At 37.4% G+C, this 60948-nt stretch overlaps 2 protein-coding genes and 1 long non-coding RNA gene across 3 annotated transcripts; 2 read left to right on the forward strand and 1 right to left on the reverse strand.

Annotated features, from left to right (window-relative positions):
* Window positions 1–7387: 7387 nt before the first annotated feature.
* On the forward strand, window positions 7388–8528 carry CPR77 (cuticular protein RR-2 motif 77). The gene is made up of 2 exons (XM_028175075.2): window positions 7388–7514; window positions 7832–8528. Exons 1-2 carry the CDS (start codon window positions 7503–7505, stop codon window positions 8462–8464), a joined length of 645 nt encoding a protein of 214 aa, XP_028030876.2. The 5' UTR covers window positions 7388–7502; the 3' UTR covers window positions 8465–8528.
* A 29611-nt stretch (window positions 8529–38139) lies between these two features.
* Window positions 38140–55985, reverse strand: LOC149500442 (uncharacterized). Its single transcript, XR_016324923.1, has 3 exons — window positions 55848–55985; window positions 55540–55640; window positions 38140–38696 (listed from the first exon to the last, which is right to left on the reverse strand). It is a non-coding gene; the product is annotated as an uncharacterized LOC149500442 (long non-coding RNA).
* LOC114244474 (forkhead domain 102C) lies at window positions 39543–41103 on the forward strand. The gene has a single exon (XM_028176316.2). The coding sequence runs from the start codon at window positions 39588–39590 to the stop codon at window positions 40533–40535; it is 948 nt and encodes a 315-aa protein (XP_028032117.2). The 5' UTR covers window positions 39543–39587; the 3' UTR covers window positions 40536–41103.
* Window positions 55986–60948: the final 4963 nt, after the last annotated feature.

The following is a 60948-nucleotide window of genomic DNA, read 5'->3' on the forward strand; positions in this document are numbered from 1 at the left end:
TTTACTCGTCGAGCCCTTCGTCGCAAGCGACGGGTTCGACGAGAACAATGACCGGCGTGGGCAGCAGCATTCTCTGAGCATTGTATTGGCGTATTGCTACCGCAAAATAATGACGGTAGGGCATATCAGTGTCCAGTCCAATCCAGTCCAGTCCAGTCCAGATATCCAGTGTCACCATTGTACAGCGTAAAATCGCTTTTGCACTTCTGTCTCGTGATGAAAGAATACATCCTTAGCCGATTATTCTCGGCGAAGACAAAACAAAAACAGTAATTTTACCTCATAGCTTGCTACGTAAAGATTGTAATAGTTATTGTTAATTATCATCAAAACAAATTCATCTCGTCATATGAAATCCTCATTGCTCTATTTTAAAGCCACATGAGCTAGCCAATGCGAAGAATAAGCGAATGTTTTAAAAGAATCGCTCATTATTAAAACACTTACGATTTAGAAATCCTAAAATCAATTTGAATTACTTAGTTATTAAATGTCGATTTAGCAGATCCATTTATAACCACCAGCTAGACTAATTGGCTAGTGTGTTTGGTAATCCAATTACAGGTCTGTCTACCATAAATCAATCCTAATTTAGAATTATTTTGAACAAATCCCGAAAAAGAATGTTTCGCAAGAATCTTTCAAACAGAACGAAATTTGTCATCTAACTGTATGAAATTCAAACTGTTTTTTTGATGTTTTGACATAGGTAGATAATTAGTATCTTGATTTAAAAATACTAAAATTAATTGCGTTCTTAAACCATTATATAAGTGCGGTACATGTAAGAAATAAAAATTCTAAAATTTCTTTTACAAATATGTACGATAAATGCTGACGCAATTTGGTTTGATATGATCTCAATTGCATTGGGATCTTGAAACGAAATTTGAATACGATCAAAGGCGTTGAATTTGAAGGTTCAATGATAGGAAGATAGATACAAGCGATGTGAAGAAAATTTATGTATTTAAAAAGATTATTTTTTTATGGCTTAGATGGGTAGACGAGCTCACAGCCCATCTGGTGTTAAGTGGTCACTGGAGCCCATAGACATTTACAACGTAAATGTGCCACCCACCTTGAGATATAAGTTCTGAGGTCTCAGTATAGTTACAACGGCTATCCCACCCTTCAAACCGAAACGCATTACTGCTTCACGGCAGAAATACCCGTGCGGACTCACAAGAGGTCCTACTACCAGTCAGTTGTTTGTTTGATACTACCACTATTACCGGCCGGGAGATACTTTCCCTAATATTTATGTTCTATTTGTCTCCGGTGTCTTTGGATACTACCAATTAAACGGCTCGTCTACTGGCTTATATCCAAGTTTTTTTTCATATTGTTGTTAACAAAACATAATTAATTATGTAAATACTACAGCGTGATCGCTGTTGTAATATAAAGGCAAGCTCACTGCCTACAACTAAGTGTTTATAGGAGTTTTTTTTATGCCTACCTAAGCTGATAGCCTTGAGAGGCCATTTCAGCGTAACCCTAATAAGTAGGTGAGCTCATGGAGCTCAAACCTGACGACGTTGCTAACACTAACTCTAACAAGAACAGTGCTTCGCAGAATCTACCACCGGAGCGCAAACGCGACTCGCTGAGAAGATCTGGCGAGATACTCAGTGGGATGAGAGAGATACTCTGTGTCTGTTCTGGGTTAAGTTACTTGCCGAGCCCTTCGTCGCAAGCGACGGGTTCGACGAGAACGGTGACTGGGGCTTATAGGAGCCATCTACCTAGAGGCATGAGTTCGAACTTTTAATATTCGTTGTATTCCATAACGCTCAAAACCCTACAACGAGTAAAATTTTAATTTTATATCACACAAAATAATCTCGTTCATGTTAAATCACGTAAATATCTCCAAACCCAGTCACCTTGAGCATCCTGTCGGCTAAAATATTCAAAAAGAAATGCTTCAATTTCCGTTGTACTTGTTCTTGTGGTCGAAGAAATCGAAAAGTTGTTTTTGGCCGTGGCCTTGACATAGTTCGGGCGCGGTCTGGTATCGTTTGGGTATGTGTGTACGCGCTTTTGATTGATGAACGAGTGAATGTCGCGTGTGTGTAATAGTATTATGAGTTACACGTACTCTAGTCACAACTGACGAATTGTTATTGTTGGCGACTGACGAATTGTTATTGTTTTCTCCCTAATTTTGTGCATAAACTCGATAGTGTTGCCTATACATATGTAAAATTTCCACACTAGAAATTCAATTTTTTTTATTGTTCTATATGGGAGTAGTGAGAATCGATAGGACTGCATCTGACTCGTTCAAATTTCACAAGGGCGTGCGGCAGGGCTGCATCCTGTCACCCATCCTGTTCAATATTTACGGCGAATACATCGTCAGGAAAACATGCGATGGATGGGATGGTGGTATTACCGTCGGAGGCTGTAAAATCTCTAACTTACGCTACGCTGACGACACCACTCTCCTGGCAGCCAGCGAAATCGAGATGAGCAAGTTCTTGGACAGGATGGAGCGCATTAGCAAAGACCTCGGACTCGCGATAAACAGATCTAAAACAAAGGTCATGATCGTTGATCGCACAGGCAGACTGGAGCTCAGCGGTACACTTAATTTAGAAGTAACGGACAACTTTGTTTACCTGGGCTCCAACATCAGCAACAATGGCTCTTGTGAACCGGAAATTCGTAGACGGATTGGGATGGCAAAAGGTGCCATGTCTCAGCTGGACAAAATATGGAAGGACAAAAATATCTCTATGAACACCAAGAGCAACCTAGTCCGCACACTAGTGTTTTCAATATTCATATACGGAGCAGAGACATGGACTATAAAGAAAGCTGACCGCAATCGGATTGATGCCTTCGAAATGTGGTGCTGGAGGAGGATGTTGGATATTCCCTGGACCGCACGCCGCACCAATTTATCCATCCTAGCTCAGTTGAAGATCCGGACTAGACTCTCCACCATTTGCATGCGAAGGATTCTTGAATACTTTGGCCACATCGCAAGGAAAGACAGTGACAACTTAGAGAAATTGATGGTCACTGGAAAGGTCGAGGGCAAGCGACTAAGAGGCAGGAACCCGACCCGTTGGACGGACCAGATTCGTGCAGCCCTGGATACCACAGTGCACGATGCTCTGCACTCAGCTGCAGATAGGAACAGCTGGCGGTGCACTATAAAAAACAATCTGTTTCAAGGCCATGACCACGACCCTCAGTAATGAGGAAACCGACGCAAGGAGGAGATGGGTAGACGAACAAACTCACACGGCCCATCATGTTCAATGGTTACCGGAACTCATAGAAGTCATAGTTCAAATACCACCATCCATAGTTTTTCTGAAGCTACCTTGAGAGCGTCACTGTGGCCTAAATGGTAAGACGTCCGGTGTATTCGTATTAAGTGATGCAACGGTGTTCGAATCCCGCTGGCAGGTACCAATTTTTCCAATGAAATACGTACTTAACAAATGTTCACGATTGACTTCCACGCTGAAGGAAGGAAAGCTGATCGTGTAATAAAAATCAAACCCGCAAAATTATGATTTGCGTAATTATTATTGGTAGGACGTCTTGTGAGTCTGCACGGGTCGGTACCACTACCCTGTCTATTTCTGGCGTGAAGCCAGTAATGTGCTTGTAGATGTCTATGGGCTCCGGGAACCACTTAACACCAGGCCGAGAGCTCGTCCACCCACTTAAGCAATTAAATAAAAATAATAATGAGATGGATGACTCACTTGTTGTATAAAGAACGATCACACCCTTGGAAACGAAAGGCTTATATATTTCGCAGCAAATATATAAGAAGTATGTCCGTATCTACTGGTGCGAGCCTCAAAATATGCCATACAGCGGAAATTGCGCTAATTTATAAATAGAGACTACCTTGTTGTTGAAATTCAATGTATTATAACAATTTTTAGAGATGTATTAGTTCATGTCAACATTCGGGCTCTGAGTCTATAGTACGAAAGCTTCGGTCAATACTCCCATTTCTTCACCAATATTGGTGCTAAAATTCCGTAACCAATGTTTGCACCAAGTGTCAGCAATTTTTATTCCAGTGCTTTTTATTTTTAGTACTACTCACTTTAAATATCCGTTATCGTTAAACATTGAAATGGAACAGAGATCTTATTTGATTGATGGTAGATAAAGCTCAAAATAAAGCTCAGCGTCCATCTAGATTTTTTATGCATATGATGACCACGTGAATACCGCCGCCGTAGTCTTCACATGTAAGATTGCATCGTGGCAGAACCATTTATATCGAAAATAAAAATTGAAAAGTAATTAATAAATACTATAAAAAACTTTTTTTAAATAAATTGCACCATTTTGTCTTCATGCCACTATCTTGGTGTTTGTTGGTGGAGCCCGTAAGGGTAGGTAGTAAACACCCCCCACTTATCCTTGCCGCAATGCAGTAACACGCTACGGTTTTGAAGGCTGGGGCAGCAGTCAAACCAGTGACGCTTCGACCACATGTCTAAAAGTGGGTATTTAACTAGAAATATAACTGATATATGCAAAAAGTGTGAATTAAGTATAAAAAATAAAACAAGAGGGCAGGCTAAATATGGTTTAATATCACACTTAGGCCCTGCCACAAAACCATTTGAAATTGTCTCAATAGACGCGTTATGGTGTGTATGGGTTCCGGTAGCATGCTATCACCAAGTATGCCGTGCACATGATCACCCACCTATGCGGTATATTAATAAAAAAACCAAAACTCAGACAATCTATACTAATATTATAAAGCTGAAGAGTTTGTTTGAACGCACTGATCTCAGGAACTACTTACTGGTCCGATTTGAAAATTTTTTCCAGGTTAGGTAGCACATTTATCGAGGAAGGCTATAGGTATATAGGCTATATAGCATCACGCTAAGACCAACGCAAGCGGAGCACCAATAAAGAATGTTTCAAAATTGGGGTTTTTTTTCTTTGAGAGCTTCCGCTGCGTGCGCTGCGGAAACGCTTAAAGTTTCGCTAAAATAATGTATGACAAAATTGTTCCCCTTTAAAAGTTTAAAAAAAAAGTCCGCGACAGCATATGTCTATATTTAAAGGCTCACCATAACGTTTTTTATTCTAACCAAATTTGTTCTAAAATAAAACATTATTTGTGAAAGTGTTTTGTGTTTAAATAAATAATTACAGAAAATAAATAATTACACCGATGTTGATGTTGAATCTTCACCGAGTTGCAAATTTCTATGCATTATGCTGACTCGGGATCGTATTTTTGTTCCTCATTACTAATGGAATAAATTATTTTATAACTTCTTTTTTATTAGCTTGAAATTTATATGTATCGGAATGTTTGAACATAATTTTCACCGACCTTAAGATATCCGAATAAATTGAAAATTTACACACGCCTCGAGGACCGCTGACGACACGATAATTTTATAACTTCGCTCTAATATCTTGATCAGTATCAACTAAATAAAAAAGATGAAATTAATTAATAGTTCGGTGTGCTACTCAAGCGTGTTTCATTAGTTTTTAAACTACATGTGCTATTTTATGTAATGAGTAATCAAAATGTCGAATCCGAAAACATAAAAATTATATTCACATATCTTGGGTGACACAAGGTTAAATACCAATGTAATAATTAATTATATTAAACTTCATAGATTTTCGAAGGCGGACTGGTAATTGCAAGTTTATGTGAAGCCGTTTTTGCTGTTTACAATACGGCAGACTAATTCTAAACCTAAGTTCAATTTTTATTGGTTGACAAGCTTACAACCCACCTGATGTGTTGTGCTTACTAGAGTGTGTCTGTTTATACTGGTTTTAGGACCTGTTGTGAGTCCGCACGGGTAGGTACTACCGCGCTGCTTATTTCTGCCGTGAAGCAGTAATGCGTTTCGATTTGAAGGGCGGGGCAGCTGTTGTAACTATACTGAGACCTTAGAACTTATGTCTCAAGGTGGGTGGCGCATTTACGTTGTCTATGGGCTCCAGTAACCACTTAACACCAGCTGGGCTGTGATCTTGTCCACTCATCAAAGTAATAAAAAAAAATTAAAAACATAATACCACACTCTTTAAACCGGAACAAGGGTCTGCTTTGCGGCAGAAATAGGACAGGGTACAGGCTATACCTATCCATCCCACCCCTATGAGGGCACTGTCAATAAAATAACCTATTTTCTCGATCTCACTTCTTAACGCTATAATATTTATGAATGCGTTCCAAATTTCCACACCATCGGAAGCAAGGCGGCTCCGAGCTAATTGTGTTGTAAAAGAAAACTCATAAGGGATAGCGTGTTGTTTGTGTAACAATGAGCTTCGATTGGTACAAGTTACTCAATCGAGACTTATGTAAGCCGATAGTTTGGCAATTTTTAAAATTAGAGCAATAGTTACTAAGTAATATATCTGTAATGTTCTCGTTAAACCTGTTCTGTGCGTGCGTAGGCGCTTATCACGGCTCTTAAAAATTTAACATAATAATATATATGAATAAAATTTTCAAATTAAAGATACTAACACTGCTGCTACAGTCAAAACCTTCCGAGGACTTCAAAACTATTCGTAACCCTGTTCTTGATATTTGACTCCAAAAATACAATACACTTAATTGGTCACTAGCCGACTCGAGAACCGGTCACCGTCCTCGCCAAGCTCGTCGCTTGCGACGAAGGGCTCGACGAGTAAATTAGTAAATTAACCCACAGTCACAGCCCACTGAGTTTTTCGCTGGATCTTCTCAGTGGGTCGCGTTTCCGATCCGGTGGTAGATTCTGCGAACCACTGTGCTTCCTAGGGCCTGTGCTAGCAAAACTTCCGGTTCGAGCCCCGTGAGCTCACCTACACGTTAGGGTGAAGCTGAAGTAGCTTCTCAAGGCTATCAGCATATCTAGGCAATTATGAGCGACTCTATTTACGAGCGAGATATTGGCTGACTTTCAAAAAAGAGGAGATTTCATGTTTAACTGTACGTATTTTTTAAAGTGTTTACCGATTCCTCTGTCATTCGTAAACAACTTTTTTTGTTTGAAAATATATTTCAAGAATACCCTTTAGGTGGTGGTTACATTGTTAAAATTTAATTTATTTATCTTGGCATTTCATTCTTAAAGTCCCTTTTCAATTTCTATTATTTCTATATATCTATACTACCGATACTAATGTTACCTACATAAAAAATGCGTAGGCACCATAATTAAATGACATTTTAATCGAAAAATCAAAGTAGAGGTTAAGTTTTTTTTGTATCAATAATCGTCACCAAAACAGTTAGCAATCGACGCCGGATGTACCAAAGATTTCAATTTATTTATATGTATTAATCAAAACTTGGAAGTACTCTTTCAAGGGAACGATCTTGAACGAGTCATATTATTTTGATCGGTCCAGTTCTGGCGCGGGGACCCCTGGGGGCATACGGTATGTGTACATGGTGTGTGAAGCTTGAGTCACATATAAAAACACTCTGCGACCGATTATGAGCATATTAAGTCACAACAACTAAACCTATCAACATGGTCGCCAAAGTAAGTTGACACGCAACACACTATCAGTAATATGTAAGCAACTGTCTATCTATATATATAAAAATGAATTGCTGTTCGTTAGTTTCGCTAAAACTCGAGAACGGCTGGACCGATTTGGCTAATTTTGGTCTTGAATTATTTGTGGAAGTCCAGAGAAGGTTTAAAAAGTTGACGTGTCCCCCGTCGGACGGATTCCTTTTGTTTGTTTTAAGTTTGTTTTATATAAAAGTTTAGGTCTTTTATTTATCGATTGAGGCACTACGAAGTCTGCCGGGTCAGCTAGTTTTAAATAAAACAATATTTGTTGTTCTTTTCAGTTCGCAATCTTCTCCTGCCTGGTGGCTGCGGCGGCTGCTGTTGCCGTCCCCATTGTGCCAGTAGCTAAACTGGCTTACGCTGAACACGAAGCCCCCGCACACTACGACTTCGAGTACTCCGTTCACGACGAGCACAGCGGAGACATCAAGCAACAGAAGGAGTCCCGCGCCGGAGACGTCGTCCAGGGTTTCTACTCGCTGGTGCAACCCGACGGTGTCCACCGCATCGTCGAGTACACCTCCGACAACGAACACGGATTCAATGCTAACGTTCGCTACGAGGGACATCCCATCGCTCAGCCCGCCAAGATCGCATACGCCGCTCCCGTACAAAACATCGCGTACGCCGCTCCCGTCGCCAAGCTCGCCTACTCTGCCCCTGTAACTAAACTAGCGTACCCAGGACCCATCACTAAAGTAGCCTACGCTCCAGCTCCAGTGACCTACGCCCAATCTCCTTTAACCAAGATTGCGTATCCTGCTCCCCTAGCCTACGCTCAGGCTCCGATCACCAAAGTCGCGTACGCACCTGCTCCAGTCGCCTACGCTTCGGCCCCTGTCGCCAAAGTCGCCTATAGCGCCCCCCTTGGACACGTCAGCTTCTCTTCCCCCGCCATCACCTACCAGCACTAATTGTATCAAACCATTGTTATAAATGTTTAATTTATATTGTTGAATACAGAGTTACACAAATGTATTTCGGCCTTTATTTTTCCTCTGGGTCAAGCGTGAAAGAATGGCTCGAGGAGGCGTCAAAACGAGGTATCCGATATCAAAACGTTGCAAACGAAGTTAGAAGGAAGCGTGCGGGTAGTGTTGGGGAATCAATTGAATTGTGTAACATTATGAGACGAGTGGGTCCGGTTACGCGTCACGTCTGAGGCGCCCCCAGCGGGACGTTCTGACGCATTACTTTCGACACCTATTCATTTGGCTAGTTCACAATCCACCATTTTACGCTGAGCTGCGTTTTTGACTATTTCTCTTCGCGACATTAGACCAGCGAGAATTGGGTTCGGGGGTTCTTTAAAGTGGTAGTAGGTAGCCGTTTCACAAAAAAATTGAGGCGCGTCGAAGCTTATTTTAATAATTGCAGGCAAATACAAATTGACAGCGCGAACAGTAAGGACTGATTGTTAGCACAAAGCGAAGGGGTACGGTAAATACGACAAGAATATTAATGTGTTAGAACTACTTTTACGGTTTAACCTCGCCTTTTTTTTTAAATTTATATTACAATATTTCCGATATTTCGGATACTCTGCAATTTTCGTATTCAAAAAAGATTAAATCCGATTGAATTTCGATAACGCGAAATTATATTTTCAAAAGTATCTTTAATTATGTCCAAGATTCGTGAAAACCGAAGGGAAAATAAAAAAAACTCCATTCATTTAATTGTATAAATTTAACGGTAGTTATTAAATTAATAGATATTACAAATAATACATTTTACTGATAAATAAATAGCGGTAGGCAGCGACTTGGCTCTGTCCCTGGCATTGCTGAAGTCCATGGGCGACGGTAACCACTCACCATCAGGTGGGCTGTATGCTCGTCTGCCTACAAGGGCAATAAAAAAAATAACAACGGTGGAAATTATTATTGTTTAGATGACTCGGCTGTATAGAATGCGTCTCGCTATATAACACTTAGCAATCAACCAATTTTAGATTTTATTGATTTGATTTTAAATTTTATTGATAGAGAAGATTTTAATGTTAACAAAGCTTTAAGTATGTCGCTTATTAAGCACTTACAACATAACACGTGCTATTGTTTAACGATTTTTACCAATATATATGTAATGCATTCAGGTAGTACATCCTTTTTAATGTCTTTCGTTCATTTTATATCATTTTATGACATCAATTTCTTCTTCTTTATATAAGTGTTACGGCGCATACTCAGTGCAAAGAAGCGGTTTGGTTCTTTGGCATTGTTGACACATCGGGTTGACCGAAAAATTCGTTCTTTGCATGTTAAGGGATAACCGTTTTGCAATATTCATTGAAATTTCATTCTCGTGTCTCATGGTTGGTGTTTGAATACATCTCGTTATGTCCATGGGCTCTGCACGTAGCATCGCGCATAAAAGTCATAATTACCTATAGGATTTTCTTGGGTTTCCGCGAATCATAGACATAATATGATATAAATTACTTTAAGGGGTTTTTTATTGTTTTCATAAAATATTCTTACTGGTGTTTCGAGTGCTTTACAGTTTTCGTGGTCACGGACGGTTTTTTTATTGCCCTTGTAGGCAGATGAGCATACGGCCCACCTGATGGGGAGTGGTTACCGTCGCCCATGGACTTCAGCAATGCTAGGGGCAGAGCCAAGCCGCTGCCAACCGAACCGGCTTAGGCGAAACAACTCAATACAAAAACGCGAGATTAAACCGTAAAAGTCATTTCTATGACATTATTAAACAGTTACTTTGGTGGTACATTATGATATATTTTAAATCAGCATCACATTGCCCACACAATCGACAACAAGTTCGAATATTCACTTTGCGAATATTAAACGGGGACCCGAATAAATAATCAGTGCGAACAAATGTTTTGGTAAAGTTTTACAATCCGCCCACAAAGGGTTGTATCGTGTTAATCCCTGTATTATCGGATGATGAACTATTACGTGCGTCCCCCCTCTCATCCCACCCCCACCCCCTCGGTCCCGTTTGTACTGCCATTATCGTTGATTTTACGAATATTCGAGGATCCTCTCGGGACTGATGTATAAACTGTCATTACGCCAGACGAGAAGGGTTGAGTCCGCTTCAACTTTTTTTATTTGTTTTTATAAACACCCTTCAATGTTCGTAATTTTTCATAATCATAATGTTATGATATAACGTAAATGTTCAAATGAAACTGTTTGAAGGATTTGTTTCTGTGACATCGAATTGAATTTGTTCATGTCATTGTCAGACTCAACAATTAGCTAGGTACTATAGATTTGGAATTTTGACAATTTCTTTTTACTTTTCACCATCTTGCTCATTTCTGCTGGAAGCAGTAATGCGTTTCGGTTCGAAGGGTACCTAAGTTTGCCGTTAAACATTATGGTAAGCAATCAACAATATAATTTGATGATTTAATATTAATAATAATAACTATTAGTAATCTAGAACCAATTATAAACATCGCAGAGTGGGAAATTTGCTGCAATAAAAAAGCCATTGTTATTGTTGCAGTTTAAAAAAAATGTCTGATGTCTAAAATGTCATGTCTAACGAGAAATGTCACCAATTCGTCACATTAAATTCGTCGGGATGCACAATAGCAGACACGTGCCTGTAACGATCGCCCGATAATATTTCCGGATCGACTCAATTAGGATAGTATGCGTTCCATACTTATAATGCAAATACGAAAGTAGCTCTCCCTGTCTTTCACGCTCGAACCATCTAGAACAGGGGTGGCCCACCGGTAGATCGCGATCGACCGGTCGATCGTGGCTATTAGTTCAGTCGATCGTGGCAAGACAAAAAATATAAATACATAGAACAGACTGCGCGACGTAATCACCAATTGCTTCACGCATCATCTTTATCTTGTATCATTTGTTAATGACCATTACGTCACATCTTTTTTTTCACACAATAGTTTTCTTTTATTATATAATTTCAGGTTTATTTTAGTATTTTTAATAAAAGAAATATACTACTTATTTGTAAACTGAACTACATTGTTTCATTAAATTTCAAGAAATGTCATTGTTAGGTCGCAGCATGTCAGTAGACAGTAGATCTTGGTACTAATCAAGTTGGTCACCCCTGATCTAGAAGCTTCGGCCGCGTAGACTACACTTCATATCGCGTCCACGGACACCCGTGTTCAGCAATATGATGAAAGGTATTTCTATATTTGCCAGGAAACGTATTTCTATATTATATCCCATGGCTCAAAATATTTCGATGCCAAATTCACTGGATTGGTCGTGAAAACGTAACACACATCAATGAAAACACTTCTGTTCAGAGCATAGCAGGAATATCTCCTTAACCTACCAGCAAATTAGGTAGGAAGGAATACAGTAATAACACTGTTGTCAAATAGGATACAAACCGTTCGAACAATCTTTCGATTTACAAGACAGATTAGACATTAATACATGTCTGAGATATGTGTTGGATACATCTGATAAGTTAGATTTTTTATTAATTTACTTTTTAATTCAAGTCAGAGTTATTTTACATTAGGCAATTTTAGTAGTTTTGTAACTTTGATAAAATTTTAGATAAGTCATTAGTCACGAGTCATTCCCAACACAAGTACGTAAGTGTCTTCGACTACTTAATAGCAGGCCTCGGACAAATATTGTTAAAAAAATTTGTCAAATTCGGATCCTTCAATTGTATTGTCGTATTTATATTGTGGCTTTAACTCGCCTACCTGAATACGCCAATAAAAAAAATATTTATTCGAATTCGAATGTTTCCAAACTAAAAACTGTGTGCTTAGTGCGAATTTCTTAACTTTCTTGATAAGCGTAAAAGCTTACTGAAATTTGTATGGAATGTTGGAAAAATTTGCTTACGTTTGCCGCTAGGGGCGCTGTTCCAACTGCATACAAATTTGAGTTAACTTTTACGTGATCGAGAACGTTAAAAAACTCGCACTAAGCACACTGGCTGGGCCTTGTTAACGCCAGACGGACTTTGAGAACCACTACCCGTATACGCTAGAAAAACAAGGTATGTATATATATGTGGGATGGTTTGACGACATCTAGTGGATGTTTAGTTTAATAACAAAATCTTTTATTCTTTAAAATAAAAAAAAACTACATACATATTTGTAACATCGTTATGTCAATTTGTTATCTGTCATTTATATTATTTTCTTCTTTTAAAATAAAACTAGGGTGCCAGTGTGAATTAACCAAAAAGTACCGATCTTCCCACTTATACACGACACTGAGTTCCGTAAATGAAACATGTACGCTTCATAAATTTGAAACTGAGCCAACTAAAACCTCTCAAAATATTTACTGAGCTAGAGTTCTCTGTGTAATATTGTACGTTGCGAGGTATCGCCTGAAGCTGGCTCGAGGGAGGTCTGGGGGGAGGAGGGTGTCGCCGGGTGTTGCAAGGGATGGGAAGCGGGCACAAGACTCCGTCGGAAACAATTAGGCGGTGCGCACGCGCCCTTGCTTCCTGTTCCTAGCCTAATTGGCGTATCTCTGCTCTGCTCGTGTATTCCTATTATAATTGAAGCCAATGTTGATGTTACCGAGAGATTAGCTATTGTATGTACAAATTATTTATAGACTGTCGCAATTGTTAACACAAATTGAAGCCAACCAAAAACCGTTATGATATTATTTCTGGAATATTCTGGTTATATTTAAAGTAAAACTAGTTTCACAGATTGGGTCCTCAATATATTGTTTGTTCTTTCTGTGACAAACGAAACGTAAAGGTGACGTTATATTTTTATACAGAAAAAGAGAGTAGTTAACATTTAAATGTAGTTTTATAAACGTCAAAAAGAATAAAAGGAGAATAATAAATGCAAGATTAAACCATAAAAGTAGTTTGAATTATATCGGCGACAGGCGAAAACCCGATTTAAAAAAATTGTATTTTTTAGTCAAGACTTTAAAACTTCATTTATTATGATCAAAAATGTCGTTTCTTCAAAAATAACACAGTAATGTTCTTAAATAGCTTTTTAACGACGCCTTAAGGTTACAAATAATGATTTCCTCAATGGGATATTTTTAAATAAGGCGCTTCGATTTCCCTAGTTGTTCTACACTCAAATAAAAAAAAACTTCCAACCGCCATTCCAAGGTAAGATTGATTCAGTTCCATGTTTATTGTGTATTCGTGATAATTACTAGTACTTTTCGTACTAGGCCCCTAATATCAAGCGAATATCATTAGCAAAATATTTACTAGTGGATAAAATTTGGACCAGTGTGCTTAGTGCGAGTTTTTTAACTTCTAAGATTCAGTTTCTTTAAGATTCAGTTCTATATTTATCGTGTATTCGTGACAATTACTAGTACTTTTCGTACTAGGCCCCTAATATCAATCGAATATCATTAGCAAAATATTTACTAGTGGATAAAATTTGGACCAGTGTGCTTAGTGCGAGTTTTTTAATTTTTCGACCGCGTAAAAGTCATCTCAGCATTGCCGTTAGGGGCGCTGTTCCAATTCCATACAAATTTGAGTTAACTTTTACGCGATCGAGAAGTTAAAAAAACTCGCACTAAGCACACTGAAGTCACTGTAATCACTAAGCCGACAATTTCGAACCAACGAATTGGTACAGAAATACAATAGTAATATTTGACGCAACCCTTCATTAGGTAACTAATCATTCGCTAAACACGGCCCCGTCGCGTCCCTTACTATTCCCACGACATCTGTTTCGTTCGAGACCAAAATCTATTTATTCATATCGTATTGCTAATTTCTGGATTAGCCGCCGCGTTCCGTCGCTTATTGAATTATCCATTCCGTTTGTGGGGCCGACTCTCTCCCGGGGGATTTGTTACTATGAGACGCGCCACGAATTACAGGATTCGTGACTTTTGCGTTTCAAACAGCGAATGATAAGGATCATAACATATTTCAATGACTTGATGTAAAGTGGTTATATGGAAATGATAACGCGAACTCTGCCAAACACCTTGAAATTAAATGTTTTATTGAAAAACGGGTGTCTCACACCTTCGTTCACGGAAAGCAGTTTTTGCAGAGGTATTTATTACGCTGGATAGTGGTAGCTACTGTACCGTTGCACAAGAACCCTCCCTGCCGATTTTATGCCACAATTTTATGTAACTATACTTGAGACATTAGGACTTATATCTCAAGGTGGGTGGCGCATTTACGTTGTGGATGTCTATGGGCTCCAGTAACCACTTAACACCAGGTGGGCTGTGAGCTCGTCTACGCATCTAAGAAGTAAAAAAAAAATCACTAATTCAGATTTGAAGGATGGCATAATCCGTGGTCACCGATAACCACATTACACTAGTAAGGCTGTCCTTCATATCTCTATAAATCAAGAAAAGGCAATCAGTTAAGTTTTATTAGTGAACTCGAAAGCTATTAGCAGAAGTGAGAACCAGTGGTACCGCGTGCAGGGGAGAGGCTTAACGAAACGTCGCTAAAACGTTCCGCTCGCAATGCGAATACATTATCGTTTCGCGTTTACGAATAAATGTTTAGTAAGCGGTGTGCTCAATTAGTTAGCTCTACTCAACGGTCGAGGTAAAATCGATGCCTCCAATGATCACTACCTACTCTCTTTTTTACTAGTGGTAGGACCTCTTGTGAGTCCGCGCGGGTGGGTACCACCACCCTGCCTATTTCTGCCGTGAAGCAGTAATGCGTTTCGGTTTGAAGGGTGGGGCAGCCGTTGTAACTATACTTGAGACCTTAGAACTTGTATCTCAAGGTGGGTGGCGCATTTACGTTGTGGATGTCCATGGGCTCCAGTAACCATTTAACACCAGGTGGGCTGTGAGCTCGTCCACCCATCTAAGCAATAAAAAAAGAAAAAACTCAAAATTTTGAAGTTTTCGTTTTGCACGCAAATCGCTTCACTATGTTAAAAGTATTACAATTAATCATTATTGATGGGGTTCGAAGCAAGAGTAAATCAGCTAGTCACACAAAATAACCATAAATATATCTGCAATAATAAAGATTTTATCAACTTTTTTCGTTTAAACGCTCCTCCTGTAAATCTACGAATTTGGAATTAGCGTAGTGTTCATTGGAGGCATCGAAATTATAGCTGCACATCTAACTGTGAATTTCAACATCGAACTTCGCTTAAACGAATAAAAAAGTTACAGTAAACAAAAATATTTTATCGGATGGAATTGAATTGAGATGAGAAAATGATTTTAAATTCATTCGTCGTTTATTGTGTTTAAATGATAAATTTCTGTTTTGTTTCTTTTGTTTGTTCGTTGTTTTCAATGTCGGGATAGTTGTTGTTCCGTTGTAGGTAATAGAAAACGAGGCAGCACATTTCAAGGGTTCTGCAGACACCTGTTTTTTTTTACCTGCCTATGCTGATAGCCTTGGAGGCTATATCAGCTTCGGCCTAACGTGTAGGTGAGTTCACGGGGCTCAAACCGGAGTGTTGCTAACACTGGCCCTAGCAAAAGCAGTGCTTCGCAGAATCTACCACCGGATCGGAAACGCGACCCACTGAGAAGATCCGGTGAGAAACTCAGTGGGCTGTATCTGTGGGTTAATTCGCTCGTCGAGCCCTTCGTCGCAAGTGCCGGGTTCGACGAGGACGGTGACCGGTGCTTGTGGTACCTAAAAGCACCGTTAATGGATCGGGAGGATCCGTAATGACGTGTTTTGGGCGACGCCGACTGTTTACCATTCGGTCTATAGGATCGGATATGAGACGCCTGATGGGACGTGAAATCGCATACCGTCTTACAATAAACACGCAGCCGATAAGCGCCACATTCTGCGAGCATTAAGTTTGGAGCGGTTTGAAAACGAGATATTGAAAATTCGATTCGTTTCGTATACACTCATTCGGGTCATCGGTCTGCAGATCAAAAACCCCGCTCGGAGGTACATCTTCCATTAGTCGCTTTCAAACTGGTACAGCCATAGTCTTAGCGGTTAGCACTGTCAGCGCGTCATCAATATCGACCACCGCCACCCACTGTTGTACAGCGGTTGTCCCACTCTTCAAACTGGAAGGCACGAACAACAAAAATAGGCGACGGTACCGATTTGTAGCGGTATCGCCACCTTACCACCAGTGATGCGAAATGATGTTTTGTAAAAATCACAAAAAAAAACGTTAAATTTCAAGATAAGACTTTACCGGGATTCATTGAAACGCGATACTTATTAACCAAATATAAGCTGAAGCGGGACTTAATCAAGCAAATCCTTTGCACGCGTGCACTTACAGGCGTTCTTTGGAAGCGTGACCGATAGTTTCCTAAATCCCGTTCGTACAATAAACATGACGTTATTAATTTCGTATCGCCAACAAAAGAGCATGTTGCTACAAATATCCGAACAAAGACGTCCCAGTAATTAATGTTAGAGTCGTATTGGTTGAATTCCGTCGTTAGTTCCCGGGGGAGGCCCGGGCAAATCGCCGCTGACACAATACAGTAGTTAGGGAACGGGGGCCGCTATCGGCGGACATTTAACGAGCAAATTATTTAGTAAATGTTGCCAAATAATAACATTAATGGAATGAGGGGCGCGGGATGTCGCGTTCCCTCTGAACTCGAGCCGACGAAATAACGTGGATCTAGAGAGATACCTCAATTTAATTTTACTTTAAATTCTAATTAATTGTGGTCGTCGTGGCCTAACGGATAAGACGTCCGGTGCATTCGTGTTGAAGCGATGCACCGGTGTTCGAATCCCGCAGGCGGGTACCAATTTTTCTAATGAAATATGTACTCAACAAATGTTCACGATTGACTTCCACGGTGAAGGAATAACATCGTGTAATAAAAATGAAACCCGCAAAATTATAATTTGCGTAATTACTGGTGGTAGGACCTCTTGTGAGTCCGTACGGGTAGGTACCACCGCCCCGCCTATTTCTGCCGTGAAGCAGTAATGCGTTTCGGTTTGAAGGGTGGGGCAGCCGTTGTGACTATACTGAGACCTTAGAACTATATCTCAAGGTGTGTGGCGCATTTACGTTGTAGATGTCTATGGGCTCCAGTAACCACTTAACATCAGGTGGGCTGTGAGCTCGTCCACACAGCTAAGCAATAAAAAAATAAAAAAAAAAATGTTTAAGCGGTTTCGTTGCAAACCATATATAGTACCAAAAATCATATATCTCTCGACTTACTCGCTAAAAAATCCTTTTAAAGCATTGTAATTTTTTGTAATAGGTAACGTTGTAGGAACTGTTTTACTAGCTGACCCGGCAGACTTCGTAGTGCCTCAATTGATAAATAAAAGACCTAAACTTTTGTATAAAATAAACATAAAACAAACAAAAGGATTCCGTCCGACGGGGGACACATCAAAGGAAAAACAAAATTGTTATTTTTATTTAAATTCGAACATTTTCATATTTATCTACCTTTTAAACCTTCGCTGGACTTCCACAAATAATTCATGACCAAAATTTGTCAAATCGGCTCAACCGTTCTCGAGTTTTAGCGAGACTAACGAAAAGCAATTCATTTATATATATATATATATATATATATATATATATATATATATATATATATAGATTAGAAAACCGATTCCCAAGTAAAAGTGTTATCCACAAGACTTTGCGGAACTACCGAATCAAAGACAGGATTCCCCTTCTCGCCGGGGGTGCTTAACCAATGAGAGCTCTCGTCCGCCACTCGATATCCACCAGGCACACTTGAGAGTCAGCCAGTGCAAACAGCGACGCTCCTGAATGCCACATAATTGAGTGGCTCCCACCGATCCATTGTTGCCATTGAAGCAATTATGATCGCTAAACGATCGCGAGTTAATGACGATTCTATGGAGGTCCTACGCGTGATAGCGCACGGAGGGGCTATTATTGATTACAGAGACTTCTATCTCGTATTATGGAACAAATCTTATAGAAACAATTTCATTCAGAAGTTATATTTTAATTTTTTATACATAGCATAGATAGGTGGACAATCTCACAGCCTGGTGTTAAATGGTTACCAAAGCACATCTACAACGTAAATGCCGCCACCCACCTTTGAGATATGAGTTCTAAGTTCTCAGTATAGTTACAACGGCTGCTCCACCCTTCAAACCGTAACGCATTACTGCATTACTGTTTCATTATTGAAATAGGCGGGGTGGTGGTGCCTACCCGTGTGGACTCACAATACGTCCTACCACCAGTAAAAAACCAACATGATTCCTAGCGCCCAATTTGTATTTGTAGCCAGGACGTATTATGAAGCCGCACGGTTAGGTTGGTTTTCGGAGTTGTTGTGGCCTAAAGGATCCGCCGCTTGGTCTACTCACCTGTATCGATACGACTAAGTCGGGCTTCGATTTCTACTGGCAGGTACCAAATATTCTATTGAAATCCGTATTTAAACATGAGTTCCACGATTAAGGAATAACACGATGTAATAAAAATTGAATCCAAAACAAAAAAAAAACTAATTTGGGTAATTAAATACTTGTGGCAAGCCGCCTTGTGAGCCTGCACGCACTACTACCCTCCTGCCTATTTCTGCGGCGGAGCAGTAATGCGTTTCGGTTTGACAGGGATTACACTAGTTAATGCCACTGACACTCCAAGCTTATGTCTCGTGGTGGGTGGGCGGTATTGACGGTTATGATAACGGTACAAAGAAGGTATTAAAAACAGCAGCATGTTGTTAAAAAAAAAGTAAATTAAAAGGTAAAAAAAACCTGTATCTGGGATCGGTTAAGCGATCAAGGTCTTATTGACTGTTAGCGATCTCTTCCAGCCAATCTTCAGATAAGAAATAATTAAACAATTTGCATAGCAAGTAGGTATTCTCTGGACGTTTTTGCTGGCACTGTGGATAGTTTTAGACGAGAAGTCTTGCTCAATAAGCTTTTCAAATAAGTAATTGCGTATTTGGTAGTAAATGAGTAATAATGTAAGGTCTTCATGTAATGTTATATATATTTTTTTTTATACAACGCACCGCTTTTTTTTATCAATGCATGCAGTCGGTACCTGTAATTATGTTAGCATTTAGTGTGAAATCAATGTATGTGTATGATACCTGTAATGTTCTGTGCTGATGTATAACATGTTGGTACTCAATAAATAAAATAAAATAAGATATTTACAACAAAAAAAGGCCACGAAGACACATCCAAAGCTTAAGCATTTTAATCCAAATTATCAAATAAATTGGCGTCATCTGTTCATTAGAAAAAAACAAAAACAAGACAAATTTGTGTTATTAAATAGTATTGACAGGCGACGGCTTGTCTGATATTGATAGTGCCCATGATCGACAGTAACCACGAGGACCGTTTACCTCAGTGATTCTCAATCACTGTGCCGCGGCACTTTTGTGTGCCGCCAAATTTTGCAAATATGCAATAATGTTAATATTATTAAATTATATCATTTAAAAAGAAAAATATTTTTAACATGAATATATATTTAAATCCACAAAAAAAGAAATTATTTTATTATTTGCTTTGCAACGCGGTTTTTCTTAGTGCCAAATTATGATGAAGCGGCGTGCATAGCAATAGGAATACGTCTCAAGTCGGCGCACACTTGTCACTTCTGCGTACAAAACGTGTTGTTTTAGTGATAGTTGGGATTCACAAGGTGTTGCATAGTAGTTACTGCACCTTTTCTTTCGTTAAAATTGACAAATGTATGTGATTCGGTAGTAAGTAAATTCTTTGTGTGCCGCCAAATTTTTAAATCGTTAAATATGTGCCGCAATAAAAAAAAGGTTCAGAATCACTGGTCTACCTATTATATCAATATCAATGAAACCCGCAAAGTTATAATTTACGTATTTACTGGTGGTAGGACTTCTTGTGAGTCCGCACGGGTATGTACCACCACCCTGCCTATTTCTGCTGTGAAGCAGTAATGCGTTTCGGTTTGAAGGGTGGGGCAGCCGTTCTAACCATACTGAGACCTTAGAACTTATATCTCAAGGTGGGTGGCGCATTTACGTTATAGATGTCTATGGGCTCCAGGGCTCCAGTAACTAGCTAACATCAGGTGGGTTGTGAGCTTGTCAACCCATCTAAGAAATAAATATATTAAGCAACAAAACAAAACCTCAAAACAATTATGTTGTATTTACATTGTAAAATTAGATTTTTTCGTTCAGATTGTCCGCTTCCGTCCAATTCAAATTATGTACCTACGCTAAATACGCCAGTTCGCTAATTTAGCGTAAATATATTTGACACAAAAAAGAATATTCAATTATATTTCACTTGTAACTTGAGTTATACAGGGGATTTAAAATACAAAATTAAGCTCAAAAAAAAAAATTTTTTTCCCCAAACAATCAAACCGGATGTTGAAAGATAGGAAAAACCTTTCTCCGATAACAATTACTAAATCGTGGGAGCATCTCGACCATTCATTCGCATTATTGTGCCTCATAGGTGGCACCAACACTTACGTTGACAAAGAGATACACGTCCAGACAACCTGACAATAGATCGAACACCTCGCTAATCCGAATATTAAGATCTTATCTCGTTGAAACTGCACAAACACAACGCGAGTTAATAATATATTTGAACGGTTAGTTTCGAGTTTAGAAAAAAAATATTACGGTCATCGTGTCCGAAGCTAAAAGTTATTGTGTTTAACAAAACCGTTCTTGTTGGCAAAATAAGTATTGTTGAGGCGTTAAGAGCTACGGGAGCAAAAACTGTGACAATGGATCCGTAATTGAATTAAGGACTGTTGCTGATTTGGATGTCCGTTCTTGGAACATATGTAATGTCACCGTCGGACGTCCACACATACAGCTGGGCGTAGCTTCCTTCCTTACAAATATGTGAGTTTGCGATTGCACGTTTTATTTCTATGACCTTATTTGATGGTTATGATATTATTCATTGATTGATTCTGCAGCTGCATTTGAAAGAAATTACAATGTGTTCTTCGTTTTTGAAGATTCAAAATGATTTGTGTACCAGAAAGATATTCGTAACTTTGCCTTTATAATAAAAATATGTAGGTATGTACCATTATAATTTAAGTACGTAATATTATGCCTATAAATTATTAATGCAAATGTAAGTCATTAGACGTAATATATCTTAATTCTAAATTAATAATAAGATTTAGACCTGCTTCAATATAATAAATAAATAAAAAATAAAAAAAAGCCTGTATTTCCTTATCCTTTCATTTCAAATGTGGTATTTATTTGTTAGTGCTTAGTTAGTTATCAATGCTTATTGTCTAAATGTTAGTAAGAGTTATTTTTTGTTATTGGATATGGACCCCTCCTCGGACGAAGGCCTCCTCCAGTCCTTTCCACTGATCTCTGTCCTTGCCGACAATCCTTTCCTATTATTTCGGTTATGTCGTCAGCCCATCGTCTTTTCGGTCTCCCTACCCTTTTTTTGCCAATTGGCCCTTGGCTTCAATATAAAACTGTAAAAAACCCTCACGAAATTACGAAAATAAGAAACAAGACTCGAAACATAACAGAAGCAATCCTTTTTGTAGCAAAAAAAAAGCAAAAATTCCCGAATCATTACTATTCACATTCCAAATCGCAAAAACGGACACAGGCTGCGCCCGCAAAAACAAACCCAAGGGTTAAAGATTTAAGCTGTTCAAATATTTATGCACTATTTACGCATATTGAAAACAAAAATGTTGCCACAATACGGTAGCATTGTTAAAAGTCGTGAACACTCCAATGACTAGTCGAGGGTTTCCGCATTAGCAGACAATGCAGGGGGATATACTCAATGAGGCCTTCACAATAAAACGTCACAATATTGAGACCTTGTGGTATTTTGATTTTGTTTCGTTTCCATCGAGAATTTACGTACACTAGTGGTCCTCCGGTAGTCGAAATTCGACTATCATTAGTTGAATTATTGAAATTATAAGTTTGTATACTATTATGATTCTATTGTCAAAGACTATTTATATACTTCTATAATCACAGATATCGCCAAGACTACACTTTAGTTAGACAAATATGAATAAAGACAAACAATATTTAATTTTAATCTATTCTTAATTTAACTACAGACCATATGCAATAAGAAAAGTTTGACAATAAACAAATAGTATGCGTGTAATTTTTCTATTTATTGATTTAATGTATTTGTTATGCCTCATCATCATCGTCATTTCAGCCTATCGCCGTCCACTGCTGAACATAGGCCTCTCCAATAGATTTCCAGTGTGACCGGTCCATTGCATAATTTCAAAAAATATTAACATTCTGCACTCGTTCTCTATATTCTCTATAAATGTGGGAAATTTCATACTCATCTTTCCGCGCAAGTTTCGTAAAAAGGGGTACAAAGTTTTTGCTTTTTTTTTATATATATTGCTGAGATGGATGGGCGAGCTCACGGCCCACCTGGTGCTAAGTGGTTACTGGAGCCCATAGACATCTACAACTTAAATGCGCCACCCACCTTGAGATATAAATTCTAAGATCTCGGTATAGTTACTACGGCTGCCCTACCCTTCAGATCGAAACGCATTACTACTTCACGGCATAAATAGGCATTACTGTTTCACGTATTATTATAATATATAGATAATAAGTTAAGTTAATAATAGAATATAGAATATAGAAGTAATTTAAACGTCGTAACTATCGTTTTTATTATTATTATATTGTGATTGAAGTTTCGAATAAGTACTATACAGTTTACGTGGTAACGAGTGGTAAATTATAATTACAACAAAAGACACGAAGTTAAATTGTAAAAGTACTTTAATTACGTCTACGACTTGGGAAGATAATAATAGTATACCTATAAAACTACTTCATTGATATTATTTTAGTTCGAAGGCTCGATAATATATTAAGCTAGCTCTTCTTTTCTTTTTTTTTATTGCTTATATGGGTGGACCAGCTCACCCACCTGGTGTAAAGTGATCACTAGAGCCCATAGACGACATCTACAACGTAAATGCGCCACCCACCTTGAGATATAAGTTCTAAGGCCTCAATATAGTTACAACGGCTGCCCCACCCTTCAAACCGAAACGCATTACTGCTTCACGGCAGAAACAGGCAGGGCGGCAGCAATATATGCTGTTTATTAATATAAATTTATTTTACGTTTGATTTAAGAACTCCGTTTACAAAAAAATTATATACTCGATTAATTTAACGTCGGTTTTCGTGAAAATACCAAACGAGAAAATTTTCTCCCAACTGTACTTATAAATACATTAATATACAAGCAGGAATTATTGACTGGAACTGCTAGTATTATGTTATTAATTTGTTTACAATAATTAACAGGAAAATGTATATTCTCCAATGCAATCAGGATTAGCGAAATGAGTTTTAATAATTAAAACACATTAACGCTGAATATAAATTAGATTTAACACAATAAGTCTGCTTTTATATATTATAATCTCATTGGTTCGATGAAAAAAATAAAACAACCGCTCAATCATTAGACAAACGTAAGGAATATTTTCTTGAATTTCTAAAACCAGTAAATCTTAACAAACTTAAAAGAAATGGTTAATTTTATTAATACACAACCACTATTTATTCATGACAAAACGATAATTGAATCATTAAACCTAAATATACCGGACAACGTATTTTTCTATGATTCCGAAAATTAAAAAAAAAATTCTAGCTAAAGCACAAATCTTCTGTATAATGTTGCGATAATTTCTCACTACATAAAATGATTATCGCATTAACATGTCAACAATAAGCTACCAGCGGCCGTAAGGTACGACAATACAAACGGAAGGGCCTCGCCACATGCGTGTAATCCACTTACCGATGGTTAATCCTCACGCCAACTTAGCGGACACCATTGTCGTACACTCGTAACCAAGGGAAGTGGAGTGATGTGCAAAGGAGCGTGTTTAATTCGATCACAACTGTTACAATCTCGACATTTGTCGTTTATTGTAATGCACGCGTATTTGATTACACTTGCGTTTCATTATAAGAAGACTTCAAAAATTATGAACAACCTGTGCTCTTCAATATGAAAGACAACCGTGTTTTCTAGATGAATGGGTGTATCTGATGAGAATGGGTAAATTTACTCAATAATTTAGTAAAATTATTTTTGTTGCGTTGATAAAATCTCTTTTCCGTAAATGTATTTTAAGCACTTCCTGAATAATGATCATCGTAAACTTTAACTGAAAAATAATAAAATGAAGAAATGTAAAAATGAATATTTCAAAACAATACCTTAAATTGCTGTCTGTAATGTGGTAACTCACTGAGTTTCTGAGACGGATCTTCACAGTGGTCGCGATTCCGATCCGGTGGTAGATTCTGCGAAGCACTGCTCTTACTAGGCCTAGTGTTAGCAAGTTCTGTTGGGTTGTGTCCCGTTAGCTCATCTATCTATCCGCCTTAGGCTACCAACGTCTAAGAAAAAAAGGTTAAATTAAAAAGGACCGAATTTCGGATGTAAGTAAAAAGCAGGCGCTAGTCCGATTCTTTTATTTTTAAGATTATTTTTTGATCCGTTAATTCATGAATAATAAAAATATATAAATATATTAATCAAACAGTCAATTAAGTAATAGAAAATAAGAATATTCATATATTACATTCATATCAGAACAAAATATTCTTTTTTACTGCCCTTCAATGCAGTCGAGCATGCAGCCCACCTGATGGTGAGTGGTTACCGTCGTTCAAAGATGTCAGCAAGCCATGCCAAAGAGAGAGAAAAAAACCAAAATTTTGTTACATTTACATCAATATCACATCAAACACAGAGCTTAAGAATATGCCAATTAAAGTCAACCGAAAACACACCTAAACGCGTTACAAATAGAGCACTTGTCATTAAAAATCTAACTAACAATACTAATCCACAACATGTATCGTTCGTCGCATCGCTAATATCTACGATCTTCGCTTGCGGGATAAAGGCGAATCCAAAAAATATTTATTGTGTTTACCACAAACGTCGTCCGTAATACGAGCGACGAAAGGGGGCATCCATTGTAGGTACTCAGAAGCAACAGAAAAACGTCTTAATAATATTATTGGGGTCTAATTTCGTTTTCAAATTTTCAATCGCGGTTAAATAAAAATGTCAATCGAAATGAATGGGGCTGCCAATTTGTATAGTGTTACAATTTCAATGGGACGACCCGATCTTCGGTCGTGTTACACAATTCGTAAATAAAAAAACACAACATTATGAATAATGTCTGGTCCTAATAAAAATATGATTATTCAAGTGTGGGCGCGTTTTGATGCGAATTCGCGGAAACGCGTTGCGGGCTTCGTATTATTAGTTCGTATTATTCGTTTTATTAGCTCAAGTGTACCTTTAGTTGTGTATTTAATATGTGTATGCGTGGAATAGTTACTTTGGCATAACGCTAAATTTTACCCTCCACTTCATTTACGTAGAAAGTGAAAATATTTTGAAACATTCTTTATTGGTGCTCCACTTGTATCGGTCTTACCGTGATGTTATATAGCCTATAGCCTTCCTCAATAAATGGGCTATCAAACACTGAAAGAATTTTTCAAATCGGAGCAGTAGTTCCTGGGATTAGCGCGTTCAAACAAACAAACTCTTCAGCTTTATAATATTAGTATATATTGTTTTTTTTTTTCTTCCTATTCGCTGGTAACCTAAGAGGTTATTCTAGCTACGCATGGACGGGTAGGTTTTTTTTATTTTTTATTGCTTAGGTGGGTGGACGAGCTCACAGCCCACCTGATGTTAAGTGGTTACTGGAGCCCATAGACATCTACAACGTCAATGCGCCACCCACCTTGAGATATAAGTTGTAAGGTCTCAGTATAGTTACAACGGCTGCCCCACCCTTCAAACCGAAACGCACGTGACGTGAACTCACGAAATGTGAACTCACGGACTCAGCCTGAGAGAATTAGCTACCACTAGCCTTGGCAAGAGCAGTGCTTCGCAGAATCTACCACCGGATCGAAATCGCGACCCATAGAGAAGATCCGGCGAAAAACTCAGTGGGCTAAAGATTGTATTGTTCAGTCACTGAACACATACATTTTTGACCACCCACAAAGATGCGTTTGTCCTTTCATATTTGAAAGAACATTATTTTGTGAGTGCTACGAAATTTTTTATTAGTTAAAATGAAACAGCTTTTTCGATAGAACATGATGCTGTACATTGGCATCGACAGTGACGTGTTCAAAGCCGTGCTCTTGGTTACCGTGAACCACTTTCCATAACACCTTCTATACGTAAAACCGTTCATTTTGGCGCCATTATTAACTTAAATCGAAGTGCTCCTAAGAGCTGCTGGGAATGACCTTAGTCTAATTTTTTGTTTTATTTTATAGTGCGGTCATGAGACCGTCACGGTTCACTTGGAGTTAAGTTTTGCGGGAAACCTCATATGTCACAACGTGAAAGCTACCTTGAGAGGTGAGGTAGAAATTTCAATTGCTGTATAGTATAACGATTTTAGCTATCAAACTAGAACGCATAACTGCTTCTGCTGCGCTATAAATAGGCAGGAAGGTGCGGATTGGCTTCCGATACGTCCTACCACCAGTAAGTAGCCTTGCCTAATAGGGTCACTATAAAACCCGTAATTAATTAAAAGTGAGTAGATCGAATGAGCTCATCTTTTTGTTTACATGGAAGAAAAACGAACAAAGAAAAATATGTAAAGACATTTATAGCTTATTTAATTGAATAACTGTTATTAGAATTTAGAATAAGACCTCGTATCTCAATGTGGTCGGTGGCATTCGTATGAAGTCTACGGGTAACCATTTAAGGGCAGACGGGCCGTGTGGTCGCCCAAACGTCTATAAAAGGAAAACAGATTTTACTCATGTCGCAATTCATCAAACATCAATTTCCAGAATCAATTAAGTTACCCGTGGGAAACTATTATATATATATTGGGAAACTTTTGTTCATAAAATATGGTTTCGTGGAATCACAGTTTAGGTGTACGCTATTAACTTACAAAATAGGGGCTTTATTTTCCCGAGACAAAGGCCAGTGAGGCACCGGTGGTCATCGGTGAGCCGGGCTTATTATGGGTAAATGGTGGAAATCTCACAAACCTGCACTTTCCCACGCATCAACTACACAGCCCACTGAGTTTCTCGCCGGATCTTCTCAGTGAGTCGCGTTTCCGACCCGGTGGTAGATTCTGCGAAGCACGGCTCTTACTAGGGTCCGTATTAGCAACATCGTCAGGTTTAAGCCCCGTGAGCTCACCTACTAGCCGGTGACGCTGATATGATACTAGACTATCAGCTTAGGGAGGATATAGGAATTGCTTTGCATATTTTTAATCGCCCAATAGTGAAAAAGCGAATGAAGAAGGCGCAAATTAGGAGCTTTTACTTTAAGCTACTTTTACCTAAGCTACGGTTTAATCTCGCATTTTTATTGTCATTATATTATGATTGAAGTTTCGAATACTATACATTTTACGTGGTAACGAGTGGTAAATTATAATTACAACAAAAAACTCGAAGATAAATTGTAAAAGTACTTTAATTACGTCTACGACTTGGGAAGATAATAATAGTATACCTATAAAACTATTTCATTGATATTATTTTAGTTCGAAGGCTCGATAATATATTAAGACAGCTCTTGTTTTCTTTTTTTTTTTACTTTAAACTACTTTTACCTAAGCTACGGTTTAATCTCGCATTTTTATTGTCATTATATTATTTTCGCTTCTATATTATTTCCGTTTCAAATACTTCACAGTTTTCGTGATCACAGACTACTAGGATGCTATTCGACATTTAAACATTTGCCTAACTGTCGTCTACTTTTCTATAAAAAAATATTACTAGTTTATTACGTTTCATTTCACACAGAACTAATAGTATCTTGAAGAAACTGGCAGTTTGATGATAGTTTGTTATTGTTGTTAGTATCAAAAAGTAATAGGACTAGCTTGACAGGTAAAATTTTAATTACTTAGTAATTAAATTTCAATAACTAATTTTTTTCTTTTTACACGCACAGCAGTGCGCACACAGTGAGGTTTATATAGCCTACGCTAACATAATCGACGGGGCTGCCAATGTATTATTAATTAATAACTTGATATCCTAATCTGAGCACCAAATAAATATAACAAAAATCGCATTCAACAAAAACTATTAAACAACAAAAGAAGCGTATCTCGGAGAATATAAGAATGTAATCACACCAGAGTTCAAAGCTCGCCGCGTAGTCTAACAAATCGTCTGAGGCCGCGCGGCATTCTCTTCGACGAGGGGAAGGGGATTATCTTCAAATAAGCGTATTACATCGACTCGTGGCCCGTGCTTTGTGATCAAAATAACTACGGCTTCACCACACGCGACACAGACTAAAATACTTGCCTTCGAAAACTCGTAAACTGATGTTTTCTCGATCAAGCCCCGCGAGCTCGTGCCTGGTCTGTGGCACGAATGTGTTTAAAGGAAAAATGATGATTAGGAATCTCCCTCGAGACCAGTCTGGGTCTGATATGGCTTTATTTGCAGATTTAGAATTACTGAGGCTTCGTCTCGCTCGTTCAATACTGGTTATTTCGGATCAGACGTGACCAAATAGGATCTTGCGGGCAGATTTAATTTGTACCCTGTATGGCAATTATTTGGATATAATTTTCACAGAAAGTACCTTACTTGTTCATTCGCAATAGTTTTAAAGTAGCTATTATCTATGCTATAATAATATTATAAATATTTGTGTGTTTGTTTGTATTGAAAAGGCTCCGAAACTACCTACTGAATCGATTTGAAAAATTATTTCGCTGTTTGGAAGCTACACTATTGCCGAGTGACATAGGCTATAATCGTTTTTGAAAATAATTAGGTGTCCTTACTAAAACTCCAATAATGTAACCCAAGGTTGAAAAAAAATCCTAAAATATTCTTTACATCGCGTGCCCTGCGAAAACTATTGATGATAGAATAAAATAATGTACTACGACTTTGTAGAGCACATTTTTATTTACAAAAGTGTCGCGACAGCGTATGTCTAACTATTATAGTTATGCCGCAATAAGTGTTATGTTATTTACAAAAATAAAACAACGTCCAGTATCGTTGAAAATTTTGTTAAAGACCCGTGCGGAGCCGGAGCGGGCCGCTGGTTATAAATAAGGGGAAATATACGACAAATCTTCCAATTATTTTATCTATCACATATAATTTTATATCAAACTAAGTGCTATTTATTTTATTTATATAATTGAAAAGAAATCTATATTCAACGAGAGACCACGTTTGAAATACTTTACAGTTTAAAGATAAAACAATTCCAGTTAAAACTGTAAATAAAAAAAAAACGCAAGATTTACGATTTTACGGTTAAGCGCGTTGTTAACACAAATAATTCCTTAGTAGGGTGGACGAGCTCACAACCCACCTGGTGTTAAGTGGTTACTGGAACCCGTAGACGACTACAACGTAAATGCTTCCACCCACCTTGAGATATAAGTTCTAAGGTCTCAGTATAGTTACGCCACCCTTTAAACCGAAACGCATTGCTGCTTGACGGCAGAAAATAGGCGGGATGGTGGTACCTACCCGTGCGGACTCACAAGAGGTCCTACCACCGGTAAAATAGGTTTATTGTTGTTGAAATCTTTATCACAGCATTATTTTAAGTTTCTCACTTGTTTTTTTTTATGCGTAAACGTTCGCATAGTTCAGAGCAAATGTGTAAAGGAATTTCGTTACTGTAGTCATTTTATTCACTTAATGTTAATTAGGAATCTGCTAATTCAATTTAACTTGTTTAACAGGTACGTTTTTAAAAAAATTACTGTTTGACACCATTTTTACCTTTGACTCGCGACCAATTCTCATAATAAATTATTTTGTTTCGTGTCCAATATTGAGCTGTAGTGTTTTAACCATTTTTTTTAAGTAATCGATATATTTCCAAATATTAATAATATAATAAAACAGAAAATGTTAATGCATAAAATTTATCGGAATTCAGATATTCTTATGTCAGTGGTAATAGTCGATTTCGATCATTAGGCGAACATAATTTTTTGTAAAAACACGTAACAATAGAACAAATAGGTATGTGTGCGCTTTAAAGAAAGGAAGAAAATTCTGAAGTAATCGTGGCTTAAACGATGTGGTCACCCAGTGCATTCGTTTCGAGCGACGACTGTGTCGATGCTCGGATCCCGCAGGCAAGTACCGATTTTTCTAATGAAATACGTACTCAACGCCCGAAAAAAAACATGTATAATTTGCGCAGATTCAGGTGGCAAGGCGTCTTGTGGGCTCGCACGGGTAGGTACCACCACCCTGCCAATTTTAGCACGGGTAGGTACCACCATACTGCCAATTTCGGCCGTGTAAACTAATTTATGTGTATTATCTATGACCGTGAAGCAGTAATACGTTTAGTCATACGTTGTATTGTGAAAATGAGACTTCGCACTCATATCGTGAGGGCGGCATTTACGTCGTTGATGCTGTCGATGGGCTCCGCGAATCACTTAACGTCAGGACCTGAGCTCGTCGATTAACCAAAAAAAACCAGGTAGATATTTTTTTTTATTGCTTCGCTGGGTGGACGAGTTCACAGCCCACCTGGTGTAAAGTGGTTACTGGAGCTCATAGACATCTACAACGTAAATGCGCCACCCACCTCAAGATATAATTTCTAAGGTCTCAGTATAGTTACAACGGCTGCCCCACCCTTCAAACCGAAACGCATTACTGCTTCACGGCACAAATGGGCAGGGTGGTGGTACCTACCCATGCGGACTCACAAGAGGTCGTACCACCAGTAAATTATTATATAATATATTAAATAATATATTTAATATTTTACATCAAAAAGCTTCTCACATTTATTTCCTATTCCGCCAAACTAATTTACATTCACGAACGGCTGATAAACGTGTATTCAAGTTTTCCTCGCGCAGCCAACGCTGAATTTGTTTCTTCGTCAGACATAAACAAATTCTGTAACCATCGTGAAAGTCAGCCGTCGGCACGCGATTTGCATGAAATTATCATGAGACCCTCGTCGCCGCGGGGCTTTCGATTCTCCCCCTTTTCGGAATTGCCACGGTCAAACGTTTTGCTGGAAATCAACGGATAAAAAAAATGAATTTTGATTAATACGAGTGATTAATAACTCGAAATGCTACATTTTATATCTATCTATATCTTTAGATATAAAAATGAATTGCTGTTCGTTAGTCTCGCTAAAACTCGAGAACGGCTGGACCGATTTGGCTAACTTTGGTCTTGAATTATTAAGTCCAGAGATGGTTTAAAAGGTGAATAAATATGAAAATGCTGGGAATTATATAAAAACAAACAATTTTGTTTTTCCTTTGATGTGTCCCCCGTCGGACGGATTCCTTTTGTTTGTTTTAAGTTTATTTTATACAAAAGTTTAGGTCTTTGATTTATCGATTGAGGCACTACGAAGTCTGCCGGGTCAGCTAGTTACTAATAAAGTCTGATCAAATCCTGAAAGCTGAAGATTAGTTGAAGTTTTAAACAAACTGAAATGGTGACTCATTTTTTCTATTTCTTGATTTAATTTTGTTTCTTGCGCCATCAAGAGATTGTATCTCTTTAATCAAATGTGACAAATGTACCAAGATATAACGGATATCTGTTGTTTTCTAAGTATTCAAGAGAAACTCGAAATGTTGACGAGAGGTCGTCACGCGACACTTTTCGTGATTAAGGTAATAATATGCCTTTTATTATTCACACACAATGATAATGTTGTATAATTAAATTTCCCAAATATTTTAAAAGCTTTTAATAGGCTGGCAACATCGTCTAAATACCTCCTTTGTGACGCCAAAATATTTTCCGTACAGTTTTCCACACAAAGTCAGTAATTCAATATGCGGTGACAGCGGCGTTCGAATTTACCTACTCTACAACCCGAACTCTCAAATACAAGTTTTTAGGGTTTCTTCGCGAAATTAATTGACGAAAACACGTTGTATGTTTATGATCAGAACTGAACTATAACACGCTGAACCCATCGACTAAATTCAATAGTTGAACCTGACTTTTAGAATCGCACAGAAATGTTTTCCATCGAGGTTTGAGAAGGGTCTTCAGCAATAGGCAGCGGCTTGACTTTGCTCATAGCATTGCTGATGTCCTGAGGATACTTATCCGTAAGCGGGCTTTATGCTGGTTTGCCTACAATGGCAATTAAAAAAGTATTTAAAAAGAATAACAATAAATAAATTTTTAAATCCATAATTTAGTTTATTATTTTAATTAGTTACATACTTTAAAAATCAACTTTTTTTTTAACCTAAAGGATTAACTTCAGCATCTCGCGGACGGGTAGGTGGGCTTACTGTTTCAACCTTAGAGAATTTGCTGCTAACATTGGCCCTAGCAAGAGCAAATCGCTTTACTTCGCTAAATCCACTACCGCAAAAGCTCTTCGTCTCATAATATTAAATTGAAAAACGGCAAGATATTTCAGAGAAAATTAGATTTCATTGAACGTTGCAACATGTAGAAAATTCTTTGTCACTTACTTTTACGTTTCACTCAACATTGTTTTTTTTTTAAGTTAGTAGGTACTTAATTAAATATATCAATGAATTAAACATTAAAATCATTTCTCTGTATATATTATTAAAGCTAACTTGTATAAAGCTGACCATTCACATAGGAAACTCCCCAATTTCTACATAAATAGACATCAGGACTACATATTATATAATTCTTTTCATCGAATTATATTTTAACGATTTAAATATTCTAGTTTATTTTCTTAATTCTTCACCAGTACCTACTTTAAGCCAAAATGGTTTTTTTTTCCAAAGCTATACAAACTCCTTACAGTTTTTTTAATAGAAATGAGATACAAGAACGCGTCACAATAACAAACTAATTAGATTATTTTTAATACGCTTTTATTAGCTTCAGACGTATGTATGTTAGTACGTATGTTTGTAACAGAATCTTTTTGATACCATGCACCCCACGCTTTTTTCCAATAAAATCATTTCTTCTTACACTATTTTTAATTCAAATTTATTAAGATTTATTTTCAATTTTTTAGTTGGATTTTCTATAAAAGCGTATTTTAATAGTTTTTTTAAACTATTATTTATTTTTATATTTTCGTTTGGCTAACGAATTACATATGTATACATCCATGTTTGAACACGTGAGACTTTAATAGAACGAAACTCCGCCTTGTCTTGTAAGTACAGTTAAGCAAACAATACAAACACAGAGTGAGCCCTCCGTTGTTACGGTTACTAAAAATTTACATGTAAGCGGTACTGTCGGGGACAAAAGCGTTTGAGTCGTGGGCGGGGCGAACCGCCTCCCCGGGCTCGCCGTCTCCGACAATTAGGACAACAATGAACAAAACTCACGTATAAAAATTATAAATGTATTTCTTTATTATTATTACGTTTTTTTTTTTAAGTTCAATTATAAAGCAAACGTTTTAGGTCCCTGGTGCTAAATAGTAATTGAAGCCCACAGAGATCACTAAACTAAAGGTTTAGTTACTAAACATTAAATTGAATACAAAAAAATCTAGAAATATGTTTTTTTTTTAATAAATTATAATGTTAAACGTTTTAGGTCCCTGGTGCTAAACGGTAATTGAAGCCCACAGAGACAACCAAACCGAAGGCTTAGTTGCTAAAAATTAAATTGAATACAAAAAAGTGTACATTTGTTTTTTTAAATAAATTATAATCTTAAACGTTTTAGGTCCCTGGTGCTAAACAGTAATTGGAACCCATAGAGACCACCAGACTGCAGACTCAGTTGCTAAGAATTAAATTGGATACTAAAAAAAGATCTGCTTGTTTACAAGATCTGCAACCACAACTTTATGTTCTAGCCCGTTGGGTGTAGATTCCTAGTATGTGTATTTTGATCTCATAAATCTATCGATATATGTATCGAGGGATGAAAGGGTATTTGGCTTAACCGACATTTTTGCAACTTCACAGGAGAGCCGTGAAGTCGTCGTGGCCTAACGGATAAGACGTGCAGTGCATTCGTGTTGAGCGATGCACCGGTGTTCGAATCTCAGGTGGGTACCAATTTTTCTAATGAAATACGTACTCAATAAATGTTCACGATTGACTTCCACGGTGAAGGAATAACATCGTGTAGTAAAAATCAAACCCGCAAAATTATAATTTGCGTAATTACTGGTGGCAGGACCTAGGTAGGTGAGTCCGCGCGGGTAGGTAGCACTACCCTGCCTATTTCAGCCGTGACGCAGTAATGCGTTTCGGTTTGAAGGGTGGGGCAGCCGTTGTAACTATACTTGAGACCTTAGAACTTATATCTCAAGAAGGGTGGCGCATTTACGTTGTGGATGTCTATGGGCTCCAGTAACCACTTAACACCGGGTGGGCTGTGAGCTCGTCCACCCACCTAAGTAATAAAAAAAAGAGAGCCATTTTAAGTTTAAAATTTGGAAAAATATTGGAACCCAAAAACTTTTTCAGCTATTTCAATGGAGTAAACTTAATTGAAGTTCAATTAAAAACATCGAACTGTTCATGCTAATACCAAATAAAACGGAACTTTAATTACAAAGATAAATGTCGCGTATTAAGCGATTTCTTTTATTGCTTATATTGGTGGACGAGCTCACAGCCTACTTGGTGTTAAGGGTTACTGGAGCCCATAGACATTTACAACGTTAATGCGTCACCCAACTCGAGATATAAGTTCTAAGGTCTCAAGTATAGTTACAACGGCTGCCTCACCCTTCAAACCGAAACGCATTACCGTTTCACAGCAGAAATACGTAGGGTAGTGCTACCTACCCGCGCGGACTCACAAGAGGTCCTACCACCAGTAATTACGCAAATTATAAATTTGCGGGTTTGATTTTTGTTACACGATGTTATTCCTTCACCGTGGAAGTCAATCGTGAATATTTGTTGAGTACGTATTTCGTTAATGTCGCGTATTAAGAGAAATGTCGTTTAAACCAAATACCCTTTCACCTTTCGATATATAGATCCATAAACTGAATACAGTACAACTAATACTGTGAATACATTGAGTACAGCGTAGAGGCCTTAACCCTCAGACTGTGTTTCTGCCCACTGTGTTTCTCGCCGGATCTTCTCAGTGGGTCGCGTTTCCGATCCGGTGGTAGATTCTGCGAAGCACGGCTCTTGCTAGGGTTCGTGTTAGCAACGTCGTCAGGTTTGAGCCCAGTGAGCTCACCTACTTAATAAGGTTACGCTGAAATAGCCTCTCAAAGCTCTCAGTTGAGATAAGAAAAAGAAATAAAAACGTATAGGCGCGAAACGTGTAGGTACACCTAAAAAATAAAACTCGTGTGATAAAAATTTATCACAACGTTAGTTACATAAGTCAACGTAACTAGTGTTGTGATAAAAAAATTTTTACGGAAAATCGGGTAGTTGGATTTATTTTTCACAAGTTGAGCGCAATTTCGTCTCAACTCGACCGAATGGAACGAATTTCGGAGCCAAGTTTTACGATATTTTTTTTAGCTTAGCACAATTTACGGAACATTGAATAGTCCACTTGTAATGTAGTAGGTACAATATATCAGTTTAATCGTTTTTATCGTTTTAATAAGCTTTTATTAGATTGGTACGTATGTGTGTTTGTATGTAATTGAATTTTTGAACGTCATTTAAATTGACTTGAAGACATCCAATGAATTTGAAGTACCTACCCTTGACGATATTATTATTTCATAACTTTGCCCTAAAATCCTGACCAGTAAGTATCAACAGGTAAAAAAGATGAAATTAATTATTGTTAAATTCTGTTTGCTATTTACGCGTGTTTTTTTAGTTTTTAAACTACCTACACACATTTTATTAAGTCTGATATTATGTAAAAATGTTAAAATTATTCGATGCTATTAATCTTTTCATTTAAAATACTAATAACAATCGTTTTAATTTAACTAAGATCTCCTAAAATTAGGTACTTTTTCGTTAGCTTTGTTATTAGTGTATTTTTTCAAATTCTACAAATATAATTATCTTTTTTTAAGAGATTTTATGACCTGGTAACTGAGACCTTTAAGTCAAGTCTTATTTTAATTTATATTTTTAGTTTTGTGAAAAATGATATTATGGAGTGAAATGAAATGAAGATGATTAATTTGAGACATTAATCAACTGGGATGAAATTAAATGAAATGAAATGGGATGAAATATAATCTCAGTAAAATGGTGGTCATTTACTAAGATTTTTTCAGTGGACTTTTTGGAGGATCCCGAGAAGTTACGTCCAGCGGATTTGTTTTATTTTCCCACATTTGTGCACTTTTACAGATATTAAACAGTTAATAAACCACCATTATTACACATTTAAACCCGAGGAAACACTAAATAGACAAAATAAAACAAATCACACAACTTCACTCCTCGCGTTCCCGCCAAAAAGTCATATACTTAATTATCTTAGAATTATGATAACCCCCATTAAAAATACAATTCTCTTATTCACTACCACTATCAAATAATTGCGTCGGTTACTCATAGATATATATTATAATGTGGAAATATATGTATATATAATATAATAGTGATAAATGGATTATGAAATGTAATGAAATACTATAATATTTTTTCAAAGTACTCACTCCATGTCTAGGATACATTGATAATGTATTTAAAGAGTTTTTCTGTAATATCAACAACGACTTTAGAATGTATGAGGTTGGATAAAGACTTGTGATCGTATAGAATAAGAATAAACAAAGAAAACTGCTATTATTGTGTGATTAACTATATTAATACTTTCACTAAATAGTATTTTAGGGGTGCAATAGATTAAAACGGATACTATAATTTGCACAAACAAATTTGACGAACTTGAAATCTTTAAGTTTTAAGGCTTCACGCATCAGCTAAAGTTTCTAGTAGATAGGTACCTATTTAATAAATAATAACAATGATTGTTATTGTAATACATATAGGTACATAATATTAATGAACATTTCACTGTATCGATGGTATATCATAATCGATTTTAGTATACTGGGTATATGTCGATGAAAAATGTATAAAATATGCTTTATGCATTCCTCAGCCATTTATTGGTGGCCCTTCAGGGAAAGTTTCTGTCATTTTATATGGATTCGTATGTAAACAGTTTTGTTTTGTTTCGATTTTTAAATCCAGTAGTAAAGTAATCCTTTCTTTTATATTAGCGCATCTAAATGTATTGCCTAATCGCTAATTTGATCACAAACATCGATTTCTTGAAACCATTCTCGCACCACTAACGCACGGGGATGGTATTATGCAAGAACATTTAAATGTGATCCGCGCAACTACTATAAATTATTCAACAGTATCGGATTAACACCGTGCGAACGCTTCGAAGCAAACAAACAAGCAAACAAACGCCTCACCTGATGCTGACAGGTTAACCGGCCTAATAACTCAAATTAGGAGGCATTCGCTTGACGTGAGAATTGAAGTTCAAACTAGTTATATAGACATCTTATACGAACTCAAAATACCTACGCCCTACCACGAATTATAGGTTTGAACTTATAAAAAATTTAAAACGACTCGATTGTAAACTGTGATTTTTAATAAAACCCAAAAAGAAAACACGCTTCGCCAATAATATAAAAAAAAAAAACTTTCTAAATGAAAATATTTGATGCGTGCAATAATTGGCTTTCTGACAACGAACGTAATACTCTTTTGTTTGAATCAATCGAACTGTACAAACACTTCGGATGCGGACCCACCGAACCTCAGTCCCTCATTGTCTAACCTACATATACCTAAATGTTTCCTGCGATTTACTTATTCCACAAAACACTGCTTTCTCGAAACGAAACACAAAGGCTCCAGCCGTGGAGACTGGAGACAGTAAACAAAATGGCGTATTTAAATGGGCGGTAACTGCATCGAGAGTCGCGCGTTACAACGATACCATCCTCTGCCCCTCTCGCACACAGACACGATTCTTGCCCGTGCTTTTTGTTTTCAAACGCACATTCCCAATTCGAAAACATAATACGTTTAGCTTTTGACAATGCAGAATTCATCTTTATTTTTTCGTAGCTTAGATCGAATTCCGAATAAAACAACGTTAGATTTGAAATTGTTACTTGTGTTGTTGTCGTGCATGAAACTGTTCTGCGATTATCCCTCTCGCTCTCCGGTAGGGGAAGGTATTTTTCTAGCTGCATCCCTTTCCCGCTCACCTCCTGAGAAGTAATGTGTTGTTGTGTGTTGTGATATCTCTGAAATAACAGGGAAGCACTCGCTACAAAGTTGTCATTTGTAACGGTTTTGATGATGTACAGATAGAAAAAAAAGCACGAATCTATATTTATCGTTAACGATGGTGAAAAATGGTATATAGTATTGTACTAAACACTTATATGTTTGCCACATTAAAATAATTGTTTAATGCCAATTTATATTAGCATGATGTCGCAATAATCTATATTAGTTGTGATACTGGAACACGCTAGGATTATTTGCCTATGCAAGCTCTTGTTTGTTATTTGTTCATAATTTGGTAATGCTTAGTATTTTTTTATGTCAAAGTCAGAATACAGTTTTTATTGCAAGTAAATTGAATTTACGTAATACGTTGTTATAATTTAAAGGGAAAGCTTTTGTTTCAATAATTGAAATGGACAGAAAAGATTAGGACTATGATAAACATTACGTCAGCAACAAAACCTCCTATTGGTAATTATTTTTTCCAAACCCAGTAATTTTCTAACTAAAGCAGAGTATTTTTGCCTTAGTTTTTTAAACTTAAATCACCTTACGAACACTTATATTGGAAAATTATAAAAAGAAATAGGCCGTTACGATCTGTGAAAATGAATCTAAATAATACGTCATATTATTTTCCTAATTACCTCACAAACAACATTAAAAGAATAATGTATTTTACAATAGAAGGTGATTAGGAATTTTATTGCTGGCTGTACTTGTAGCCTCAAGGCAGGGAGCGTGGAGTCGCAAAGCCACTGGAGTGGGCCGTCGCTAAACAATAACACGTATACAAGTGTAGGGCGGCGGTGATTGGCTGAGGTCGGTCCGGCCCCCATCCGAACTCGCGGCCGTCGCTCCGCCGCGCTTAGCTCCACTCCGACGCTGGCTCTCTGCTTGACAACATGTGCAGCGGTGCCGAGGGAGGCTCCTGGCCGCTCGGTAAAGACGCTCCGACAGTTACGGCTGCCGCAATCGACCACTATCGTCTTCAGCTTTACAACTACGCCGTCGCCGAGCGGCTACGGCTATATCCACCGACGGTAGCACCATGTTACGGACCCTACGGACCGCGCCTGGCGCTGTCCATGTCGCTGCTGCAACAACGCGCCCTGCAACCCGAAGAACCGAAGCCCCAACACAGCTACATAGGACTCATCGCGATGGCCATCCTCAGTTCGCCAGAAAGGAAACTAGTTCTATCCGATATTTATCAACATATTTTGGACAATTATCCGTACTTCCGAACCCGCGGTCCCGGCTGGCGCAACTCAATACGACATAATCTATCATTGAACGACTGCTTCGTGAAGGCAGGCAGGTCGGCTAATGGGAAAGGGCACTATTGGGCCATACATCCTGCAAACGTTGAAGATTTCCGAAAGGGCGATTTTCGAAGACGCAAAGCCCAGAGAAAGGTGAGAAAACACATGGGACTAGCGGTGGACGACGATGGCGAAGACTCGCCTTCGCCGCCGCCGCAATCGCCTCCCCCGACAGCGTTACCACTTCCGTTCTGGAATGCGGCCCGACTTGCCGGCGGAGGGCAGCCGCGCAAACGACAATTCGACGTCGCCTCGCTGCTGGCGCCCGACGAAACTCCCGAGAAAAGGCAGCGGCGAGATAGCAGCTGTGACGAAGAACCCGAGGAAGATATAGATGTGGTAGCCAGCGACCAAGAGGAACGCGGTGTAGATGAAGAAACCAGAGGACGGTTGACAACGGCTACACAGTATCCGCTGCTGGGGGGATGGTGGCCGGCATTGGAACCCGCACTACTCCAGCAGCTAAGGCGGCACGCCACGCCTGCGCCTCCAAGCCCTCCCGACCAACATCGCCCGCCGGATATTTAAACTGTGCCAAATATAACTAACCGATTGTATAAATTGTGAATATTCAATATGAACTGTAATTATGATACCGGAGTGGAATTTACGTTTAGTGAAATTACTCTATAGATTAATTCTAAGCTATTCCCGATCGTGCTCTTTCTGTGTTATACCGTAATTATGTTGCTGACTTCCAATTTTCAATTCTTTCTTGAAGCTCTATATAATAACCTGTATTTAGGAAAATTCTTTTCTTTTTTTCTTTTTCTACAAATTCTACATTTTTTGTGAATTTTACTTTGTACCTTACGTTGGATATTGCTATTCCGAAGTGATCTTTCATATGAAGTCATGTTTAACTTAAATCGTTCATGTAAAGTCTGAAAACGACCAAGCTATGTATGTAGATAGGGTGTACGTGTCTATTTGTACATATGTATCGGCACGCGATAATCGTGTCCACGCTATGTTGTTAATAATTATGTAAACATAACGTTGTTTATTTACTAGAATACGTATTGATTTAATTAAAATAAACAAAAGTATGAATTAGTATTATTGAAACAAATAAATAGAAATTTAAAATAACGAAGACAAACATGTTTTATTTCAATGTTATTATTATTTGATTAAACTGTAGGTCGTTGATGTGTATAATGGAGTTTACATAAAAAAAAATTGTATGAAAATAAACATAAAGCTTCATCAATCACTTTTACTATATCGTAGAAGCAGATTTAAATGTCTTTTTTTCGGTTTCTTATAAGAGTCATCTTCCAAGGAATGCAGAAGCAGCTCCTTAGAGATCTTTGAGTTACGATACAAATGCAGCACATAAGCCCACATATAATTTCTTGTAGTTTATTTTTTAAAATAGTGCCGTAGGTTATGCTTATCGAAAAATAAATAGTTAATTCTAATTATGCTTTGATATTCTACATAAATATCGTGCTATTTATTATTATTTATACTCTATTATGTACAGGAATATAAAAAGAATAATAACAAACATAAACAGAACATTCAAATTATATTACTTAAGCCATTCAGGAGTTTTGAGTGAACCTATTTTATCATTAAAAATCATTAAATTTAACGTCTTAAGTCGTAAAGCTATACGAGTATGGTATTACTATTATAATATGACTAGCGGCCCGCTTCGGCTTCGCCGGGGTCTTTCACAAAAATTTCAACGATATTTGACGTGGTTTTATTTTTAAAAATAAAAGAACACTTATTGCTGCATAACTATAATAGTTAGACATATGCTGTCGCGACACTTTTTGTAAATAATAATGTGTTCTACAAAGTCGTAGTACATTATTTTATTCTATCGTTTATAGTTTTCGCAGGGCACGCGATGTAAAGAATACGTTAGGTATCTTTTTTTACACTTTGGGTTACATTATTGAAGTTTTAGTAAGGATCCCTATTTTTTTCAAAAAAGATTAATGCCTATGTCACTCGGGAATAGTGTAGCTTCCCAACAGTGACAGAATTTTTCAAATCGGTACAGTAGTTTCAGAGCCCATTCAATACAAACAAACAAACAAATCTTTCCTCTTTATAATATTATATTATATAAGTATAGATTAGATACCTACTTCTTTCACACACTATTCATATTTTTCAGACTAATATGCATCCAATCTTTCTCGTAGTTTCATAAGGGAAGAACAATCCAATGAGGCATTTGTGTAATAAATGTAGTTAAATATTTATATTACTTTATGTTTTATTTATTTCTTTCTCTATATAGATACCTCAACCTCAATTTTAAACTTTAACCTAAATTCCAATATAGATCCTATATTCCAAATGAGAAATTATTAAACTTAAATATTTTTTTTACAAAATTGTCTCAACAATTTCGGGCAGTTGCTTTTCATACCGACGGTTAGACTTAGAATTAGGTAGGAAAATAAGTGAAGGAATTCATGTTATGAACGAGGGTAGGTAGCGGCAATGTTTCAAGGTGCTGATAGCTTTTCTTCTCTAGCTCTGGGTTACTTAGATTTTAGATTAAAGTGTGTATTTTTTGTTGAATCTTTTTGCTCGCTTGATTCATTCACCTCGGATTACCACCATATATTCAATACACAGAATACATAATATTAGGTATTACAATTAGAAGGGTTGTACAATTTAATATTTATTTTAGAAAACAAATTTTTTTGCGAGTATTCAGAGATTATTCCTCAAAGGGAACATCATTAAGTTTTACTTAACGGTCGGGAAACTTATACAATAAATAGTTTTATTGATGTATTTTTACAACAAGATTTATAAAATTATAACAAGATTATAATGCTTATAGCAGCTATTGTTAATTTGAAATACCACGGCAAAGTCGAATTGGACAGAAGAAATGTAGGATACCCTAAAAAAGACAAGATAAACACGAATTAGATAAGTTTGTTAACATAAAAAATACTAGAAAGAAATATGCTGTCCAAATTCAGAACGCTGTTGAAGTATAATATATGGTATTATGGTAATATGACATTCATACGTATAATGCCTTATAAGTTAGTTTCATTGTAAGGCAATAAAGGTAGGTATATTGACTGACTCGGCGGTAAAGTAGTTCGAGGGTTTAATTCCCACATCGGACAAACATTTGAGTGATAGGCAAATTTGTTTACTTTTTATCTGGATGGTTAATATCTATATTTGTATATATTTAAATGTATTAAAGTATGTATAACAGTCTATGGCCCCGTAGTACAGGAAATCCTAGCTTGAGGCGAGACTAATGCGTGTGACTTGTTTTCGATTATTATTGTTATTATTATTTTTATTTGCCCTTGCAGGCAGACGAGCATACGGCCCATCTGATGGTGAGTGGTTACCGTCGCCCATGAACTTCAGCAAAGCTAGGGGCAGAGCCAAGCCGCTGCCTACCGTTAAGTACTCTCCACAAGCCTCGTTTGAAGAAGGAAAAGTCATAGCGCTCGGGAAACACCGTGGAGGGGAGCTCATTCCAAAGCCAGATGATACGTGACAAATAAGATCTATGGAAACGCATTGTGGATGAACGGTGGCGGGCAGTGCGATGGTAAAAACGTGATGACGGTATCATCACAAACAATTCCTCAGAGCACTCCCCATGGAACATACGGTACAAAATAGACATTATATTATAATGAATGATATATTTCATACATTAGTGAGAGAGATATATCGAGCCGTGAAAGACTATTTGGTTTGAGCCATGTTTTTTCAACTACACAGAAGAGCCATTTCAAGTTTAAAATTTGGAAAAAATATCGTATCAAAAAAAAGCCTTTTTCAACCTATTTGAATTAAGTAAACTTTATTGAAGTTCAATTAAAAACATCGAATTGTTGATACTAATACCTAATAAAAGGAATCTTTAATTACAAAAATAAATGTCGCTTATTAAGCGAAATGTCGCTTAAACCAAATAGCCTTTCACCCGTTTGATATATTTATTGCTTAGATGGGTGAACGAGCTCACAGCCCACGTGGTGTTAAGTGGTTACTGGAGCCCATAGACATCCACAACGTAAATGCGCCACCCACCTTGTAGTTAAGTTCAAAGATCTCAAGTATAAATTGTGATGTTTAAAATATACATGTACTAGTCAAAACTCAGTAGGTATATGTATATTGCTTCTATTCGGCGGATCTTTGGTTTGTCTTTTACCGATCGCTATCAAATTTCACGGAATCACTCGACGGACCAATCTGAATATTTTCTGATAATTTCATAGAAAACCATCGACTTTTATAAATATAGGTATTATCTAAAAAAGTAATTTCTCTTATAGTTTGTCGTAATTATTGAGCTTCAATAGCGAAATACGCAACATTCCACTCTTTCTTGGAAATACTACTGATACAATGAAACAGTTTTTTGTCTCGCTCTTACGTACAGTGAGAGAGCGACTTAGATCCACAAAAAGACAGGCTTAGTGTTACTAGGAATTTTAATGAGTCATGTTATACCTAAGTATATTAATATTTCGGACGCAGCTCGTGAGAATTTGCTATGAACAAAAGACAAAACTTTAACCAATTCATAAATGACTTGGTCAGAACAATATGTACCAATTTAGGAGGATTATAGTAATTATTTTAAAATATTAGCGTGTTAATGTATATTTCTACGTAAAGGTTTTTAAAAACGTGTACTTACATAATGCGATAACAATTGAATTTTTAGAATTTCTTGTTACTTACATTATTAATAAAATAACATTTTAGTGAAATTAGGTATCAACTACCTACATGGATTATTTAAAAATTAAGTCCAGATGCTGCGTCACTTCTAATCCACATATTCATTTTCAATACATACTATAAGTACCTAATACATTCAATGCAATATTTCTCCCAGAGTTTGATGGACAAACTTTTTTCCTTTGTTTTATTTAGGTACATTACATTATTAAACCATAAATCGCGTCACAAAAAAGTCGCATTTATTATGTAAGTAACTTTAAGCTTTTAAGTGCTTTTTCGCTTACAACCAGCTCTCTATTAGAAGAATGAACAGTTTAGCCGTTCCCTTGACACTGACAATTTATTTGCAAAGATCTGTCCATATAAAGGAAAATATTTTGAGTCATATAAAGTCTTGTGAACGAACTTAGAATTCGACACGGTTGATAAACGATTTGTGTCCCTAATAGCATTAAAGTGTGTCTCAGATAGCATTGAAGAACTATGCTCCTATGGCGAGTGCGGCGATGATATAATGGAAACGATATGGTTTCGGTGGTTATGGTGAAACGATATTTAATTTCTCAGAGCGCAAGGTTTTTATTTGACGGTATCTGACCGCGATTTTAATGCTATCGTATATTAATGGTCACGATCACAGATAGACTATGGGTTGGAAGACGGGTGCCCACAAATATGTCTATTCTCTTCGATTGTTTGAGTATGTTTCATTGTACACGACAATGTTATCAAAAATAAAAATAAAAACTTTCGTTTATTTTTTATACACCATACTTTATGGTGATTAGATGGAACTAACTTCAACACAGAGTGGATTAGATGGAACTAACAGGAGACATCATGGATGGAAAAACAAATGCAAAACATTCAACATGAAAACACAACGGGAGGTCGAATTCTTAGAGCGATCTCTCCCATTGGGTAGACAATAATTGTCGGAGCAAAGATATCAATTGCGATCTTCTCATCATATGAAAAACTTTTACCAGTTAATTTTTCTGACTGCCTCTTTTACTCATTCCTATTCAGTGAAATAAAAAATCGCGGTACGAACCCGTTGAATAAAAATATTTGTGCTCTGTTCGAAATGGCATTAAAAAAGCTTGTCAATTCATTTGTGTTTTAAGATTCATGCCAGTGTTTAGAGCCTAATCCTAAGACGTATCATTAAGTTTGATATCCAGTATACCGGTCTTTCTTGTTACGTGGTTCTGTAGTTAGCTCAAATTAAAACTAAAGAATTGAGAGTGAATATGGTCTGCCACCTTTGTCGAATCATCGCATCAACATGCGGTTCGCGGCACTGTTCGAAAACAATCCTAACATGCTTTAGAAACATCGTAAAAATAACGGACCCAAATATTTACGGTCTTCGCATTATAATTTCGCAAACCAGTAAGGTGCAAGAACGCAATTTTTTATCATGTTATCAGCATAACAAAAGTCTTACAAACTCGAACGCATTCATGGGAAGGGACGAATGCGTCAACTTCCTGGCGCTTATCTGCGGGCTCGATATTGTTCTCTTTAGTCCGAGATTAAACGCAGACATTATCTACGTGAAACAATCTCACATTGTTCGAAAACTGTGGCTTTTGACGACAACACAAATATGTATAAGTTGACTTTACCATTTGCTAGTTTTTATTCCAAATCGTTGAGAAGTACATAATTTAATAATTAACTCTCAAGCCGTGATAAATTGGTACGCGTGCGTTTTATATGATAATTCGTATTGATTTTGCATATCTGATTCTAATTGAATCATAGATCAGCTAAATTATTACGATCAAAGAGCCACTGCACGACAATATTGATGGACCAATTGAAAGGAATCTAAAACATATAAATATAAAGGCGCTGGAAAAGGAAAAAGCTTTTCAAACTTCGCCTGAAATAGTCCATTAGGCAGCCATTGAGGTGTGAAATCCGAGAGTGACCGGGACCCGTCGATAAAACGCGTCCACTCCCCGAGAATTGCCTCCGTCGAATCTAAACGTTGCCAATTCCACAGAGCTCCGACAAAGGCTGACTTTTAGCCTCGACAATAAGCGAATGAGGCAAATTACCGCTTTTCGACACTTGAAAGTGTCCGACGAACCGAGTGGGGCATTGTTGTTGAACGGTTTGCGTAGTGAAACAAAACGATAACAATAAACAGTAAAAGGAAAGTGTAGTAGTGTTTTGCGTGCGACAAAGGGCGCCCCGGTAATAGGTGTTAATGTGTAAGGACTGAGTGAGCATCGTGAATGAAGGCCGCCCGCCGCGACCCCAGTTCTCCGGCGCTATTTTACAACAAATCATCGTTGCGATGATTGACAACATTGTGTTTTTTTGTGCGCTGCTTAATGAACTCTGATTTGCACTTCTGTTAGTTAACTCAAGTGTATTTTTAAGTTTGCTCGATATATTTATATTTTTTTTATTTCTCCGACTATCAATAAAATAATTCGACGAATACAATGTGATAATAATATACCTACTTCATCTGTATAATGTGTTACTGTAGGTTTACGTACGTCTGCTGCCGCCAAGAGAAAACGTTTTATTCCCAATTAACATTGCAAATAATCCAACTGCTATTCCGTCTAAATCGACAACAGATAAAAGTTATATATTGACCATATAATAATCATTCAAAAAGAGGGCATTACAGAAAGAAAAAGAGCGTAAGCAATTTTAAATACTAGTAGTCGAAATTCGACTATAATTATAAATTAAATTATAAATTTGAACATTATTATGGTTCTATTGTCAAAGACTTTATTTATAATTTCGCCAAGGCTACACTATAGACAAATAATATTAAAGATAAACAATATAAATATCTATATATTAATACGTGAAGCAAAAACTTTGTATCCCTTTTTACGAAAATTGCGCGGACGGAGGAGTATGAAATTTTCCACACATAAAGAGAATATAGAGAAGAAGTGCACAATGCTAATATTTTTTTAAAATAATGCATAAAAGATGCATTAAATCAATAAAGAAAACATTACACACACTACATACCGTGTATTTGACGCACACACGCATGCATACTATTTATTGTCAAACTTTTGTTCTTGACGTCTGTGGTCAAATTGAGAATAGATTAAATATTGTTTATCTTTGTTAATGTTTTTTATAGTGTAGTCTTGGCGAAATTTGTGATTATAAAAGTATAAAATACAATCATAATAGTGTACAAACTTACAATTCCAATTAATTATAGTCGAATTTCGACTACTGCGAGACCACTAGTATTCTCAATTTGACGACAGATTTTAAACAACAACAAAAGTTTGACAATAAACAAAAGAGTATATATGCGTGTGTGTGTCAAACACATGGTAGTGTGTGTAATATTTGTTATTTATTGATTTAATGTTTTTTTTTAATGCATAATTTAAAAAAGGCTTCTCTATATTCGCTATAAGTGTGGGAAATTTCATACTCCTCCGTCCGCACAGTTTTCGTAAAAAGAGGTACACAAAGTTTTTGCTTCACGTATTAACATATAGATGCCACCAACAATTTATCTAAGTAGGCGGTTCCTTTAAAACAAGCAGCTGGTGTGTACACAACGTAACCGGCTGAAGGGAAGCGAGTCAAGTTAGTGATGTAACGAGATGGTCTCTCGAAGTAGGGCGCCACAGAGTACAAACACCAGCAAAACAAACAGCCCTCGAGATCCTCGAGTGGACCGCCCGCTGATTCGCAAGGGTTCACGGAAACGAGGTATCCTATACCTTCACAGCTGAAATTTATTTACACTATTGTATATATCGCACACACGGTGCAATAATATCACTTATGCAAGTTATGTAATTTTTCAGGAGAAATGTTGGAAAATTCAACATCTTATTATGTTTATAGTTCTGCTAGACTAAAGAAATAAAAACAATAATACCTTTTTAAGCGACAACTTTAAATTTAATCAGTAAAAGCAAACATCTCATTGATATAACTATTAAAAAATGTATTTTCTCATACTCAGTTCAATTTTAACAAAAATTGTATAAGTGACTTTATAACAGCGTATGTGCGATTTCTTTTTTTCTTTTGGAGTTTTCTTGTGGACCAATATTTAGTCTGAATTAAGCGTTAACGTCTCTCAATTTAAAACAAATAAAGTGATTGTATAAACGTAATGAAAATCAAAAGAGCTTTAATAACTTGAATTATGTTAAATTGAAAATAATTGTATTCAAGCATCGCAATGGCCTAAGAGATAAGACGCCCGTTTCATTCATATTGGGCGATGCAACTGTGCCGGTGTTCGAATCCCGCAGGCCGGTACCAATTTTTTTAATGAAATACATACGCAAGACATGTTCACGAATGACTTCCCGGTAACCGTACCCGTCGAACTCGACAAAGAGGTCGACGTGTAACCTGAGCCATGCATCAGCCCGCTGAGTTTCTCGCCGGATCTTCTCAGCGAGTCGCGATTCCGATCCAGTAGTAGATTCATTCGCGAACCAATTGCTCTTGAGTTGTTGGGTCTACTTCGGAGGCGCTCGGGCAGTTGGTAGCATATTCCACCCTTCTTTGCTGAACCTTTGCTCGCCCACCTGTCCTGGTGAAACTGGAAAGGCCTCCGGGCTACCAGTAATCTTTCAATCATAAAAAAAATGACTTCCACGATGAAGGAATAGCGTCGTGTAATAAAATCAAATGCGCCAAAATTATAATTTGCTTCTATGGTGGTAGGGCGTCTTCTCAACACACACGAGTCAGTACCAATAAATACCCTTCCTATTTTTACCACGAAGCAGCTTCCGTGGGGCAGACGCTGTACTATCTGACAGAGACTTAGAACTCAAGTCTTGAGTTGTTATTTAGCATCAGGATATAATATAAGCATAGGCATAATATAAGATAGGATAAGATATAAGATATGATATAAACTAAGGTCCCAACATCTGTAGACCGTCAAATCCCACACCCCGCGCAACCCCTAGGTGCGGATACCTGGTACCTAGTACCCGGATACCTGGTAGGAGGCTCAGCCCTCTGCCCGAAAAGGGACATAAAGCCTGTTCAACCTTCTAAGCAAGTTTTTTTTTAATCCTAAAAAGTTTCCACTATACCTTTATAAGTCTGTATCTGACTGCTACATGTATTTTGCCTTTATAAGTCTATATCGAACTATTACGATTTCCATACGAAATAATTGCGTGACCGAGTGAAATACGTCACGCGCTTTCCGATCCACCGGTTCTTTTACAAAAACACCGGTGCAGTCTATGCTACAATTCGATTAGCGTTTAGAACGAAAAACTGAGGCCTTAGAACTTATATCTCAAGGTGGGTGGCGCATTTACGTTGTAGATGTTTATGGGCTCCAGTAACCACTTAACACCAGGTGGGCTGTGAGCTCGTCCACCCAGCTAAGCAGTAAATAAAAAAGGAATATAAAGGCCAACATTGCCAAAACAGCGCCAAATAATAATGAAAAAGACAATATTTAAATTGGATGCTAATGATTTGTTATCAATTAAAGTTTCCATCTAAATGAACTACACTAAGATTCGTTGAGATCAAAATCGAAAGTTAAATTAATCACTAAATAGCAGAGCAATATTAATGTATATTCTCTTTAAATCGTAGTCTGACCGATACGAAAATCTGTTGAAAAAAAAAGTTAGCGAATAACGAATGAAATGCAATGATGTGTGCTGCATTGGGAGTCGGTCGCGCGGTAACATTTAATTGTGGCCGGGACGCGACAAGCCACCCTGCTGACATCCCTTAGCGGAAATACTACTGTGCTACTAAATGTTTAGGGATTCGTGGAGCATTTATAGGGAAGAGTTTGTGTACATTATTGCGATTTGCGATAAATTATTTTGAAATGTTTTAGAGGTTATAATTGTAGGAGTGGTAAGAACGGAACGTATGAAAATAGTGTGGAACGGAGCGTTAAGATGTGAGTGAGAGAAAACGGAAAGAAAGGGAGAAGAGAATGACAGATAGAATGACAGAGAAAAAGAAGATGGCGAAGACGGTTGAAAAATGAACAAGACGTAATAACAGTGTTAATTATTAATTATTATTATAACAGAAGATTTTGGAACAGTGGAAGTTTTATTTTATGCGCTGCGATCCCTATTCTACCTAATTATTACTAGACGATGACCGATAATTTTTTTTTGATAACGCCATCTTGTTGTGTCTTTAAAGCAGTTAGTTGCTCTCAATTAAGAGTTCAATTCACTTAAGTAAGTACTTAAGTAAGTTACTCAAGTAAGTTCATTATCGATAAAGTTGATTATTGAAAACACGAACAAAACAACATTTTCTGATAATAAACTGTAAGAAGATCGATTTATCGCCCCCGAAATCCCCTGTATACTAAATTTTATGAAAATCGTTGGAGCCGTTTCCGAGATTCAGATTATATATATATACAAGAATTGCTCGTTTAAAGGTATAAGATTCACTAGTCATGTATTAAAATAATCATAAGTTTTTTTTTTCCTACCCTTTACTGATGATCTAGAGACTATATCAGCGTTATCGGGCTAGTAGGTGAGCTCAAACCTGAGGACGTTGCTAGCACGAACCCTAGCAAGAGCCGTGCTTCGCAGAATCTACCACCGGATCGGAAACGCGACCCACTGAGAAGATCCGACGAGAAACTCCGTGGGCAGTCTGTGGGTTAATTTAACATACTCAACACTCGTATTTAAATTTACTATATGTATAGAAAAAACCACGTTGCATTTTCTCGCGACAAAGAATTGCTAATGTAACTCTGGTCTATAAATTACTAGTCGGATATTAATTGTTATCGATAGGTAAAACCAAAAACCAGCCTGTATATTGCAATAATTATGCTAAGTTATTTACCGTGATAAGATTAATCGAAGTTATAAACGATCCTTGTGCAAAATTTTCACCCAAAGGAGAAACCCCATTTTGGGCCTAAGCGTTACACGAATGGGATATGTACCAAAAAATTCGTCTATTTTGCTTGATTAACCTATTAAAATCTTAGCTTCATTGACAATGGCCAAGTGTAGAAAATAAGTTGAATTCAATTTTTTGTTTTAAACAATCTTTGTAAACATCTGCAACACTTATTTCAATATCCGTAACTAGCTCCACAAACGTGCGGATTAGAATTAGAGCATCCATAAAATAGGATCGATTTAGTGGAAATCAAGTGTAAAAAATAATTAATACTCTTTTGCTTTAGGATAAATTACTGTTTTTATAGGCATTTTAATCAATGTAAATAGAGTATGGCCATCGAATCGTGACACAACTACTTACAATGGCGGCAATTCAAAATATCTACAACTGACATCATTAAATATAGCATGAAAGGGTAGTTTTGCATTTTTATATTAATATGACTATGCCATAGAAAAACACAAATGTATCAAATCGTGATAAGTTATCTTTAATGTTGCCAACTGAAGATATTTTGGATTTTGCCGTAAAGCAGTAATGCGTTTCAGTTTGAAAGGCGGGGCAGCCGTTGTAACTATACTGAGACCTTAGAACTTATATCTCAAGGTGGGTGGCGCATTTACGTCGTAGATGTCTATGAGCTCCAGTAACCACTTAACATCAGGTGGGCTGTGAGCTCGTCGAAGGGTATCTAAGCAATAAAAAATTAAAATAAAAAAGGCATGAAATAAAATGAAATGAAATGTGATTAGATAATATGGGAGCACGTAATGATTTATATTTTATATAAAAAAGTTATCATATAAATATAGTTTTTCATATAAAAAAGTTTTCATTAAAATTAAAATAAGACTGACCTAAAGGTCTTAGTTACCAGGTCATAAAATCCCTTAAAAAAATCATTTCGTGCGCAGCGCGTTTCGCATTACGTTGTTTTTAATTTTTGGCTTTCGTTCGTTTTCGTAAACGACCTAACGCGCGATTTCTCGTAACAGGTTCCATTTTTATTTTAAAGCAACCTGTTGCTGCAACAGGTTTCGTAAAAAAATACTTATCTTTAGTAGGAAATAGCCTCAAAAATATCGTTTTTATTAAAATATCTCGAACAATAAACATAACCTAAAATGTAAACATTGTCTGATTTTACCAATTTGGCCATTGCTGGGAGACCTGAAAATTGGGCTCATGAAACCTTCTTAGGTATTGTAACTTATACCCAAATTCTAGCACTGTAACGCCAGGCCCAAGTTTGTATGGATTTCGGGTTTGTCCTTTGTGGGTGATTGAGTAAAAAACACAAATCTTTCACATTTACAATATGCGAAGATTAAAAAGATTAGAAAACGCGAAGAGAATTATAGAAACGTAGGACCTCTTGTGAGTCCACACGGGTAGGTACCACTACCCTGTCTATTTCTACCGCGAAGCAGTAATGCGTTTCGGTTTGAAGGGTAAGGTAGCCGTTGTAACTTTACTCAGACCTTAGAACTCACATCTCAAGGTGGGTGGCGCATTTACGTCGTGGATGTCTAAGGGCTCCGGTAACCACTTAGCACCAAGTGGGCTATGAGCTCGTGCACCCATCTAAGCATAAAAAAAGGAATGGAGATATAAGCAGGAAGTTAATTTCGAAAACAAGGCAAATAAAAGGGAAAGCAGTGCAGCAATCAACAATCGATAGAATAAAGTGTGATATCATGCAGGTTTCTTAGCTCTTGATACTGGAACTCAAGACTTTGATAATATAATCCAAATAGTAAATATTTCACAAGTGGACCTCACATGTGTATATGTTTTTATTAAAGTATCAACAGAATCCATACGACCACAAGAGCTACTATGTGGATGTGCTTTCAATAAACACAATGTTATTTGTGTGAGCTCGTTACATTCTATATTATGTTTGGTATCGATATTTGGGATTATCAACATAATATGTTATCCAAGATTCCTTGAAACAATATTAAGCGGTTAGAATTTTTATTTTATTGCTTAGATGAGTGGACGAGCTCACAGCCCACCTGGTGTTAAGTGGTTACTGGAGCCCATAGACATCTACAACTTAAATGCGCCACCCACCTGGAGATATAAGTTCTAAGGTCTCAGTATAGTTACAACGGCTGTCGCACCCTTTAAACCGAAACGCATTGCTGCTCCACGGCAGAAATAGGCGGGGTGGTGGTACCTACCCGTGCGGATTCACAATAGGTCCTACCACCAGTGATTACGCAAATTAAAATTTTTCGGGTTTTGATTTTTATTACACGATGTTATTCCTTCACCGTGGAAGTCAATCGTGAACATTTGTGAAGTACGTATTTCATTCGAAAAATTGGTACCCGCCTGCGGGATTCGAACACCGGTGCATCGCAACAACGAATGCACCGGACGTCTTATCCTTTGAGCCACGACGACTTCAAAATCCTCATTGTATATACATATGTATTAGCTTGACTTGTATCTCTATTAGATATTTATATATCTGTGTAACGGAACCTTTGATAGTTGACCAATAGCAGTGCTCTTAATTGATTATATTGTGTAAAATTTATAGATTAAAATATGATATTAATATGAATTATCTATTTATTGTTTTTTTTTACCTATTGAAAGAATCTTCTTTTCAATCCTTTTAATTTGGAAAAGGGAATTTTAGTTCGTTGTATTTTCTTTGTAATATCTATTCTACTCTGCTGTTCATTTTATTGCTTATTAAATACTTAAATGATCTTCGGACTGGCTGTTTATAAAGAATAAATTTTCAGATACCAATATTCACATTGATTGGTTGCGGTGGATCGACTCGCAGTTGTTAAGTTTCTGACAAGTTGGAATTCCGTAAAACATGATACGTCTCCATTGTCACACAAAACAGGGATGTCAGTAAATATACTATTTTCTCCACAAAAAAAAAAACAGGTCGCCGAGTAAAGCCGTGAAGTTTTGAAAGCTACCCATGACAGGGCCCTTCGGAGAACGAATGTAGTGTTTACACTCGCTGCGATCACAATGGAGGCAAACTCTCCTCGCTGCTCGATTCTCGGATTATTTGAACGATACCCTGCCAAAGTTTGGACAGATGACTCGTATAAATGTGATAGGTTGCCAGAAATTTGGATTAAGTTTACATTGTAATGGGGTCATGCCTCTGTTTTAAATTGTTAGATTTAGGTTCCTCAATGCTTTTTGGTACATGGCTTTTTGGTTTACTAAGGTTTAGATGCAAACAAACTACATAGCAAATTAATTGAAGTTAATGTCATTCCACGAAAGTTAATTTTTAAATTAATCATTGTAACTTACAAACATTAAATTGAAGCATGTATAAATTTGTACGGTACCCTTATGTTGTATTTGGGTAAAAAATCGAACCATACTATATGCGCATAGAATAAAATATAGTAATTTTTTTTAAGAGATTTTATGACCTGGTAACTAAGACATTTAAGTCATGTCTTATTTTAATTTACATATTATATTCACATTTTCTTAAAAATGATAATATGGAGTGAAATGAAATGAAATGAAGATGATTAATTTGAGACATTAATCAACTGGGATGAAATTAAATGAAATGAGATGATATGGGATGAAATATAATCTCAGTAAAATGGTGGTCATTTACTGAGATTTTTTCAGTTTCTTCAGACTTTTTGGAGGATCCCGAAATGTTACGTCCAGCAGCTTTGTTTCGTTTTCCCACATTTGTGCACTTTCACAGATATGAAACAGTTAATAAACCACCGTTATTATACATTTAAACTTGAAGAAACACTAAATAGACAAAATAAAACAAATCACACAACTTCACTCCTCGCGTTCCCGCCAAAACGTCAAAAATATAATAACATAGATTAAACAACCAAAAAAAAAACTTTATTAAAAATTAATTTTGTTTGTTCTTTCTACTTACTTCTCGCATGAATAATATGTGTTTGCTTTCCCATATTCTCAGCGATGTTATTGTTGGTGAATTCTCATAAATTCCAGGTAAGTCGATCGTCTCTAAACGGGCTGCAATAACAAACACCATAACCAAACAGAACCGAGTCAAACACAAACACATTATAAGAGAACTTTTTTTTTTCTTAATTGCACGAGACAAGTTCTCAGCTCACTTATTACGTAAACAGTATAAAACTGAACGTCGGTGTATCGGTAGCTCATTAATGGACTAAAGTTTTCGTAAAATATTTGAACGGCTAGCCTAATCGTAATTACCGAGTGGTGGCCGCGGCGACATAAAGAACGCAGTCGGTCCGTGTTTGTCAGATGAAAGGCCGGTCTCGGTTGAAACACATCGATATACATGTGTAAATAAATATACGCTCTGACGTCTCAGACAAACATCTCCAACGGTCGATGATTGCTAACAGACCAGTTTCGAACTTGATCCATCTCTGAAGGCAGCTCAAACTAAATTAAAAATTGTAGAAGTACCCACGGTTTCACTTTCCGCATCCGAACTCTCCGTTCGAAATGTTTACGCTGATGCCCTAAATATTTCTCGTATAAAAGCTAAATATCTCGGATTAATTCAGTACTTTATCTTGCCATCATATTATCATTGTTTTGTGTCGCTTACATCGTTTCGAAGCTAAAACAATACGAGCAGACAAAATTAAAAAGTGTTTTGATTTTCGTGAATTGCCTGAGCTTGAAAAATGGGGTACTAATAACATTTTGAAAAATAGTCTGTATTTTGAAACGACAAGGAATTCAATTTAATTCATTACAAACTATTGTTGTAGTAGCTACGCTATGATGTTTTTTTTTCTGTTTTAGGAATTTTATCGTGGCATAGACGGAAGCCCGTATGGGTTATAGCTATCGTTCTGCGTGATTCGACCATAAATTAAATAGTACGATCTTATACGAATAAAATAGCTGCTCCAATACTCGTTGAGTCTCTTCATAGAAAGTAGGCTTTAGAATTAGTAAGTATGTACAGCAGGAAATTTAAAGACAACGTTTGTTGCAAACATTTACGTATTACGTAATTTACGTAATTAAGAAAGTCCTTAGTTTCTTGACGCTTTCGGCATGCGGTAGATCTTTACAAACACATAATGATCATCGTCACTTCGTTGTTTTGGTCAATAACATTATGTTTAACGTGATACGATTTTATTTTCTTAAGATTACATCGCCAAAAAATTAAAATAGGCAACTTTACAAACAACACAACGCAAATTATAAGTACTCGATTTCATTACGATCAAAATCTTGAAACGGTATCTAAAATAATGTGTGCTTGGTTCTAAAGAAAGGTACGAAATTAAATAAAGTTTTAAAATAGATCTATTTTAAGATTTTCTATTGTTTAATGCAAGTGCGGAATCGGCCAGGACGAGAGAGCATAGTTAACAACCGGATTGTCTTCTCAGGTTACGACTTGTGCCGATAGGAAATTTGTTGTTTTCACTATCTTCTTCTTCATCGTTCTTTCATTGCTGAAGGTCGCGACCACGCGTATGTAAGTCTTTCCGTGAAGATCGGTCCGCTGCGAGGTGGACCGCCTGTTGAATGGTGCCTCCAACTGGCCTCTTTATAGTGTCCGATCATCTTGTTAAGCTGCTTTCAGACTACGCTATAATATAAAGCATATGGTATATAGCTCATAGCACAACAATATCGCGCACCATATATTGATAAGGTTATTTTTTTTCCTACGTATGCTAATACATGTCGGTCTGGGGACCGGCGAGGGGGCCTAAGAAGACGACGTGCAAGCTGCTCTGCACGCGTTTTACGCAAGAGCATCCGGGTGATGGAAGGCCGGCTACCCTCGACCCACGCTGGTTGTGGCCCAGCGGGGTATTCCGTAGGGTAACCCACTCTAACCGGCGCCATCTAGGCGGGCTTCGGACAGTCTGCCGACCGAGAGGGCTGGTGGTCGTGGCGCCGACGACCGCCAGTCCGGCGTCCCAAGGGGGAGGGTGATGGGAGAGATGTGCTCCGCACTAAACGCTTCACTTTCCCCCCTTTGCCTTGTCATGAGTTCTGTCTCATGCGCGGTTTGGACGTTGGTTGTTGAGCGACAGGAGGTTTTAGTCAGTTCGACTCTGACATACCCCGCCCAGTATCCCCAGAAAAGGGCGGAAGTCCGGCGATTTCCTCAAAAAAAAAAACCTATGCTGATAGCCTTGAGAGGCTATTTCAGCGTAACCTTAACTAGTAGGCGAGCTCACGGGGCTTAAACCTGACGACGTTGCTAGCACGAACCCTAGGAAGAGCCGTGCTTCGCAGAATCTACCACCGGATCGGAAACGCGACCCACTGAGAAGATCCGGCGAGAAACTCAGTAGGCTGTGTCTGTGGGTTAATTTACTTGTTGAGCCCTTCGTCGCAAGCGACGGGTTCGCCGAGAACGGTGACCGGTGCTTGAGGTACCTAAAAGCACCGGACACGTTCACATTGTACTGTACTATATATTATTGGCTAAGTATACGTTGCTATACTATATGGTACTATAGTACAGCATAGTCTGAAAGCAGCTTAAGTGCGCTGCCTTAGGCTCGTTTCCCCTACACTTGACCAAGAATAAGAAGCTTTTCCAGACTATGCCTTGGACACCGCATGATATGTCCGTAAAAGCTGATGGTTCGATCTTGGCAAATGCTGGAAAGCAGCCTCGTGATGTGGTGCCTTGCAATACCTACATGATAAAAAACAATACATTCAGCTTTCGTCTTAACACACAAATTGACAAAATAAGTAGAAACTTTGAACATGTAGTGCACTAGTATTTGTATAACAAAAAGAATAATTTCTTGAAACTAATAACGCGTCATCTTTTTTCACTTTTGTAGGCAGGCTAGCAACAGCCTGATGATAGTGGTTACGTCAGCAATATTAGAGGCACAGTCAGCCGGTAGCTAACGCCACCTATTCGGATGACAATATTATTATTATTTTTCTCTACCTATTCGTTGGTAGCCTAAGGGGCTATTCCAGAGACGCCTGGATGGGTAGTTAAGCTCACGGGCTCAATTTGAAAAAAATTGCTAACATTAACTGGCATGAGCTATGCTTCGCAGAATCTAACACCGTATTGGAATCGCGACCCACTGAGAAGATCCGGCGAGAAAGTCAATGGGTTGTATCTATAGGTTAATTCGCACCTTAAGGGGCCTAAAATAATAATAATAATAATACATTGTACCACTGGTGCTATCCAGTACAGGCGTTATACCTAAACACCTACTCAAATCTTTAAAAATATTAGACATAGCAGAGAACACGTACATGACCATGCAAAAAGCCGCAATATTAAACACATGCCGTATAGTTCGTCAATTCTTGCAGGAAGACCTAAATATTCTGCAAGTAGAAAATGAAGCTCACTTGGCTTAGGCCCGTGAAGTTCATTATACCGAAATATCTTAAGTATTTCGAGAAACACAATACAAAAAAAATATAATAATAATAAAAAATATTTACTAACAATCACGCCACGCTAGCTGCTCTCGTGCTAAGTTCGTAAAAAACTTGTGTTACAGGTACCAGATAACGAAAATAAATGTAGGATTTTTATTATACACATACATATATTTAATATACCATCCATAACCCTGGAAAAGACATTTTATATTTATCATACAAATATCCTCCCTTGGCGGGATTCGAACCCGCGATACCCTTGTGTAGTGACCATGTCACTTACCACTACACCAGACGGCCGTTACCGCAGTACCGAAATTGGATCCGGAGAGTCCGACAAGATATGTTTCGGTCGACGGCGGCTTTGCCCCGTCACCTGGGTTGGATAAAATCATATTATATAAACAATCTCTGAAATACCAACAACAACAGTAATCAAATGAACGGCTTAGGAACACTAAGAGGTTAAAAGCTCAAACATACATTTTGAACAAGTTTTTATTAGCTTCATATTTATGTATGTTCTTTTGTAAGTAACGGAACCTTTGAATTATCGCCGACTCATTATCGCCGACTTCAATACGTCCGATTAACTTGTAAATTTATACACGTCTCATGAACCGATGACAATACAATAATTTTATAACTTCGCTCCAATATCCTGACCAATAACAAGAGGATGAAAACAATTTAATTCATAGTTAGTTTGGTTGGCTATTTACGCGTGTTTGTTAGTTTTTATACTAAGACAAAAAAACATAAGCAATTTTTTATTCATATAGTATCATAGATTTCATTTATTCTTTGAACGCATTAGGAGTTAAGGTTTATTTGTCTTCGTTAACAAATCGCTCGAGGTTTGCCTCTACACAATTCTTCAACCCGACATGGCCCAGAATAACTCAATACGGAACATTAATCTTTTGGTTTTGCCGGTTTTGGTGCCCTACGTGGCGCTCTGAAGTAATTATATCCATTTTTCTCTTCGGTCTTCTTACAAAGGTGCCGGAACATTTAGTAAACTCTGAGAAAGACGAATCCGAAGATACTGAGAGTGAATCTATTTCTAAGAGACTTAAAAGAAAAACACATTTACATTCACAAACAAAAGAAGGCAAATTTAGGCAATCCAGGCGCTTAGTAACAGTAATCGACCTAATTAGTTCAGTGCGCCGCGTAGGACACCGGTGACCTACATGGCAGTCAACGTGTTAAGGATTATTTGTAATTATTGACATTGAAAATTGATTATGATCCGCTTTATGGATACCATCGCCCACGGACCTCAGCTATGACAGGAGCAGAACAAATAGTTAAGCTATGTTTTTTTTATTGCTTAGATGGGTGGACGAGCTCACAGCCCACCTGATGTTAAGTGGTTACTGGAGCCCATAGACATCTACAACGTAAATGTGCCCCCGACCAAGTTTTAAGATCTCAGTATAGTTACAAGGGCTGCCTTACCTTTCAGACCGAAATGCATTACTGTTTCACGGCAGAAATAGGCATGGCGGTGGTACCTACCCGCGCGGACTCACAAGAAGTCCTACCACCAGTACGGTACAGCTTTTTTTACCGCCTTAAAGTATTTCCTATACTACTACAATCTAGCCTAATTTAGCCAACAAGGTGATTTGAATTAAACATAAATTAATAAATTAAGTATCGCTCAGAATGTGTCAATGGTATTCATTAATTGAAGATATGAGTGGACGAAGGGGCTAAGTACAATTTTTAAGATTTTTTAGTTTTTACATCGTATGAAGGTGTTATGTGCCTATAAACCATATTAGACCTTAAAACTCCGGGCTTAAAGTCTATTTTTAGAAATTGCATGTGATGATGGAGCTACGTACGAATAAAAAGTACAAGTAACAAAAGTTTATTGGCCTTTTTCTCAAAATTAACAAATTGTATCATATCACCCTTCATGCACACA

Source organism: Bombyx mandarina, chromosome 21 (genome assembly GCF_030267445.1).
Source record: "Bombyx mandarina strain Sakado chromosome 21, ASM3026744v2".
NCBI classification, from domain to species: Eukaryota; Metazoa; Arthropoda; class Insecta; order Lepidoptera; family Bombycidae; genus Bombyx; species Bombyx mandarina.

Coding starts and splice junctions, on each gene's coding strand:
- LOC114244474 (XM_028176316.2), top strand. CDS start 39,588: ATGTGCAGCGGTGCCGAGGGAGGCTCCTGGCCGCTCGGTAAAGACGCT.